The sequence below is a fragment of the Elaeis guineensis genome, chromosome 13 (genome assembly GCF_000442705.2).
Source record: "Elaeis guineensis isolate ETL-2024a chromosome 13, EG11, whole genome shotgun sequence".
Taxonomy (NCBI): Eukaryota; Viridiplantae; Streptophyta; class Magnoliopsida; order Arecales; family Arecaceae; genus Elaeis; species Elaeis guineensis.
This window is the reverse complement of record NC_026005.2, coordinates 13,656,590-13,728,313: the sequence shown is the minus strand read 5'-3', so window position 1 is coordinate 13,728,313 and position 71,724 is coordinate 13,656,590. Positions and strand designations below refer to the sequence as shown.

Genomic DNA, 71,724 nt, shown 5'->3' with positions numbered 1-71,724 from the left:
TCAACTACAGGGCTGCAAACAGCCCCTAATATGTGGACCTAAAATAAATGGCTGCCTGGGAATTTAGTATTTTTATGGTTGGTTTTGGACCTCCCATAGAATTTGCTATATTTACCGATGTCACTCCCAAAAGAATGATTCACTATTCCGGCCTATATTAACTCAACTTATTTGGAATTATTTCACTTTGTCTGTGTCTCCACAATGACTAGGTTTAGGATGAATTCCAAATTGAGTCAAACCCCCTCCTTTGCATTCGCGATGCAATATTCAAGTGCTAAATTTTTGATTGGAGAAACTAGAACATAATCTGATACTATAAGTTCGAATGTGTTTGTACCTGCCTTTATGGAGCAAAATAGTCTAGTGATGAAACAATGAATACTTAGTTGTTAGTTTCTGCTATATGCTTCGGGTTGATATCTGTTTGTGTGCTGTGTGCACTTTAATGTCTCAACTACATGTGAACTTTTGCTAATACTTCAACAGTATATGATATCTTTAAACACCTATTACTGATTGCCATTGTAGCCTTGTTTGAGACAGAAATATCCTCTGTTTCAGTTGTCCATGGTGTAGTCCTGGATTAATGCAATTAATACCCGATGGAATGAAACTGCGAGGTTCAATAAGAAGTGCCAATGCAGAGAGATCATAATCTATTAAGTTAATGGACATCATGAATTCTTCATACTTAATGAGTCTTAAAGTCCTTAACTCCACCTAGCTGGCTTCAATACTGTTCACTAAAATCAAAATGCTGAAGGAAATGAAATTTGAGTCTCATGTTGCAAAATGTGGAGATGGGTTTCTCTTTGAGTGCTTGTGGCCATATTTTGCCTCAGTAAGGGAATTCTGTTTTAACATTTTTAAAAAACTTTGAATATGTCTCATCATCCTAGTGGAAATTTAAACGTTTTACCTTTTCCTTCCAAACAGTGCAGTTGGGTATTGTATGTAGACAGTTCATTACTATAGAAGTTAGTGGGCTGCTATGTGTTAATGAAATTACTACCAAGTGGAATTCTGAGCCTGATACGTGTTGAAACAAAGAACCTTCTCCGAGATGGATGAGCTGGGCATCTGCTAGGCTATAGTTGAACTTGTCGTTTCTTAGATTTATCTTATTAACCAGGTGAAAGAATTAGGAAAAAAAAAACCATCTTGACTCTTTTGGACAGATGGGTTTTTTTTCAATATGGTAGTAATCATGGTTTAAAATCTGTTCCAAAATATAAATTATTTCAGATCTTTGATTGCCAACTCAGAATGAGAGTTGAAGCAGATGTATATGCTATTTCTTGTTTCCTTCTGGGGAAAAACCATCTAATGAGTCAAAGCTGTTCAAATTCAGTTTCCCAAATACTAGTTGTTTCTACTGGTTGTTTTTAAACAAAAGATATCTGACCCTGAACTAACAATGAGTGCTGCCTAATATAAATTTTCAGTAGTGCTGTGTTATTTATTTTCTTAAAGAACAGCTTGACTAATGTCAAAAGAAAATGACAAATACATCTATTGGGATGTGGACTGTGAGCAACTGTTATTCCCTTTTGTCTTTATGCAGTTTGACAGAGAATATTTGAATTTTGAAACTCTTTGAAAATGCAAGTGATTGGGTTGGTTTGGATTTCCATATCTGAAAGGAGTTGCTTTGGACGAGTCTTGCCTTATGTAAATTTATACATGGAAAACACAGGAGGAATCAAATACTAGGCCATGGATTTTCTGTCTTATTGTGTTATTTGTTGCTCCCTTCTCTTTTTTGGAGTATTCTCCTGGTTTTTTATGTTTTCTTGTGATTGTAACCCAAGTTTGTGTAAAGTAAGCACTTTTTTATCATTATTTTTGTGTGTGTGCTTCCAGATATGCATGATTCCACACAACTAGAACCAGGAAACATGTTTGTCGTTCTGCTTTCATCTGCATGATTCCATGCTCCTAAGGACCTGTTAAAGGCATTTTAGTTGATGCAATGGAATGCATTGGACTATGGACGTGCTAGCATTGGAATTTCTTTATTCTCTTTGTTCTCATAGACACTTATTGCTTCATGTTCCTTGTTGCCATATCACCTGAGCCTAGAAGAGCATAAAGTTATAAGATTTTTTGCACACTATATATCTACTGCTTCAGAAGGGATCTTAATCACTATTACATTCCAGAAATCTTTAGCTAGAGGAGTGATTTATCTTTAATTTGCTATCTATTTTTAAGATACGTGCATTATTACACTGCAAAATATTGTTTGATACCTTTCTTTAGAAATTTACAGTTTTAATCCTTTTTATTTTTCATGAACTTATTCATGTAAAATGCCAGATATGTAGGCCTGGCTTCAATATATTGCCCAATAATTTCAACAAGAAATAGGCATTATGTTCTTTTTTTTTTTTTTGCTGTTACATAACAGCATTCAAGAATTAAGCCAATTTCTTTGATTTTAATGAAGGCATATGGTTTCAGTTTTTTGGATTACATCTAGGAGAAGGAAAAATGTATGTCGAGCAATGTCAGTTTCCATAAGGTGTGAGCAGGGTACAAAGCAGAACAATGGATTGGATGTATGGCTCGGTCGCCTTGCGATGGTTGGGTTTGCAACAGCAATAACTGTTGAAATAGCGACAGGGAAAGGACTTCTAGAGGTATGGTTTCTATTAAAGACTAGAAATATGATGCATGTCAACTGAAATTATGAAGCATAGTGAGACTTATGGTAATGCTGAAGCATGTAAATGATTTAATTATTCAAGCATTAGTAAGACAAGTATGTATTTAGCTTTTAATATACGATCATAGATATCTATATTCAACCATTTATTGCTTTGTTATCTTATAGCTTTGCAATAGTCATTAGATTTCTTTTCTTCTGGCCTTCGGGGAACTGTAAGACGATGGTTTCTGTAAATTAAACGTCTTGATTCTCCAGCTATTTGTAGTCCTTCAAAGTATGTTCTTATCTGACATCTTGATATGCTAATTGTTTTTTTATTATTCTCTTATTTTGTAATACATTTCTCATGCAACATACAACAGGACAAATCTCCCTAGATGATATTGCGTGATTGTTATTTGAGTATCTCTTAGCATCAAATTTGAACAAGACCTTATTTTCATATCCATTCCCACTATTTTGTTTTGCATAAACTGCCCTGTATCTACTCTTATCCTCCAAATGTCCTCCATATTCAAACATATTATTCGTTCATATTCTTATCTCATCATATAAAGAAGCATCACCTGCCAACAAGATACACCATTTTGCTGTGTGCCATTTAAACTCTCTAATATTGGCACGGATCTTCAATACACCAAACTTCCTTACTGCGCACCAGTTATGTACGAAGTATGCTTTCTTGAATAGTTGAAGTTGATAGGCAAAAAAAAAAAAAAAATGAAAAAGAAAAGAATGGAAAGGAAAAAATTTTGAGATCCATGATTTTTCACTTCTTGGTGTCTTATTGTTATGCATAAAGGTGCATCGGGTTTCTTTTTGTTAGGCCAGAAGGAGACAGAATGAAGTAGTAGGAAAAGAAGCAGGGGTTAATGAAAGGACTCCATCCTAATAAAAGCATATGATGTCAGCAGCCTCAATGATAGTTCATCATCCCTTATGGATATGCTGGTTCTATATTCTATTAAAGCCTGCTCTGAAATGTGAATCTTGTTAGAGTACGTTTTTCAGTAATTCGTCTCATTTATCCCTTTTTTTTGGAGGGGAGAGGGAGACCCACCCCCACTTTAATTACTTAGGTTTAAATAGTTGGGAATGCACCATCCAAGACTTGAACCTAGAGCACCTGGTTGCTAAGCAGAGGGGTATAACCACTAGGAGAAGTTCTAGTTTACATTTATCTCATTGTATCTTACTGTTCATCACCATGAAATAAAGATTGTTCACAATCTTTGTGCATATAGTATGCTTTTCCTTCCAACTTTGCCAGATTTTAGATTTCTTGATTATTGTTTCTTGCAACATATCAGTTGTCAGAATAGTCTCTCACTTCATGTTTTTGGCATTGCCTACTCTCCTTTGCCTTGTTGTTTTCGCTGAAGTAATGACCAGTCTCTGTTTCATTAAGACATGGTTGGCAGTCTGAGCACCACTTGGTCATGTAGGTGACCTGTTCGTTCATGTGATTGGATACATTCAGAATTCTAGCAGTTCTTTGGACAATTAAATTTCTTGTTTGTATTACTAACATCATTTCAAATCACTAATGACCTAGTTGTTTTGCAGAATTTTGGATTCACTACGCCACTACCAACATTAGCATTGGTTGTTACAGCATTAGTGGGTGTTCTGACAGTGTTCTTTATCTTTCAGTCTGCCTCACAAGATTGATTGCTCTTGAAGATGTATATATGTTTTCCAGTTTAAGGTTCCTAGATTTCATCATTTTTTTCATGCCTATGTATTAGCTGCTAAACGACAGTTCTATTATGCAAGGAAGATGGTTTATGTAATGCGTGGATCCATTTTGCATGCTTTTCATTGGAAAAGTAATGCATGGAGATGGTTTATGTAACATTTCTTTTGTTTAGAAACCTGGCATTGTATCCTATTACTTGCAGTATACATCCCAAATCACTCTATTGCCTGCTATGCAAAATTCGTCTCTGCTGCATGATAAGTTGAATCCATTGCAAAAGTTTAATAAGTCTATGAGTTTTAATCTTCTAAAGGTGTTTTCTTCGAACATTGCATGTCAAGATACCAACCTCTCATCTATTAATGAAATCAAGATCCCTTTGAACAGTGGCAATGTGATGGTAAACTGTAAGGCTTCCTGAAACAAAAGCAAGAGCTATGGCCAACGGACATCAAAATTTATGGTCAACTTTCGATCATGTGATCTACAGGCTATAGCATAGTTCAAGACAAGGAACAAGAGGATCGTCAGAAAAGTCTAAAAAAGAAAAAATTTTAGAGTTTTAAGGCCTATCTAGTATTTCTCCTATTTCTATATTTGTCTTTAGAAAAAGAATAATAAACCAGACAGAACATGTATAACTAAACTTTTTTGTTTTTTTCAAATTGTTGTAAAATCCTCATTTTTAGAAGCAGAAGTTTATTGCTTTCGGAACGAGTGAAAAAGAAAAAAAAGTAAAATATAGAGGAGATTTTCTGTAAATACTATCTTTGATTCTTAGACATCGATCTCGTTATAATTTTTCACTAGTTCGGATAAAAACGAAAACACAAAACTAACAATGATACGAAAATGGCCTTAATGTTAATCTTGAAGAAAGCCAGCACAATGATACTTGCAGAGTGGTAGCTAGGCAACCAGAGAGAAACAGGAAGCAGTAGCAACTATTCAAAGAGAACTTAGATAGAATGCAGAGATTTGTGCATGTCATTACTATTGCTATTAATTGTAGAATAGCATATTATCTAGAGTAGATTGATTATGCCGGCCCAAAATTCAGAATAAATATCAAATATAAAAAAAAAAAAATATTTGTAATAAATTGCAAAAAAAATTAGTAATAAAAGAAACAAATTAGAAGAAAAATATAAATATATTCAAAAAAAATATTTTATCTCTTTTTCATAAAAGACATCTTACAAAAGGGACTCCATACATAAAAAAATTTTCTCCTCAACTCTTCATGTAACTCTTTCCCTTGATTTATAAAACTACACTTTCTTTCCCACTAAAAGATAACAAATATTAGTATCCCACTCCAACTAAAAAAATAAACTCAAATATATTAAACCTAAAACTCAATCTAACAATTAATACAGACTTCAAGCCTAAAACCATTAAAACTAATGGCCAAACAAACAGAAATCCTCTTTTAAAACTAATGACCAAACAAAAATCCTAGTAGGAGTCGGACTTGGCAATGGATCTCAACAGCCGTTCTCATCGACAACCCTTTGGACAGGGAGGGTGGGTCTTTGAACTCATTGGCAGCCATTGATCGATACATGCCTGGTGGTAGACATGCCTGCATTGTAGGAGTACGCGCTCCCCTTCTCCTTCTGCCAGCTCCTCCAAGCATATCGGGCAGCTACCCCAACTCAGAAGGCCTGACTCTAGCATCAGACAACGACGAAGAAGAGCCGTCATCTATGTAGATGATGACTTGGTTTGACTCGAGGAGCTGTTGACGAGCATCAGTTGATGGAAGTAGTTGTAGAGAGAGCGAGAAAACTTGGTGATGATGTGGTGAGAGAGGGAGAGAGAGAGAGATAGCTACCATATATAATAGAAGATGGCAAGAAGACAGCAACTAATTGGTGGTGGCTCTCCAACTTCTCATAGTAGTTGGAGTAGCGCTATTAGTAATTTAATGTTAGTAGATATCAAGTGTTGCGGCCAATCGTCTCGTCGCTCGATCGCCGGGAAGCGTGCACCTGCAAAAGGAAGTCCGCACTGACCGGAGGTGGCTCCGGCGGGGACCCTCCGACGGTCAAGTCAGAGAGGTGACTGGGCAACAGTGAAATGCAGACAGAGAGCTCAATCGAGAGAGAGAGAGGGAGAGAGAGGGGCGAGCCTGCGTTTTTGAGAGAGACGGAGCGGATCCCTCTTTTGCACTGTTGCCTTCCCCGGTATATATAGTGGAGTTAGGTATGGCGCCGTCATTAATGGCGCGGACAAGTGAGGAACTGTCAACTCACTGTGGGCTGTCAGAGCCGCCGTGAAAACGTCATGTCGCCGTGCGGCCGTCCAATCACCAGGGTTGACCCGGCTCCCGGCGGGATAATGCCCCTAGGTAACTGCGCCGCATGTCCGTGTCAGAGCTGACAACGTCTGGCGGCTGTACGGTGGTTGGAGGAGCCGACCGACCTAAAGTCGGTAGCCAGCCGAGTGGTGTCGGTCCCCTCCATCGGTCGGCGAGCTTTATGTAAGTCGGCCATATAACCTCGGGGTTCAGTCGGTCGGGATGGATACGCCCGACATACCCCCAGTCGGCGATGGGCCGTTGGACGGCCGGCGGTCAGCCGCTGACGGCATCCGTCAGTCGGTCGCCCCGACCGACGATCGGTCGGACGGTCGGGCCCTCCGGCAGTCGGTCGGGCGGTCGGGCCCTCCGGCAGTCGGTCGGCGGGTATCCCCCAATAGTTGCCCCCCTCCACTCCTAAGTCGGGTGGAGAGCTGGCCGAGACTTTCATTCGGGCAGCAATCCCGGACGACTGGGAGTGGATTTGTCGCATGTGTAGATCCGACCGTACTGCTGGATGATCCGATGTCAGACGTCTCATAAATGCCTAGCGATCCGGATGTCCAGTCGATTTAGAAGTCACGTCGGCGTCAGGTGTCAGACGCCACGTCTTGTCGCCGTCAGTCGTTATGTCGGTGTCAGAAGATCGGACGCCGGACGATACGGCGTCAGTCGATCGGATATTCGGCGCCGATCGCGGGAGAGAGGGCCGCTGTCAGGCATCCCATCGGGAATGCAAACCGGTGGGGGCGCGTGAACGCAGGGTCGCGCCCCGCGTGCCGCGTGTCAAGGTGGTTGGCCGGCGCCCCCTCCGGCAGTTAATGCGGGCGGTGCGGCCGTCCCGGGGTGGGGCACGCCAAATCCCCCGCCAACCGGTGGGCGCCACGCGTCGCGCATCTGCAGGTCTTCGGTCGGCGCGGAAGGATCTCGGCCGTCGGTCGGCCCTATATATATAGGACCTTCCGGACCCCTGACCCACATTTGCAACATTTCGCTGGGGAAACTCTGTCCGGGCGATTTTCCAGTCGTCGCGGGCAGAGCTCTTCTTCGCTTGCGGAGGGTCCATCTGGTTCGTGGTCCCTCCTTCTCCTTCTTCCTTCCTTTCTTCTCTTTCTTTTCTTTCGGCCCCTGCATAATGACCAGGAAACCGACTCAGGGAGCTCGGTCGGGGAACCCGACTGACGACTCCCGATCGGCTCCGAAAGATGAGGCCTCCTCGCTTTCGGGGCCGAATGTCGATCAGCTTCGGGAGCACTATCGCATCCCGGAGCAGTTTCGGCTCTCCGCTCCAGGGGTCGGTGGTCGGGTCAACAACTCTCCGCCTGGCGATCTGGCGCTGTACATTGAAGACCTTCGCGCGGATCTTCGACTTCCGATTCCGGAGTTCGTCCGGAATCTACTTGATTACTACGGACTCTGTCCGGCGCAACTGGCGCCGAACTCTGTTCGGTTAATCATTTCTTTCGCGCTGTTGTGTCAGCTCTTGCCGACCAACCCCCGTGTTTCACTCTTCCGGCCTTCTTTGTGCTCCGACCCCACCCTAAAGCCCGAGGGTGGTGGCTCTTCAACCTCCGGAAGGGTCTTGCTTTCATAACTGGTCTTCCATCGTCCATTCATGGATGGAAGAACCAGTTTTTCTTTGTTTCCTCCTCTTCTTCCTGGGGCTTTCCTTCTCGTTGGGGTATACCCCGAACAGAGGCCAACGACAACAGTCGGGTGGATGCGGACGACCGGGAGGACTTCCACCGACTGAAGGACATGTCGGTACCGAAGTAGAGGGAGCTTGTTACCGAACAAGCTCTCTATGACGCCGGCTTAAGTCTGGTCCCCCGAATAGGTATCGCCCGATCCTCCGGCTTTCCTTTTTGTTCATCTTTTGGTCGGCTTTTGGTCCAGCCTTTAACTCTCTTGTCGGTATTGCAGGGACACCACCGAGGATGAGGCCGACGGATGCCGAGATTCGGCAGTTCGCCAAGAGGAAGAGGCCAGCATCGGGGGCCGGCCCTTCGCATCCTGCAAAGAAGCCAACTCCAGCCCCGCCGATCGTCGAGTCGCCGGCAACCGTCCAGTCGGAGCCGGTCATAGCTCTTGCGGCTCTGACGGTCCAAGTCGAGGAGAGGCCGACTGAGGAGGCGGCCGAAGGAGTATCGGTGTCTTCGCCTATGCGGGTGGAGCCGGATGACGTTCGGGAAACCGAACATCGTCCGGCGGCGTCCGTTGGCGCAACGGGAGGCACCGGGTCAAACTCCAGCGTCCCGTCGCTGCCAGTCCCGTCGGTCGGGGCAACTGATCGGGGGAAAGCCCCGATGGAGCCCGCGGAGGAAGATAGGTCGGGGAGCCGCTCAATGCCTCCCGACGCATACTACCCCGAGGGTGCGTCGGCGTTGGCCGACCACAACCTCGCGAGGAGGTTGTGCCAAGGGATCCTCCTCCCAGCTGACGTAGAGTCGCTGCGGTCCCGGCAGGTGGCCGAGATGCTGTCGCGGTTCTACCCGACGATGGTTGAGGTAAGCTTCGCATCACTTTTTCCTTTAACTTAGAAATTTTTCGGGTGATGCGATTCTGACGAGGCTTTTTGGTCGGCAGCTGATCTTCACAATGTCCGAACTGGAGGCCGGGTACCGAAGGTTCGACAACGTTCGGGCGGCCTTCAAGGAGAAGTCGGCGGCGGCCGAAGCCGAGAGGGCAATGTTGGCCGACCAACTCCAGCAGTCGGCCGACCGGGAGGCCAAGTTAGTCGACGAGGTCTCCCGGCTTGGGTCCGAACTCCGGTCGGCCAAGAAAGAGGCCAAGCACAAAGGTCGGGCCGTGCGTCGTCTTCGACGCGAACGGGATGGCGCAACTGCCGAACTCCAAGGGGAACGCGAGCAACTTCAGGTCAGCTTGGGGAAACTCGCGGAAGCCGAAGAGGAGCTGTCCATCGCCCAGATCGACGCCGAAATGGCGAGGGTCGAGGCAGAGTCGGCGAGGCAGGAGCTCGCCCGTGCTGAGGACGAGGCAAGGTCGGCGAGGGAGTCGGCCGATCGGACGGTGGAGGACTTCCGGTCCTCCGACCAATACCGGGAGGAGATGCTCGAATCGGGCTTCGCCTCATACCGGGTCGGGTTCGAGGACGGTCGGGACGCCGTCCATGCCTTGTACCCGGAGTTGGACGTCAGCCGCGTCATCCCGCCGCTAGCCGAGGAGGAAGGAGTCGAAGGAGAAGGAACGGAGGAGATGGCCGACCAGCCGTCGGGAGGCGTCATTATGGAGGAGGCCGTCCCGGAGCAGGTGCCGACCGAAGTCCTTCTGCCGACCGAAGCCCATCCTTCGGCGACCGACCCAGCGCCGCTTATGGCCGAGACGCCGATCATCCCCGATCCTCCGTCGGTCGAAGAGATCGACTAGGACGGATGATCGGCCCTGCCGACTATCTTTGCTTTATGTTTTCTGAAAATATATGTAATCGGGCCTCGACCCGACTTTGTAATTTCTTTTCACCAATGAATGAAACTTCTTTCTTTCTCTTCTTGTTTGTAATGCCGACCATTGCTGCGATGTGGAACCTTAGTCACTAACTTAAGCAAGTCGCCAACTTACGTAAGTCGATAGGACTTCGACAATTTGTGCAGCCCCGAAGGTAGAATGCGTCCCGACTTTAGGCCGGCTTCGGGTAGTCGAAGGTTGTCAGTCGGGTCCATTTGTTGAGTCGGGAGCCTACCGAACCTGGTAAAGGTTAGGGAGTCGGACTTTCGTAGATGCGTTTAGTCGGTCATTTGCGTCGCAATGTCGGGGAACGATAGTAAGTCGGGTCCCCACTCTCCTGCGTCGGGTCCTGTATCCTCCGACAGACGGTAGCAAGCCGAATGTCGTTCAGCCAGCCGAAAGTCGGTCGGTAAGTCGTGGATACGACTAAGGTCGCGTCGTGTGATAGACGGTGGTAGCCGAATATCCCTCGACCAGCCGTAGCCCGATCGGAAGTCGCGACAGCAGTCGCGTGGGCCTTTAGCCTTTCTTCGGTCGGGGCCCGATCGGCCTGTCGGCCGATGGCTCTGCCCGAAAATTCGACCGTAGAAGGAGTATGAACTCCCGTTGCAACAGATGCATCGGCCTTTGTCAGGGGCGGATGTGTTGCCGAAAGTCGAAGGAGTGTTGTCTCCCGCAATTGTTGGTGCATCGGTCCTTGTAAAGGTCCGATTCATCACCGATTGTTCGAAGGAGTAGCAACTCCCGTTCATAAGAGTCCGTCGGCCCTTGCGAGGGTCCGACGCAACGTCGAAGGAGCGTCGACTCCCGTTTGTAGATGCGTCGATGCTCGAAAGAGTCCGATGTGTCGTCGGTGCTAGGCCCACGTTGATGCGTCAGGGCTGAGCGCCGATCACTAGTTGAAGAGTTAGAACTCCGATTTTTCAAACTGAACTTGTATTCCGACAATGAAATTACAAAATTCACTGGTAATACAGCTTCAAATTGTCGACGTTCCAAGTTCGGGGAATGGGTTTCCCCTCAAGGGTCTCCAGCCGATAGGCTCTCGGCCCGAAGGTGTCTGCAACCTTGTAGGGTCCTTCCCAGTTGGGAGCCAGCTTCCCTTGGTCCAAGGGCTTCGACACTTCTGCCTTCCTCAAGACTAGGTCGCCAGGCCTGAAGAGCTTTGGTCTGACCTTGGCGTTGTAGTACCGGGCGACCCTCTGTCGGTACGAGGCCATTCGGATTTGAGCCTCGTCTCGCAGTTCGGGGAGGAGGTCTAGGTCGGCCCTCCGACTCTCGGAGTTGTCTGGTTCTTGGTACTGCTCGATCCTTGAAGAGGGTAGGCCGATCTCGAGCGGGATCATCGCCTCCGTCCCGTAGGCCAAGCTGAACGGCGACTCCCCGGTCGGGACGCGGGGGGTCGTTCAGTAAGCCCACAGAACGGAGCCCAGCTCGTCGACCCAGAGACCTTTGGCTTCGTTTAGTCGGGTCTTGAGTCCATGGAGCAAGGTTCGGTTGGTCACCTCAACCTCACCGTTGGACTGTGGGTGCCCGACCGAAGTTAGTCGATGGCGGATGTGGAACCTGACGCAGAAGTCTCTGAAGTCTTGGTTGTCGAATTGCCGTCCGTTATCGGTGATGATGGTGTGCGGCAATCCGAACCTGAAGATGACGGACTTTTGGATGAAGTCCTCCATCTTCCGCTCGGTGATCTGCGCCAAGGGTTCGGCTTCGACCCACTTCGTGAAGTAGTCGATGGCGACAACGATGAACTTCCTCTGGCCCGACGCCGGTGGGAATGGGCCGAGAATATCGACTCCCCACTGAGCGAAGGGCCACGGAGCGACAATGGGAGCGATTTGGCTGGCCGATTGGTGCTGAATATTGGCATACTTTTGGCATGGCTCGCACCTTCGGACCAACTCTGTCGCATCCTTCTTCATGGTCGGCCAGTAGTAGCCTTGTCGCAAGACCTTGAAGGCTAAGGACTTGCCCCCCAAGTGATTCCCATAAATTCCTTCGTGAACCTCTCGGAGAGCGTAGTCGGCGTCGGTCGGCCCCAAGCACCTGAGCAGAGGGAGGGAGAACGACCTTTTGTAGAGTCGGCCGTCCATAATCACATATTGCGACGCCGACCATCGGAGTCGCTTGGCCTCCGCGGGGTCTTCGGGATCGGTCCCGTCGGTCAGGTACTGGACGATCGGGTCCATCCAACTTGGTTCGGACGTTAGCTGCTGCACCTCTTCGACCCGATCGATGCTCGGCTGCTGGAGATTTTCGACGAACGTCCGACCCAAAGAGTCATAGGCCGACGTTGCCAATCTGGAGAGAGCATCGGTGCGGGCATTCTCCATCCTGGGGATGTGGGAGATCTCGAAATGCTCGAGGCGTGCCACGAGGTCCTTGACCTTCTGAAGATACTTGATCATGGTCGGATCTCGCGCCTCGAAGTCGCCCTTGACCTGCCCCACAATCAGCTGAGAGTCGGAGAATGCCCGGAGGCTGTCGATGCCCAGCTCATTCGCCATCCTCAAGCCCGCGAGGAGCGCCTCGTATTCGGCTTGATTGTTGGAGGCCTTGAAGTCGAACCGGAGGGCGTATTCGGTGACTACCCCATCCGAATTCGTGAGCAGGAGCCCGGCCCCGCTTCCCTGAGCGTTGGAGGCTCCGTCGATGTGGAGTACCCAGGTGGAGATCGGGTCTGGCTCAGAGGCCGAATCTCGTCCCGGGCCTCCAGCTCCCGACCCTCGGTCGGTCGTCGGGCATTCGGCGATGAAGTCGGCCAAGACCTGGGCCTTCAAGGCAGGCCTCGGCCGGTACTGAATGTCGAACTCGCTAAGCTTCATCGCCCACTTAGCGAGTCATCCGGATGTGTCGGGTCGGCGCAGTATGGCCCTCAGGGGCTGGTTGGTAAGTACCACGATGGCGTGGGCCTAGAAGTAGGGTCGAAGCCGTTGCGCGGAGACGGTCAGGGCGAAAATCATCTTTTCAGTCTCCGAGTATCTGGCTTCGGCACCGTGGAGCACTTTGCTGGTGTAGTAGACGGGCTGATGAGTCCGGCACTCGTTTTCCCGAACAAGCACCGAACTGATCGCCTCGGAAGATGTGGCCAAGTAGAGATACAAGGTCTCCCCGACTTGCGGCTTTACGAGCAGCGACGGGGAAGCCAAGTACCTTTTCAGGTCTTCGAAGGCCTGTTCGCACTCATACGACCAAGAGAAGCCGTTCGCCTGATGCAGAGTCTTGAAAAACGGGAGGCACCTTTCAGCCGATCGGGAAATGAATCGGCTAAGAGCGACGATTCTTCCGTTCAGCTGTTGGACCTCCTTCTTGGTGTTCGGATGACGCATGTCGAGGATTGCCTTTATCTTCTCAGGGTTGGCCTCGATCCCTCTCTGAGAAATGAGGAATCCGAGGAACTTTCCTGAGGTCACCCCGAAAGCACATTTGGTCGGGTTGAGCTTCACTCGGTGTCGTCGAAGGGTGCAGAAGGTCTCCTCGAGATCCTGAACATGGTCCGGGATCCGCGTGCTCTTTACCAGCATGTCGTCCATGTACACCTCCATGTTACGCCCGATCTGATCTTTGAAGACCTTATTGATGAGTCGCTGGTAGGTGGCGCCGGCGTTCTTCAATCCGAAGGGCATCACCCGATAACAGTAGAGGCCCTTGGGAGTTACGAACGCGGTGTGCTCCTCGTCTTCAGGCACCATCCGGATCTGGTTGTACCCGGCGAAGGCATCCATGAAGCTGAGCAGTCGAAATCCGGACGTCGCATCCACTAGTTGGTCGATCTTCGGAAGTGGAAAGCTATCTTTTGGGCAGGCTCTGTTGAGGTCGGTATAGTCGATGCAGATCCTCCACTTCTCGTTGGCTTTCTTGACCATGACAACGTTGGCGAGCCAATCGGGATACGTGGATTCTCGGATGAAGCCTGCTTCGAGTAGCTTGTCCACTTCTTCGTCGATGGCCTTCTGCCTCTCTGGGGCGAAGGACCTTTTCCTTTGTCTCACCGGCTTCATCGTCGGGTCGATGTTGAGTTGATGAGTTATTGTTTCTGGAGGGATGCCCGACATATCTGCTGCCGACCAAGCGAATATGTCGGCATTGGCCGTCAGCAGCTCCGCCAGTCGGTGACGTTCGGTGTCGGGCAATTGAGACCCGACCCAAACTTTTCTGTCGGAATTTTCTCCAATCGGGATTGCCTCGAGCCGCTCGACGGGCGAACCCCGTTCTTCCTCCTCCCTTTGGTCCAGTTTGTCGATTGTCAGAGGATCCTTCATCCCGTCGCTTTGGGCGGAGATTTGGAAGCATCGACGAGCGAGCTGCTGATCTCCGTGCATCTCCCCGACTCCGTTCTTGGTCGGGAATCGAATAAGGAGATGGTACGTCGAGACGATCGCCTTGAGGGCGTTCAACCCGGGTCGTCCGAGTATGGCGTTGTAGGCCGAAGGAACTTGGACGACCGCGAAAGTGAGGGAGACCGTGCTTTGCCGTGGTTCGGCGCCGACCGTCACGGGCAGAGTGATTTCTCCCTCTGTCGTGACGGCATCTCCGACAAAGCCGATCAATGACATGGAGACCCTCTTGAGTCGGTCAGTTGACAGTCGCATTCGGGAGAAGATCGAGTAAAACAAAATATTTGTCGAACTTCCATTATCAACAAAAATTCGTTTTACATCATAATTGGCTATTGTCGCCGATACAACAACAGCATCGTCGTGGGGAGTCTGGATGCCCCGAACGTCGTCTTCGGTGAAGGTGATTCCGTCGTCCGGGCGTGGCCTTTTCGTCGGCTCCCCTCCTGTAGGCATCACCGGGCTCAGCCGCTTGGAGATCATGCTGATGACCCCAGCCGTCGGCTGGTTAGTCGGCGCCTCTTCAGTCGGCTGGGGGCGTCGATCGGCAATCGGTTGGGTCGGCGGACCCTTCCGGAATTTGCCGAGGTACCCCCGGCGGATGAGATTTTCGATCTCGTCCTTCAACTGGATGCACCGCTCGGTGTCGTGGCCGTGGCTCTGATGGAACCGGCAGTACTTCCGACGGTCGAGGCCCTTTGCCTTCAAAGGCGGAGGCCGTCGCAGGTATTCCTCTTCCTCGATCTCCATCAGGATCTGCGCACGGGGAGCGGAGAGAGGAGTGTAGGAGTCATACCTGGGACGCACCGGCCTCGGAGTCTGCTGCCGAGGTGGCTTTTGGATCCGTCGGGGTGGAGAAAGCCGACTATCGGTCGGGGGCCGACTTGGTTCGGCGGGCTCCCGACCTTTTCTCCGCTTCTCCTTCGGGCCTCTGGGCTCGGCCAAGCGTCGGTCGGACGCCCCTTCGTCCGTGCGCATATACTTGTATGCGCGCTCCAGTAGCTCGGCATATGTTCGGGGGAGGGTCTTGTCCAGAGAATAAGTGAATCGGGACGCCCTCAGGCCCCGCTTTATGGCTGAGACAGCCATGTCTTCGTTGAGGTCCCGAACCTCGAGCGTGGCCGCATTGAATCGCGCCACGAAGTTTCGGAGCGTCTCGTTTTCCCCCTGCTTGAGGGAGAAAAAGCTGTCCAACGTTCGCGGTGGCTTTCGGCTGGTGCTGAAATGGGCCACGAACGAGTGCTCGAGCTGTCCGAAGGAATGGATACTTCCCGATCGGAGACCGGAGTACCAGGCCCTGGCAGCCTTGCGGAGTGTGGCGGAGAAGTCGATGCAAAAAAGAGCGTCGGTTGCCCCTTGAATCGTCATGAGAGCTTTATAGCTCTCGAGGTGGTCGACTGGGTCGGTGGAGCCGTCGTATGGCTCCACGTGCGGCATCTTGAACCGACTGGGAATCGGTTCGTCGAGGATCAGTCGGGAGAGTGGTTGGGCGGTCTGGAAGTCGACGTCGTTCGAAGACCTCTGACCGTCCGTCTGCAGTTGGGCGAGTCGGCGGTCGATTTCCTCGAACCGTCGCTCGTAGTCGTCCGCTCGTCGACGCTGGGAGACCCCAGGGGTGGAGCCTCCGGAAGATTCTGAAAAGGAGGCCGACGGTGTGCACGACCGCTTCTCCTTCCTTGCCCGTTCCAACGGGGAGGGAGAGGGCCGCTGGGACTGTTGGTCATCGCGCCGTGGTCGTCCCTCCTCCTCTCCGTGGGAGCGCTGTTGAGGGCGCTCACGTGGAGGCAACAGGGATCGGCGCGGTCGTCGGCGGCTGCTCCTGGAAGGCATGGGTCGGGCAGCCGGCTGCTGCTGGAGGCTCTTGACCGCGTCGGTCAGTACGGTCATCTGCCGTACAATGGCCGCGATCTGGGCCTCCGTGGTCACTGCGGGGCGCGGAGAACTGGGCTCCACCGCGGGTGATGGCGGGGAGGCCTCTTCCCGGTGGGAAGAGCGCCTCGCCGACCCAGTGACTCTCGATCGTTGAGCTCTTGTCTTTGTCATGCTGTCCCCCTACCTGGCGCGCCAATCTGTTGCGGCCAATCGTCTCGTCGCCCGATCGTCGGGAAGCGTGCACCTGCAAAAGGAAGTCCGCACTGACCGGAGGCGGCTCCGGCGGGGACCCTCCGACAGTCAAGTCAGAGAGGTGACTGGGCAACAGTGAAATGCAGACAGAGAGCTCAATCGAGAGAGAGAGAGGGAGAGAGAGGGGCGAGCCTACGTTTTTGGGAGAGACGGAGCGGATCCCTCTTTTGCACTGTTGCCTTTCCCGGTATATATAGTGAAGTTAGGTATGGCGCCGTCATTAATGGTGCGGACAAGTGAGGAACTGTCAACTCACTGTGGGCTGTCAGAGCCGCCGTGAAAACGTCATGTCGCCGTGCGGCCGTCCAATCACCAGGGTTGACCCGGCTCCCGGCGGGATAATGCCCCTAGGTAACTGCGCCGCATGTCCGTGTCAGAGCTGACAACGTCTGGCGGCTGTACGGTGGTTGGAGGAGCCGACCGACCTAAAGTCGGTAGCCAGCCGAGTGGTGTCGGTCCCCTCCATCGGTCGGCGAGCTTTATGTAAGTCGGCCATATAACCTCGGGGTTCAGTCGGTCGGGATGGATACGCCCGACATACCCCCAGTCGGCGATGGGCCGTTGGACGGCCGGCGGTCAGCCGCTGACGGCATCCGTCAGTCGGTCGCCCCGACCGACGATCGGTCGGGCGGTCGGGCCCTCCGGCAGTCGGTCGGCGGGTATCCCCCAACATCAAGAAAGAGCACTCCGAGTCCACCCACGCTAATTGCCTCGATTTTTGTGATTTCATCGGGCTATGTTCTCCGGCAATTGGCTGATCGTGGGATGCCACTAAGCGGTGGTGGTTCCGGCGGAGACCGATAGAACGATGGAAATTGCCGAGGCGAGCTGATCGAAAAGTCTTTGGTAAGGCCGTCAGGATATATAAGTCATCGAATAGTTATTAACCATTAGAAAATCTCTATAATAGACAAAAAAATTTCTGAAAAATTACATTTATTTTGGACTCTCAAAAATTTATAATACACCTAAAATCAAGAATAACTTTGTTTTATACTCGACTCACTACCAACTCCACTGCCCAGCTCCATCTAAACTCTTCTATGCATCGAAGCATCCACATTAGAACCCTAGCATAGAATCTTTTTGTCTTTGATGATTTTGCAATTTTTGATTTGGAGGTCCTGTCGCGATTTGAGCTAGCTCAACTCTATGGTGACAACAAATCTTGTCCTGCAACCATCTCTCTCGAATCCAATTCAACAACCTCAACTCTATGGCAATAATAGATTTTTGATTAAAAATGATTAAAAAGCATAATCTTACATCATCTTATAGACAAATTTTAATTTAAAACTTTTAGATAAATTACATAAATATTTTAATAAATAAATTGGGTCGTTTGTTCTCCCATTACATCAAAAAAAATATTTGGGCAAAAACTCTATTCGAGAAAAATTACGAAGTTGTATCTGTTTTAATAAAAATTATGCAGAGATGAAAATAACCATACTAGCTAACATAGATACTAAGATTATAATATATTATTATATTACTCGGAAACCTAGCACTAAACCCCGTATTGTAGGGGTTTAATCGATAATAGTAAATTTAAAAATCATATAGATTTATACTTTTATTTTTTATGTCAAAAAAAAAAAAAATAAAACTTGATACGTGGTATTGCGAGAGATTATCCTGTAATCTTACGTATCAACATGAAATACCACTTCTAATATCCGTGTAATGCGAGGATTTAATCGATAATAATAATAATATTTATTTTTTTTATTAATGTTAGTAAATTTAAAAATCATATAGATTTATATTTATATTTTTATTTAAAAAAATATAAAAATAAAAAAATAAAATTTCACACATGATGTTGTGAGAGATTATCCTATAATCTTACGTGTCAATACAGAATGCCACCCCTAATATCCATATATCTCTTTACTATATAAGTTTAATTGATAATAATGATAATATTTATTTTACTATTAATATTAGTAAATTTAAAAATTATATAGATTTATGATTTTATTTCTTATTTAAAAAATATATAAAAAGTAAGAAAAAGTAAAATTTGACACATGGTATTGCAATAGATTATTCTATAATCTTATGTGTCAACATAGAATACCACTCCTAATATCCGTATCATGCAAGGGTTTAATCGATAATAATGATAATATTTATTTTTCTATTAATGTTAGTAAATTTAAAAATCATATAGATTTATGCTTTTATTTTTATTTAAAAAATAAAAATAAAAAAATAAAACTTGATATATGGTGTTGTGAGAGATTATTTTATAATCTTATCTATCAATACCGAATGCCATTTCTAATACGCATATATCTCTTTACTTAATTGATAATAATGATAATATTTATTTTATTATTAATATTAATAAATTTAAAAATCATATAAATTTATGATTTTATTTTTTATTTAAAAATAATAAATTTTAATTTATATAATCTTACGTATCAATATGAAATATCATTTTAATATTTTAATATTTTATTATTATTATATAAATATAGATTCATGCTCAAATTCTGAAAAACTCCTGAGAAACAAATTAACAAGAAGGTGAACTGAGAACTCGTGCCAACTGTTGATCCGGTGCCTTTTCGCTGCCCCGGCAGATGGGCAGACCTCGGAACCAACGGTCAGCCACGGACTGATGCAATCACGATTGTGCACGTGCCCGCACTGCAGCAGACCTTCCCTTCCGCTACCAACTTCTCCAGGCATATGGCGCAGCTCTTTTGCTCCAGACCTGGCTTCACAACCATCAGTCGACGACGAATGATGGACAACGACCGTGATTTCCTGGAGGGCAGGGGGATCGCCGGCGGCAAGTGGCGGCCGCGGTGGTGGTGACGGTGAATGTGGGAATAGAATTGCCGGTCCGTCGTAAGCTTTTGCGGCCTATAGGACGATCTTACAGAAGCTTGGCACCAGTAATACCACGACCTAGGTGATTAAAATGATCAAAAAATAGTCTTCTTCTTTGTCGGTTAACATGGGAGAGCAAGGATTTAGTGCGGTGTTTAGAGAGAGGTCTACGTATAGAAGGGGCTCTATAGATTTTCTCGGGAGCTCGAGAGAAGAAGATTTGATCATACATAATTAAGAGAAGAGTCGAAGGCGAGATATATAATCCTCTGCAAGGTAGAGTTAGAGACAAGTTCTTACTCTACATCTAACTCGAAGAGGACTTCCCGGATGACTAGGATTTAGAAAATATCAGAACGACGAGATGTCAGTTTTTGAGAAAAACTCTCACTCACTTCATTAAGATGTTGGAGGATTACGAAACTGTAGGACAAAACTGCATCACAGTTAACAACTACAAATTAAAGCGAGGAATCAGAGGCTAAAAGAACAAATTGTTGCGAGAGAACACTGCCATTGGTATTTTGACGTGATGGACCTCTTCTTTCTTTAATATCGTCAGAAATCACAATCCCTTTATTATGAAAGAGTTTCTATACACGTTGTTGTACATGTGGACTTCTCTCTCTCAACAAATTATCAAACAAAACCAGTCCGAAGGAAGAAGATCAGCTGAGGATCATGCAGAAGCACGCCTCAAGTCGCACCACATCATCAAGCCACCAATTGACATGGCGTGTCTCTGCATTCATCTTGACGGATGGGGAAGAAGGATGAACGTGTGATGAACTATTGATCCATGTCCTTATGGGAATACGCTGTCAAGTTGTAGGTTTTCCATTAATTTGAATCCTGAATCTTATAATGTACTTCTACAGAATCTTATATATTCGATAATATCTTTATTATCTATAATCTTGTCTGATAGAGTTTTGAATTATATATATTGTTTTAAACTCCTTTCTTCATCACGTCAAGTTACTGATGAATTTGAAATTAATCTTTTTTTTTTGGATTAATCTTACACATCTTGCTAATATGCCTTTTATTAGATAAACTATGTTTAATATGCATCTGTTTTAAAGTAAGCTCATCATTTCACACTTGAGGAGAATGAGAAGCTTGTTCTTGCTGCTTTTGAGAAGAACTTGAATATTTGGAGACAACTTTGGAGAATGCTCGAACTAAGCGGCCTGGTAACACTCCTTTTAGCTGCATAAATATTAGTCAGGATTAACAAAGTATTTTGGTTGGGGCTCGGGTTCTATCTTTCACACCGAAGAATGATTGACCTTTTTTCACGACAATAATCATTGGGTTATGTCTCCCATAGCTCTCAAAATGCTTCAAACTCTTTCTTTCATTTGCTTGCACAGATTTTATAGCGGATATTGTATGGTCCAATGGTGCATATTGTGAAAAAAAAGGTAAATCATTTTTTCACGCAAAAGATACAACCTGAACCCATTTCGATTGATAAGGTTTTGTGATGGAAGTTATCTCATCTAGTTCGCTAATTTATTTGTTAAACATTTATCGTAATTTGATACCCCGCACTTGCTTGTGCAGCAACCAATCTGCAAGAGAAAATTTAAAAAATCTGTAATCATAACTGATTGTCTTATTTGTCAATCAACATATATGGAGATTAGTTTCATTGGAAAAGGGAGGTTAGCATGCTGATCTCTTATATTTTCTGGTTGACCACATTGACATGATCCTATATGCTCAAAATATAGATATATAACAACTCATATGTCTTAAAGACACTGTATTAATGCTACCGATCTCTACATGTGCTAAATACTCTAAATAGAGCCTGCTCAGCCTTGAATTCTTTTCAATCTTCTGAAATGCAATATTCTTCCAAGTATTTAAGACCGCCTCAAGGGAATATTGTTCCTTAACATCTGAAGGTTGTAAAATATCAAAAAAGGTGCAGCTCTGCATCTACTTTGTAAAATGTTCCTCTGCTCCATATCTTCTCATTTAGTTTCATGAAAGTGTTCGCTGTTCTTTTACATATTGATAATTTTATGAATCATTGTTGGTGTGCTAACCCCCAAACATTCCACTTCCCTGAAAGATAGAGGCATTAAAAAGAAGAAAAAAGCCAGAGCCAAAGCCAAATAAAGAAGACACACCCACTGACCCACACACCCACCTTCAATCCAAACATCGATTAATTGATTTTTTTTTTTAAACTAATGTCATCTTTTGAAATGCCATGTAATTGGACATCACATCATACATATCACTATTTTAGAGCCATGCAAAGTGACCTATTAAAACAAGTATAGAGAGAGAAATTCGGATTTGCCTTTGAATTAGCAGTTATACATGGGTATTTATCAAAAGAAAATGAGGAAAGATGAAGTAGTTTGGATGCAAATCAATTATGAGCTTCTTGTGAACTTTGAACATTTTACATTTTTTCTTTTTTTGTGGCAACAAGAACCACACAAGGGTCTCAAGAACGAAACTCCATGTACATCAACATCAAGAATTTGAGCTAGGCACGAGGAAAGACTTTACTATATGAATTTTTTTTAATATAAATATAATGATTATCAAAATTTAAAGTTAAGATATTATTATTTTTTGTTAAATAGGAGCGTCTTCATCCATATACTACTCTAAATTCCTTGAGGATAACTCCTACCTAAATAAATCTTCACTATCTCGCATAAGTTGCAAGATAAAGTACCATCCGAACTACGGTTTGATGGTAAAGTTCAATTAGACTTGTATAAATTTATATATCATTGTATTTATAATTTTCAAAAATTTAAAATATTTAATTTTTTGATCAATATTATACATACAAATTTTATTTTTAAGAGATAAATAAGCAACTAGGCATCATTTAAATAGTATTTGTGAACATCATAAAATAACTATCAATATTTTAGCCCATTGGCCGTAGATCTATCACAAAAAACCAATCAAATATTTTTGTTGAAGGTAAAAACATGCGGTAAGATGAGATAAAAAATCTAATCAATTTGAGATACCGCCATAGTCATAAAAATCAGAATTTTTATGCGCATGGCGACAAGCCTACAACATACTGTGCAATCTGTTTGTATATTATAGGGCAATAAATTCTTTATTATTTTTTTTTTTTTTTGATGCAAGGCACTAAATTCTTTATCCACGACACATGTGAAACGGATAATTCCATCGTCGTTGACAGAATCGAGTCAACGCGGTCAACCACCCGACCAAAATCCCCAATCTCTCTCTCCCCCCCCCCCCACACGTTTGGGACGCCGGAACGAGAGTTAGGGTTTCCAGCTTTTCTCCTTGTGAGCAGATGGCGATCGTCGCTGCCCCTCCGTCCGGTCTCCGACGAATCCCGGTCATCCGAGTCGGAAGTCGCCGCCGATCCCTGAAAAGATTTTCCTGTAGGGTGATGTGAGTCGCTCTTCTTGCAAAGACTTTTTCGGCTTTCTCGATTAAATCTATAAAATTAAGGAAGAAGTAATAATTTTTTCTAATTTGTAGTCTATTGATACTTATTTCTATGTTTTGGTCATTCTTGTGTTTCCTATCGTCAAAATTGTGTTTCCTTCGAGAATATATTTCCACAGAAAGAATTATCTTTTGGTATTTGGAATTGGTGAAGTGCATAGAAATCAGCCGAAGCTTAGATGTCCAGATTTTGATCAATATCATTCGGTCACAGTTGTCTTTCGAATGTTGAAAAGAGTAGAAATTTTTTTTTGATTTTTTACTTTTTATGGATGGATTTGCTTATCTTTTCTATTTAATTGAAAATTTATAGGAAGGATGGGGCAATGAGGCCTTACGATGATGAGAAGAAAGAAGATGATTGTGGTGGTCTTCATTTGACCACAAGAGTTACTCGGCTTGAAATCTCTGCTAACCCATCTAATATGGCGCCAAGAATTCCTAATCTTGAGATGTCATCGGGTCCATCCAACCTCCATTTTAACAAGTTGCAGCCGTCGGATGAGGAACCTGATTGTAGTCGTGCATCCGATCTTCGTTTCAATCGGTTGCAGCCCACGGATAAGGAATGCGATTGCAGGCATAAAAGGGTTTTCGGGCGTTTTGTTGCTCGAGAGGCTCTTCTTGATGAAGAATACTGGGTAAGCTTTGCACACATGTTTGTATGGACCGCTAATGTTGTCCTCCGAGCCTTCTTTAATTTTTGAAATTTTCCAAGATTTTGAGTTTAGGGAACTTGTATGCTTTTCTTGATGTCTTTCCACTTTGTGGCATTGTGATTCATGATAGACTGCAGCATGGTTGAGGGCAGAAAGTCATTGGGAGGACCGATCAGATGTCCGGTTAGTCTCTGCAACAAGATTAATATCCCATTTTGATCCTTTTTCCCTTTTCTTTTTTAGTGGTATTTGTTGCTTAAACACTGTAAAATGTAGAAAAATGTTGTTGATAATTTTGAAGTTGATATCTTATTGCAGCTATCTTGAAAATTTCAAGAGGAAATTTGCAGAGCAGGTATGCATGTATCTTTGTTTGTTTGAACGAGATGTATTTATCAATTTAACCGGTCATCATGCATTAATTTCTCTTCCTTGCAGATTCTACAATGCTTGAGTTTTATGTTACCTTGGTTTTGGACTGCCTTACCTTCATTCCAAGAAAGGGAAAAACATTAAAAAAAAAAAAAAGCATAGTTAAATAAGAGAAAATTAGGGGTGGCATATATACAAAAGTGAAGGGTTACAATAACAGACTAAATGGTTCACTGTTGACTGGCATAGTAGATTCATTTGTTTGCAATAAAAAATAGTCTGGAATTACATTCGATTGTCATAAATTGCATATGTATCAAAAGTCTGAAATGGAGTTGTGTGCAAATATAGCAATCCTTTGGAACAGAAATACTCAAGAATACTAGGCAATCAAAGCAAGAAAATGCAAGAATGGCCTATTGTGCCTTTTTTGGTGGAAGAGTGGTCTATTATGCATCTAAGTTGCTTGCATGATATTTACGTTTTACTCCAATTCCTTTTCAGCATATCCAAGATTGTCTCTATGTTACATACTGAGCTCTTAGCAAAACAAATAAGAGAAAAATGAACTTTTCTGATACCAATTGTAAGAGCAAGCACACCCAGCTGATCATGATATATCATTGATGGTATGCTTTGAAAGACCAGTTGGACCTTGACATTATCAAGTGTAACCTAGACTTAGTTTTGTCCGTCATGCAAGCAGTGCATAACTTATCAAGATGTATTGGAAGTGTCAATCCTTCTTTCCATCATTTTACAACACAAGCATCAGTTCAGACTCACCAATAGTAAGGTAGGCTAGCTTTTTTCGATGCTTCTAAGACCCTAATGCTTGCATTTTCGCTAGATGAGTTTGTATTGTATTTTATATCATCTCTGTTACATCATTAGTCAGGTTTTATTGTTCTGCAACTTCACTTTTGGTTTTATACAGGAGTTTAATGCAATAAAGAGGCGATGCAGTAGGCACCATGCTGAGAAGTGCATCTGCATCGTTGCGGTATGGCTTAAATAATAGGCATGTGGTTTATAGTTCTTATTGTTTCTCTCGCTGTTCAGTGTGAAAGATGTGATGCATCAGCTCCTTCTTTCCTTGGCCTTGCTTTTGGCTCATAAGCTTGTGTAATGAAACCAGTTCAAATCACAGATATTATAGATAATCCATATTTGATGCAACAAGACAGAACTAGCTTCTTTTTTGCAATGTTGTAAATCCATCCATTAAAGACATGACTCTTGACTAAAGATGGATAATTCCTAATTAATTTGGTGGCCTGATGATGCATATTTACTATCCTGATCTGTTATTTTAAATAGTCTTTGCTTTCACAAACTTTTATTTTCTTCACTTAGTATCGAGATTAATCCACAGATCTGCTTTATTAGTTTGTATGAAATGTAAAATACATGGTCCACAAGAATCCCTTTCAATGCCTTATTAGAAACTAGATTTTCACCCCAGCACTTTGTATTGTTTCTTTTTCACATAACTTTCATGTCTTTTTAATGCAAAATACAGATGAAGTTTAGATTCCAGAAACTAGATATTTCAAAGGTCCTGTCAAACCCCATGAAAATCAGAAGATCTTTGTCCATTGAACTTCTTCCTTTAATAGTAGAGCTTCATTAATAAAGTTGTTCTACATGTTTTGGTATCAATGCCTAGATTCAGTGTAGCATGAGCTTGTTAAGCTGCAAGAACTTCCATGATAGGTGACAGAGGGGTGATGTGATTATAATCTTTTGGCTAGTTGCATAAAATATTGCAGATTGTGCACATGGATTTTTAACCTGAATAATCAAATGAAGATCTGGAAGGGAAGAAGCTTGCCGAAGCCTATGGATCAAGCTTTACATGTTCAAAAGTCTGGTACTTTCTATAGCTGTATTAGATGTGAGGAAAAGGTATATTGCTCAAGTATTGATCAGGGGTTCATATGAATTTTGTAGCTCAAAAGATGATCAACAAGTTGAAGTGGCAAACTAAGACACCCACATGATGTTGCTTTAGAAAATAAGGTGATTATTTCCATCATGTATTGGGTGCTTTATTTCTTTCAGAGTTAGCATCTACAAGTTGGTCCTTACAAAATAAATCATGTTCTTTCGGGAAAATCCTAATGGTATGATTGAGAGTTTTCGAACGACAGCAATTCAAACATGTGGACTATTGCACTATAGACCATAAGGCCATTTTGATGCCACTGGATACTGGGATGTTGTGACGAAGAAAATTAAACTCCAAAAATATTTTGCATTTCTTCCATGCATTTGGTAGAGATCAATAACAGAAAATAGGATGACTTATATGATGCATTCACAAGAACACTATAAGAATATGTCGTAACGAAGGGATTGAGTAAAAACAAGAGTTGAAGTGTCAATGTGTCATAAAGAGAAAACATGTGAAAGAAAATGAACATGTGATGAAAAAACCATGATGCACGCAAGGAGAATGTTGGGAACCTAAGTTTCAAGAGCTTATTAGAAACAATGATTGAGTCTTGAACATCAAGATGTTGGAGCATTGGTAAACATAGAGATACAGCAGAATTGATTCATCATATGATTAGTTTGTTTGTAAAGAAGTTAATGTGGATGGTGAGGTTCTTCACGGTATGCGAAGGCACTAAAGAGTGTCAGTCAGTGAGGGAAGCATATAGAATTGCAAAGGCCATATATTGATACATATCACCAATTCCTAGAGGTAAAGTTATTGTCTCGTGTGAAGATCTTCATGTGTTTGAGCTCACAGTTGTCAAAAGCGGAAGACATTCAGTGAGGGGATTATTATCAAATTATGAAGGAAGATATGGAAAGACCTTTTACTCAAGGTGAGTGCATAAGAAGTTGATGACGTGAGAGAAGTGCTTTTTTGGTTGTTTGCTATTTTGAATCATATCAAGAGTCTAACAATACTGTAAATATTTCATTTTCATTTTACCTCTAAATTCGAGATTTGATTTCTATTCCGGAGAAGATTGCTCCTTTTTCTTCTTTTCCTTAGAGGAATTATTCAGGAGAGGGAATGCTATTCAAAGTAATATCCTTGGTTAGTCATGAGTTATTCAAAGAACTTCATTTGATTCTAGAGATTATAAGCTAGGAGACTTCTTACTCTGCACATCTTTTTTGTAATTGTGGAATTGATTTTATGGTTATAGAAGGATTATTGTTTAAGAATCCTATATTAGTTATAGGACAGGTTGGAGAAGTCTTAGGGCTTGTTTGGATAGGGTTCAGGTTGTATCTTTCACACTAGAAAATGATTGATCTTCTTTTGCAAGGTGAACTGTTGGATCATGCTTTGTACAGCTTTCAAAGCCCCACATCAGCTTCATGATCTGTGCTGGAGATGGAACGATTCAACAGTTCACCATGCAAAGAAAATCAATCATTCTTTTGTGCGACAGATACAACCTGAACCCATTTGGATAATCCTATTGGATCCTTAGGATTGGAAATGGGATTTGTAGGATTACAGAATATAAGGCCTAGCCCTGCCCATGTTAACTAGATCATTACTAGCCCATTCCTTCTGGGGAGGAAGGGACCTGCTGAGGTCTTTGTTTTCTTCCTATAGAATTCGGGCCAGCCTATTTCAAAGCTATTCCTAGGTATTTTATAAATATAAACATAGCCTAGCCTTTAGCCTATGATCCTGCTAGTTGTATTAGCCCAATCCTCGAATCCTACAAGATTTTCAGCCCAATGCTATAGAAAAATCCAAATAGCCCCTTAAATTTACTAAGTTTTGGAAAGGTTTAGGTGCTTTTGTATTTGTGGTCTTATAAAGGAATGAATTTTATGAGTTTCTTTTTTCTGTTATCATTTTTTTCTTATTCTTGGAAGCCTCCTTATGCAAGGGTTAGTCAACTGCATTTTGTGTCGTAATATGAATACTAGTTTTTCAAGGCAAAGAAGACTCTTTTTACTCTAACATGTAGGCATTTACGTGTCTAGACCTAATTCCTATAGATTCAAGGAACCACGAGGATAGTGTAAGGGATACCCTTCCATCTGAAGTCACAAGTAAGATTTATTCACTGGTTGCTTCTTTTTCCAAATTGTGGCAGCTCTCTGAGCCTCAGTGCATTGCCTTGGTATCTTGGTGGGGTTTTACTTGTAATTTTTCTTTCTTTATTATATTAATCATCAAAAGTTGAAAGACACTTTAAAATGTTATATACTTTAAGTCTTGTTGTTATTCATAGCTTTAACTCTCTCCTGTTTTCCTCCATCGGTAATTCAGTCAATCTCAAAATCAGGGTTGCTAAAAGAAGATCCTGAAAATTTGAGATTTGGCTATTTCTTCTGTAGGATTCGCTTAAAGATCTAGTAAAAAACTTAGGTTACTCCTTATGCATCTAGCCCTACTGATTTGCCATGCAACATGTAACAGCAGAAAAGCACAACTTCTTTTTTTTCCAAAATTGAGATGTGTTTTTAGATATGTGTAACCATAGCTTTATCCTTTTTCGATCTTCAACATGTTAAAACCTAAGGATCCTTGTACCTTGATGCATCAGTTTGGTATTCCATGCCCTAGGCTTTCCATCGTGATATAATAAGCTACCACAGCACCCCCCCCACACACCCCCCCAAACCCAAAGGAACTCTAAAAGTTTCATAATGTTTTGATTTCATTTCATTTATTTTACTTACCCTGTCCTGTTTCAAAACCATCAGGTAAAGAATGATGAAAGAAATAGTAAGCGTACTGTATTAAGCAGCATAGTCGGGACTCTGGATTTAAGTATAAGACATCTTTTATGTGGAGAAACATTTCCCGGGGTATAAAATCTCATGCTCATCTCTTCCACAGAATTCATTATATTTCTCATAAAACTTTGATTGTGTTAAATTTTTAATAGGAATGCACAAAGCCATCAGCTTTTTCCAGCATCTACCAAGCAGATCAACCAAAATATGGTTATGTGGCAAACTTATGCGTTGCAAGATATGCTCGTCGTCAAGGGATTGCAAGCAACATGCTGTTATTAGCTTTTGAAGCAGCCAAATCATATGGTAAAATTATGAACCTTTTTGTTCCTTTCTTGAGGTGTTTATCCTTCCACTGATAGTGTAAGGAGATCCATCTATCCTGCGATGATGCACAAAAGCTGCCTTTTATGAATTATTGCTCTGATCTTGCTAAGCTAGTTGTTATGTGTCAGGCGCTGATGAGACATTTGTACATGTGCATAAGGATAACGTTGCAGCTCAGAAATTATACGACCGCACAGGATTCCAGGTATGCCAACATAATATCCACATATATGATTTGCTTGTTTCATTTTCTGGTTCATATGGTCTGATATTGTGGTACTTTGCAGGTGGTTGACGAGGCCATTCCTCATTTATTAGCGGAGAACAAGTATTTGCTGTCTTTCAAGACTTAGTCTTCTTCCTTAAGAGATGACTGCTCCCATGTTGTTGTATAGAAAAAGTCGGTTTCCATAACAGTTCCATTGACGCATCATCCCATGCCCTATGGTCAATTAACGAAACATATAGGGTGTGGCAGAAAATACTCCAAAATGAGTTGTAACTTGATCCACACCAAGGCCAAAATTATGTGCAACTTCATTGATTCAAGTAAAAGCATCTCGTTATCATTGATTTTCTCCTGAATTATAGAGTTTAACATTTTTTGTGAATTTGTGTAATCGATGTGATGCCGTGATGCTAAGCAGTTGCATGTGGTGGCAGTGACAAAAGAAATTGTGTAGCAGGACCACAGATACAGCAGGGAAGACCGAAGGCAGAGAATTATAAACTTCATTTGTTTTTACAGATATATAGAGCAACTGTTTAATTGCAGAAAATTAGTCCAAGAAGACCTTGTTCATCTGGTATGTCTCTGTAAGAAGTTATTAGAGATTAGTACCCATTTGATAAGCATCTCACAAAAATCTATGAAATCTGTTATCTTGAGAAAGCCAATTGCTTTCCCACCATTACATCTGGCTTAATTCCTAGGTTTCCTGTCTTGTCATGTATCCGAGGGTCTGAGTTGGTTGGGCCTGTATCATTCAGAACCAGTATCTCAACGTGAGCCTTTGCTTGCATGGAAGGTTTTATCATATATGTCTATTAGAATCATCAAAAACACAAATTCGTTTGTTTAGCAAAGTATAGAGCTGAAACCGGATCGGATATGGATCGAATATCAGCGTATCCATATCCATATTTATTTTATCTAATGAATATGAATATAGATATTATTTAGATATAAAAATTTATATCTGTATTTGTTTTAAATAAATACGGATATAATTTGGATATTGAAAGTATGGATATAATTATATATATAAGTTGGATAATTAAATTTATGATCATAAAATCAAAGACATTACTAAATAAATGAACAATCAAGTTAACAGTATATTTATATGGTTGTATATTTTTTTAAAAAATTAATAAGTATTATATAAAATTATATAGGATTATAAATAGATTCGAATATTCGGATATGGATCGGATAGTTGTCTATCCATATTTCTATCCAATTTTTTTTTTATGGATCGAATCTTTAAATTTCTGTCCTTATTTGATAGATTCGAATACAAAAATAAATCTCGACAAATATTATTCGTATCACTTTCATCCCTACCAAACTAGCTGGTTGTTTGGCTCCCCTGCAAGTCTATTTATTCTAAATATTGTTCTTTGGCCTGCAGCGAGGGCAAATTTATATATAATACCAGCTTCAAAAAAAAAAAAAAAAAAACCAAGGCAGCGATCCAAAGTCAGGAATTTGTTAATGTAGGTTAGATCTGCAGCATTGCGCATAATCAAAGATTGACAATTCCAGTTGCTAGCAACCAAACCGGCCACGTATATACTGGACAATGCCTGGATGCAAACTTCCCTCAAGTTTCGTAACCCTCATGACTTGCAAGTGGCTTTCTATATGCGCCTCCACTTGAGGGCCTTTTGACGCCCTTTAACCATCCATGCTCAACCTGCCACGCTTGGGGTTGCTGGGTCAAGGGAAGGACGGAGGAATAGTGAAGTTGATCATCCAATCCTGTGCTTTTTAGAATACCTGAAGCATCCAGAGAATTTTGAAGATTGAAGAGTTCATGGGACTCCTCCAGTGACCAGGACTCCCTCATCCTTTCGCCTGATAATTTCATACTTGTTTGTTCACAGAAGATGTATCATAAGACATATCATGAACAGCACAAAATTTTTGAGTTGTACAAATGTTAAAGATCAATCTTCCCATTTATCATCAGATACAGAGGAAAATCAGTAGTTCCCTCGATTACCACCACCCTCCACACACACCCCACAATCATAAGTCTAAACTGCCTTTGATCAAAGCCCCTATATCAACATAATTAATCTCCTGAAAATTATGGTTGTGTAATTTCCTCAGAAATGACTGCCAATTAAATTAGAAAAACAAATGGAACATGTAAGCTTCTCTATCATGAAAGGCATATCATGGGACCACTTCTGTGTATTCACCAAACTGCATCCAGGAATCTTCTTCAACTCCAGCTCCCTCATCATGTTCCTCCACCTCGCTGCATCTTCCCACCTACCAGCTTCTGCATACATGTTTGACATTAGCACATAGAATGTTACATCGTGAGAGCCCAACCGGAACAGATCCTCGGCCACAAACTCAGCCAACTCAAGGTTCCCATGAATCCTGCAAGCACCAAGAAGAGCTCCCCACACACCTGCATCAGGTTCCACACCCATTCTTTTTATAAACTCATATGCATCAACCAATCTACCAGCACGACCCAGGAGATCCACCATGCATGCACAGTGCTCGACAGTGGGGGTAATTGCATAGTCTTTCTCCATGCTTTCAAAATGCTTCATCCCTTCATCTACAAGACCCGAGTGGCTGCAAGCCGCAAGCACTGAAGTGAAAGTGAAAGTGTTTGGTCTCACGCCTTCGGCTTGCATCTCAGAGAAAAGCTCGAGTGCCATCTCTGCATGCCCATGAGTTGCATAAGCCCCGATCATGGCACTCCAAGAGACCACACCCCTCCATGGCAGCTCCTCGAAGATTTCTCTAGCAGGATCTACACCACCGCACTTCGCATACATGTTCAATAATGCATTGCCAACTCTCACATCACTTTCTAGTCCTCTGCTTTTTGCGAGCTTATGTACCCACTTCCCAGTTTCGAGAGCTCCTGAACTAGAACAAGCTGATATAACACTGACCAATGTTACACTGTTGAATGGCACCTTCTCTGTCAGCATTCCACGGAAGAGTTTGATTGCCCTTATTCCATCACCACTTTGCTCATAAGCTGCAATCATGGCGTTCCATGAGACTAGACTCTGGACAGGCATTCTGTTAAACAGAAATCTTGCAACATCTATGCTCCCACACTTCCCATACATTGCAATTAGAGCATTCATCAATGAAACATGAGAATCCAATCCACGTTTAATTATGTGCCCATGAATCGATTCCCCTGAATGCAAACATTCCAACCCTTTCAAGGCAGGGAGGACGCTGACAAGAGTGACATCATTAGGCTGCATCCCAGAAGCAACCATCCACTGAAAAACACGCACTGCCTTCCCAAAAAGGCAATTTTGGGCATACCCTGCGATCATTGCAGTCCAAGAGACTATGTTCCTAAAGGTCATGTCACCGAAAACCAACTCCGAATCAGAAATCTCACCGTTCTGTGAGTACATAGTGACTAGTGCACTCTGTAGAAAGACATTCGAGTCAAACCCAGTTTTGATCACGTTGCAATGGACCTCCTTTCCTTCCCGAAGAGCAGAAAGGACAGCACACGAGCGAACAACAAATGGAAAAGTGAAGTTGTCCGGAGAGAGTCCCAGTCGATGCATGCGCCTGTAGAGGACGGGAACCTCTTCGCAGGGGCCCGAGTCGGCGTAGCCACGGAGGAGGGTGTTCCACATGAAGGAGTCTCGGTGAGGCGCAGCGTCGAACAGCTTGCGGGCATAGTCCATGGTCGGAGATAGAGCAGCCGCAAGGGAAATGAGCTTGGTGGCTAAGGCGAGGTGGTGAGAGAGGCCTTGGGTTAGGATGTGGGCGTGGAGACATTGCAGGGCGGAAAGAGAGGAACAGGAGTTTAAAAAGTCGTTGAATGGGAGGGAGCGGCAGTTCGTCCGCAGGAGAAGAGATGGCGGGAAGGACGCAGCGGCCAGGAGTTGGAGGCTTCGGGACATACGTCGACCGTTGGACTTCTGCGGTTAAAAATTTGGATCTTATCGAGGGGTCATTTCCTGACCGTTGCGCTTAAGCCCTGGAGAACCCGCCCTTTTCTTGAAGTCTTAATCCTGGAATACCTGGGACAAAGAAGGGAAACTTGTCTGACCTCAAATGCCACGTGTTCAAGGGTCATGATCCTTGGATATTTGAGTGAAATAAACTGGGTCGATCACACCGGACACCAAGACTCATGATAGGATCATGATACACGATCATAAATACGGGTGAATTTGTCAATTTTCTTCTACCTTTTCTTCAAGTTATTGGACAGAATTACTGGCTGGAACTATGCTCAATGTGTTAGGTGCACAATGGTCAGATTCAATGGATATCCCCAAAGGGGAAAGAAACAAGAGTACCAAGGAGGAGAAAACAATGATTCCAACTACAGATTTGTTATTTTGGTGGATCATGAAGACTGTGAATAACTATCCTAGTCAAGGGAATATCATCAGATCTTGCGAGTCAGGATAGTGTCCGAAGCTATCAAAAGTATTCTTAACCTAAAGATTCTATAGTTACGCAGAAAAATATAGTTACAAAAGCAGGAAAAGTTGTAGCAAGAGATGAGATCTGTGGCATTTGATGACAAGCAAATTCTATGCGCATAGAAACATTTTGAAGAGGAGTTCAAGGATTAAACTGAGGAAAGTATTAGAAAAATCTGGAAGTAGTCTATGTGCACCTGAAGATTGTCATCCGCATTATTGTGTCAGAACAAAGTAGATTGTAACACAGCAAACTCTCACTTAATTACATCACAATACCGCTTCCAAACCAGGCAAATGGTCCGAAGATATAATAACAAGGCAAAAAGGAAGTAAAGAATGATGTGTTATATGTAACACTCTAACTAAAAAAAATATTCAAGGAGTACCTATAAATACCATCACTTCCTGGAAGTTCAGCAGGAAGTGCAGCAGCAGTGCTTGTAAAGGCATTCAGAATCGAGAAGGCCAGTCTGGGTAACAGACAGATCCAATTTTTCCATGAGAAGCAGAATAATCACACGGAATAATGTTCTTGTAAGGATCACATGAAGTGCTGAAGCCAAATTTAGAAGCCAAGTACAAGGTCAGTGAAAGAGCAGCGAAACAGACTAGAGGGCTTTGGAACTGAAAGTGGGCAAATCTAAAATTTCAAAGAAATACTATCACTAAATCACCAATTTCCATAACACAGACTTTAATGGGTATATGCAAATTAGAAACCACCGCTGAACAAGTGAAAGTGTTTTAGCTTGTCTACTTCCAGGCAGCTGACTTTGAGTTAGACTTGCTGGAAATTACATTTCTTTTGTAAGCTTAAACTCAACATCTGATCAAAACATAAAAAATATAAAAATGATAGCTCACATATTTCAAATGCCCCCTAAGAGTGGCCATCATGGTGGCTGGTGGTAGCAGTCCAGTAGAGGTACTTGGTTCCAACATTAAGATTTCAAAACTCTTGCAAACCGAACATCAAAGCTGAAATTCAATTTGTCATCGAATATTTTCTCAAGTTTGAAAACTCTGTTCTCTAGGGATACTAAAGATGCAACAGCTACAGACCAAGAGTGACAACATGAATTCTTGGAGTATAGCTCTATACAGAATCCGCACCATGGATTGAGCAACAAAATCTAAAATACTTGACATGAAAACAAATAAGACTAGCACTTCCAAGAATGCTTGCTAGTAGTCTAATATGTTGTACTCATCCCAATATTAGAGATTTGATATGGCCCACATGCAGTCTTGTGATTAAAGATAATTCAAGATAATTAAGATGATAATAAAGAATTAAAATTTTTTTTGTAATAAAAATAGATTTTGGTCAAAATAAGAACTCCACTACAGTTATGATTCCTCGATGAAAAAGAATATATATTAATCCAAAAAAATTCTTGATCTAATATATATATATATATATAGCCTGTGACTCTCCATTAAGTACAAGATATCAAAATCTTCTAAGCATAGATTGGAAGAGCTCTTTTTTATTGTTTTTTTGCAGAAAAGAAGCAAGGCAGATTCGTATTGCAAAGTCATCTTCTAATGCTCTCGCAATGTTCCTCATCTCTGATCTGTCTTCGGACTTGAATAACAATGGCTAAAGGTATATTATTTTTGATTCAAGAGTAAATTATTATTGCTGTTTTGTCCAGCTCTATTGATTCGCAACTGTTTTGGGATCCTATAAAGATTTTATCATTTTTTTAAAAAAATCTTTTGATTTAGTTTTTAAGGATTGATTATTATTTCAATAAAGAAAAATAAATAAATAAAATTTATTAAAAGATGAAGAAAAAGGGCCGACGGGTGTCCTTCTCCTCTCTTCATCATGGTGGCAGGCCAGATCTCCGGCTCGTGTCCAGCGGCCGTTGGCGTCCCTCGCCAGGCCCTTCCGGGTACCCTTCCCCTCCGGCGACCACCCCAAAGGAACAAAAAAAAAAGGGAGGCCGCGGCTCTCCTCCCATCAAGGCAGCCGGTCCTCCGGCTTGCATCCCACAGATCGCTGACCCTATAAAGACGGCGGCGGTCTGTCGATTGGGTCTTCCAGCGGCCGCCGGCCCGAATCTAAGGAAGAAAAACCGCCGGCTGGCGCCCCTATTTCTCCCATTTAGATCGGCCAAGCGCCGGCTCGCCGGTGGTCGGGACGGCAGTCTCAGGCCAGCCGCCGGTGGTTGAGGACTTTCGGGACCTCGCCGGCGTTGGATTTGGGCGTTCAAGCGGCGGCCATGGAGTTTTCCGCCGCTGGCCATCGGGAAAGAAGTGAAGAGGAGGAAGAAGGTAAGGTTAACGGGTTCGGGTTTTTGGATCCCAACCCGAAATCCGGCTGGACCCATTGACTTAAAACGGGGTTTTGCACTCAAGCCCCTGAAAAGCAAATATTCGGTAAAAGCGCTTCTAATTAACTCAAACAGATCCGTTTTGGGATTTTTGCAATTAATCACTGATAAAGTAGTTAATTCAATAAAGATCTTTGTAAAATTACATTTTGATCTTAGTCATAGAGTTTATTATATAAAGACTCCTTATATTATTGTTTAGTTGCTGTAATAAACTTTATCGTGAAAATATCTTCTTTTAAAATTATATTTTATAATTTATATTGGTCACATAAAAATTTGGATTGTTATTTATTTATTAAAAATTTTATGATCATGAAAGATGAAAATCATAATAAAAATTTTATATAGTTATTTAAATTATTCAATGCCATATTGAAGTTAATGGGTTTGTTATATTCAGGAGTAGCCACAGCATCCTGAATATAGTAAAAATCACTTAAAATAATGGATTTATTATATTCAGGAGTAGTCGCAGCATCTTGGATAAGATAAAAACCACATAAAGACTATAAATTAAAATTCAATGGCGTGCGAATAAAGTTGTAATTAAATTAGGGAGAGAAAACTAACTTTACCCACAGGGAGTGATTATTTCTGTGATTTAATTAGAATGAGATGGTAATCTAGATATTAAGAATATATTTTTTCTAAGGCCCACAGGTATGAAAATTTACTATCTTTGATATCTATGTTACTGGTCTTATTAATAAAGTATTAGTAAATTCTATGCATGATGCATCTCTACCCACTGGAAGGTTAGAATTTGCTACTGAAATTAATATTAATTATTTTCAGATTAAGGTTTATGCTTCATAGCACTAAAGTTTTCTATGCTCGTTATTGCAGCTAATCCTACTGCTTATATTAATGATGCTGCTCTTATATATTCCAATGTTGAGTGGTGATAATTTTTCTGATTGGAAATATAGTGTTCTTTATACTCTTGAGTATAAGGATCTTGACTTGGTGCTTCTTGTGGATGAACCACCTATTCCCATGGATTCAAGTATACCACAATAGATCTTGACATATGAGAAATGAGAGCAATCTAATCGCTTAAGCTTAATGCTCATCGAGTCTCGGGTGCCTAACAGTATTAGAGGGTCAATCTCTTAATATGATAAGGTAAAGGATTTTATGAAGGCCATTGGAGAACAATTTAAAGTTCTGAAAAGACGTTGGCCAGTACCCTGATGAAGAGATTTTTAGGCATGAGGTTTGATAGTAATAAAGGTGTACATTATCATATCATGGAGATGAGAGATATAGCTGCTCAACTCAAGTCTTTGAAAGTTGAGATCTCTGATGCTTTTCTAATTCATTTTATTTTGAATTTTCTACCTGCAGAATATAGCCCTTTCAAGATTTTCTATAACACACATAAAGAAAAATGGTATAGAGAAAGAAAGATTGAAACAAGAGAAGTACGAAATAAAATATAAAAGTGCTAATCTTACTATTCAAAGAAAAGAAAAAAGATGCTCCTAAAAAGAAGGATGCTGCAGTGCCAATAAAGTGCTACAGGAATAAAGATGCATGCTTCTTTTGCAAGAAAAAGAGACACATAAAGAAGGACTGCACAAAGTATAAAAAATGGCTTGAAAAGAAAGGTACGTCTATATTTCTAATGTGTCATGAATCTTTTTCTATTGATATTCCTAACAATACTTGATGGATTGATTCTGATACTATAATTCACATTGCCAATACCATGCAAGACTTTCTCAATCTAAGAGACCCAAAGGAAAGTGAATGAAATATCTATTCAAGCAATCGGATATGTTCATATGTGGAAGCTGTGGGAACCTTTAGATTAGTTTTAAATTTTGATTTTATTTTGAATTTTGAAAATATTTTTTGTCCCTAGTTTCTTTAGAAATTTAGTTTCTATTTCCAAGTTAACAGATATTGATTTTGATTTTCATTTTGAAAATTTTGTAGTTGAACTTTTTTGGAATAAAAGTGTTATTGGCACTAGTTTTTTGATGGATGGTTTGTATAAATTAGGTTTAAATCTAAATTTTGAATATAATCATTCATCTATGTATGATGGTAATATTGGTATAAAGAGGAACATTATTAGAAAGAACTCTTCAAGTTTATGGCACAAAAGATTAGTTTATATCTCTTTAAAGAGAATAAAAAGATTGATAAATGATGGCATTTTAAAAGATATTGATTTTACTGACTTTGGTACTTGTTTGGATTGCATAAAGAAAAAGCAAACCAACAAGTCCTCTAAGGTGCCAGAAGGAGTTCTAATATTTTAAAAATCATACACACTGATATCTGTGGATCATTTTTTACTTCCTATTTTCATGATCAGAGATATTTTATCTCATTCATTGATGACCATACTAGATACATGTATCTCTATCTTCTCTTTGTAAAAGGTAAGGCACTAGATGCCTTTAAGATTTATAAAGCAGAAGTAGAGAACCAACTGGGTAAGAAAATAAATATCGTAAGATTTGATAGAGATGAAGAGTATTATGGAAGGTACATCGAAAGAGGTCAGTCTATACGGTCATTTGATAAGTTCTTTGAAGAAGAAGGTATTATTGTCCAATACACAATATCTGGAATACCATAACAAAATGGTGTGATGGAAAGAAGGAACCGTATACTAATAGACATGGTTAGGAGCATAATTAGTCATTCTAATTTTTTCTTATTTTTCTGGAGTGAAGCACTAAAGACTGTGGTATATGTCTTAAATAGGATTCCATCGAAGGCTATTCCTAAAACTCCTTTTGAGTTGTGGAAAAGATGAACATCAAGTTTAAGTCACTTACGCATATGGGGATGTCCAGTTGAAGTGCAGATTTATAATCCATATTTAAAGAAATTGGATTACAGAACAGTTAGTGGCTATTTTATTGGCTATACGGTAAATTCTAAGGGATATAGATTTTATTGTCCTAACCATACACCCAAAATAGTTGAATCTAGGAATGCTAAGTTTTTTGAGGATTATAAACTTAGTGAGAGTATTTTTTCTTGTAAGGATAAATTTTAAAAAATAAAGAATCAAATTGATCAACCCACAAAAGATATGGAATTGATTGTTATTCAAGAAGATCCATAAGATCATGAACAATCAATTCAAGAACAACCACTCCATGAAGTGCAAGTTCATATTGAGCCTACTACTGAAGATACTCAAAATATAGATATAGTAGGATTGAGAAGATCCATAAGAGAAAGAAGACCTGTAATTTTTAGTGATTACATTGTCTACCTACAAGAATCTGATTTTGATGTTGGATCGGATGATGATCCTAAGTCGTTTTCATAAGCCATGAGTGGAAACAAATCTACATACTAGTACGATGCCATGAATGATGAGATAGAATCTATGACTAAAATATTGAATTGCCTAAAGGAGCTTCAGCCATTAGCTGTAAATAGGTCTATAAGATCGAAAGGAACTCATCAGGTAAAATTGAATGATATAAGACTAAACTTATAGCTAAGGGTTTCACTCAAAAAGAAAACATTGATTATCATGAAACCTTCTTTCCAATTTCAAAGAAGAATTCATTAAGGATAATCATGACTTTAGTAACTCATTTTGACTTAGAGTTACATCAGATAGATGTGAAAATGGTACTTCTAAATGGAGATTTAGAAGAGACAGTGTATGTGATTCATCCTGAAGATTTCTATATAGATAAAGATAGTCACCTTATTTGCAAGTTAAAGAAGTTCATATACGGACTTAAACAGGCCTCCCACCAATGGTATATAAAATTTCATAATGTTATTATCTCTTTTGTCGTTACGAAAAATATTATGGATCAATATATATACCTTAAAGTTAGTGAGAGTAAATACATATATTTGGTTCTATATGTAGATGATATATTATTTATGAGCAATAATTTAAATTTATTAAAGAAGATAAAAATATTTTTTTCTTAAAATTTTGAGATGAAGGATATTGATGAAACCTCTTATGTCATTGGCATAGAGATTCACAGGGACAGATCACGAAGGATTTTAAGTTTATCTCAAAGGGCCTATAGTGAAAAGATTTAAAATGTTAGATCGTACTCCTACAGTTGCACCCATTATGAAGAGTGATAAATTCAGTCAGAATCAATATCCGCAAAATGAATTGAAAAATGAGCAAATAAAGAATATCTTATATGCATTTGTAGTGGGAAGCTTGATGTATGCGCAGGTCTGTATAAGACCTGATATTGCATATGCAGTAGGTATTTTCTAAGTAATTTCAAAATTAATAGATTCCTCAATCATGATCTTTTCTGATACAACATCTACTTGATTAAGATTTTCTTGCTCAAAAATTTCTTCTGGACTTGATTGATCCTCAAGCTGATCAATCTTATCACAATCTAAATCTTTAAAAGTTGACTCAGTCTCTAATTGATCAAGCTCCCCCTATTTCAAATCTTTATCTTTAAATCAATTTTATTCTTCTTTAGATTTTTAAAGAAGTCTGAAATTAAAATCTATTCTTCAGATAATTTTCATTTGTGATTTCTTACATTACCAAAATTTGAATGGATAGTTGTAATAATATCCTAAACTTTTTTCGGCTCTTTTACATTCTGAATATGAAAAAAAAAATTTGTCAACTAAAATTTGAAGAATTCATATAACATTTCTAAATTTTAAATTTTACTTTTTCTTGTAAACGTATATATTGGCATCAGCTTTGACTCACCCAAAATGTCCCATAAATCTTGGTCTGTCAAATAATATTTCATAAGACCTTTTCAATAAGTATAACATATATTATTCAACTTACGAAGAGAAATGGTAGTACTAAAAATAGTTTTATTGATATTGATAAGATCAGACATCTCACAACTACATCCATTGATAGAGATAATAATAGTATCGGCTATGATGATTCATATCTTGAATCACCAAACAAAAGTCTATACACTTGCATTACCGCAAAATAAATTATTAGATATTTTTTAACCATACCGAGTTACGAATGCATAAATCATCAATCTCGAAACTAATAATTTTGATATCATATAAAGCCGCCACAAACAGGTATGCCACCAATCTGAGGACCTTAGCTCAGATACTATGTAGAATGCCATCCTACATGAAGTGGATTGATTGTGCCGATCCAAGATCTAAAATAAACACTAAACCATAAATAATTGTAGAGAATCCCAAAAAATAATTAATTATAGAAGAAGAAAAAAATTGGAGGAGGAAAGCAATTTTTTTCAAAGAAAAATAAAGATTAAAACTTTACAAAAGCACTTTACAAAACCATCTTTATATATACAAATAATCTCTTCTATCTTTTTTTTACATATCTTTTTCCATCTTTCACACCATTCTCTACACACCAAAGAGACACCAAAAGTCCTTTTAAATTGAGCATCATTTTGATGGAAGTTTGGCTCCTATTTAAACTCACAAATCAAAAATCTATTAGAACACAAGCTCTACTAATCTTTAGAAAGAACTAATTAAATAAAATAATATTAGGAATAAGATCTTAAAGTCATTAAAATTAATAATCAATTAAAATGATGTCTTAATTGAATTGGGACTCGGCAAAGGGGTTCAGAGTATAGTTGGGAGCTGTGTGACCAAGGAGGAATGGCTTTGAGACGTGGCCAAAGGTGGAGGGAACTAGACGATTGGTCGGAGGAAGGAGGAGGTGCCATGGTGGGTCCATGGAGGTTTCGATGGGAAGAGAGGAAGAATAACGTTGGGAGAATGGCTTTGCTATTTGTTTAGATGGGTTTGGCTTTTTTGATGGTTAGTGATGGATCTAGCTTTTAGAATTGTGTTCCTTGCTCTCAAAATGGTGATGAATTGATGGCTATATGAAGTTCATGTGCAGAGAACCACATAAGCAAATAAGCGAAAATGGTATGCCTATAAATATATTTACAGACGTACACACCAAAAGTCCGCACTAACATTAACATGTGACGCCACCTGCAAACAAACGAACTGGTGTGAACCTAACATGTAGATAGAGCTGAGCACGAATCGAATTCGATCATATTGAGAGAAAAATTTTATCCGATTGAATTTAATCGGATTGAAAAAAATTCAATCTGCTATCGATCGTTTATTATGTATAAACTATTTGAAACCGAAGTGAACATTTTGTAGTGCGTTTGAGTGGTTTGTGTCAGTTTAGACTTCAATATTGATCTAATATTGATTTTAAATTCAATATTAGCCCACTTAAGCTTATTTATTTATTTTATCAATTTAATGTAAAAAGGTTTAAATCTTATAAGTTAGAAATTTTAAGATTATTTTTGAACCTATACAAAATAAAGAAAAGATATACTCATTTAAAAGCAACTGCATCTGAAAGCTTTTATTTTAGAATTATCTCAAATTGATATATTTTTATCAATAATTCAACATTAATATTCTCATAAATTTAAATAGCTGACACGAAATTTTTTTAGAATGAAGTATTGAAGTCTAAATGACGTCGTCCCAAAATGAAAGTAAGTTTATGAAATACTACATTCGTTGGGTTCGATTTCATACGGATTAAAAGTGTAAAAATTGAATACAACCGTAAATAATTAATTTTTTATAAATCTTAATATGATTTTATTTGATTTATGTCTTTCAACCGGTTGAAATCGATGTTTATTGGATTGAATTGGATAAATTTCTTCAGATTTTGGTTATTTGCTTAACCTTGTATGCAAACAAATGCATAAAATTTATATATAAAAGTAAATTCGCATAGATATATACCATCATATACGCTAGTAGACGTTTGCACTAAGGTCTATCACGTGGATGGCTCTTCCAAATTTTATCCATAGAAATCAAATATATATATATATATATATATATATATATATATATATTAAAATAGAACAACTGCATTGGTGGGTCTCTATTTGACACGTGGATAAGAGATTTTGTGCCACATGGTAATACGGGTCTTCAGAGTGTGTTTCTTTCTTTATCACTCTCACAAGAGGAGAAGGAAGCTGTCTCCACCATGGATGTCGAGGAATTAAGGAGGTGATGATGTAGTCGATAGGGTGGGTGCCGAGGACATGGAGGGTGTCGGTCTACTTGGAGACTTGCGTGGTACCTAGCTCGACGGTGAAGGTGGAGCCGATGCGATCAGTGACGACGACAGTGGTGATAATGGGCTGAGCTCGCATGAGAGAGTAAGAGCGAGGATGCCGCCTACGGAGCAGTGGAGGCCGAGGTGGGTGAACTAGTGGATAAAGATTGGAAGAAGAAAGGGGTTAGGGTTTAAGCGAGGGATGATGGAAGAAGGGGTGGGAAAGAGGCGGAGAAGCGAGGATACCTCCATGGTGGGGGAAGCGGGGACCGACACACTCAAGCTGCTGGATGGTGTTGCAGCAGTCAATGTGGCTAGCGAGGGTGTGACGGACCACTTGGCCGACGATCACCAAGATGAAGAGCCTGCGCCAAGGGTGCATGGCAGGTCCCGCGCAAGAAACATGTCTCTCTCCATTTTTTTTTTCTTTATAGTTCTACCTTCATCAAGGCGTACAGAGAGAATAGGAGAGAGGGTGGTGGGAATTGTTGGTTGTGGAGAGAGAGAATATGGTGCGCTATCTATTTTTCTCATTCTTCTCCATCTTGGCTTTGCGATCCAACAGAAACATTTTGAGGGAGCGAAGCTGGTGGAGATTCGATGGAGATCAAGTTTTTTCGAAATTTTTTTATTTGGATGTTGATTAGATCCGGCTACTCCTAGGGGTAGGTAGAGGGAAAAAGGTCGATTTGGGGTGGCAAAGACGGAAAAAATTCTTTCTTTATATGGATAAGAAAAGATACAAATTGTTAGAAGCTAACGTAAATGTTTATCTAGGATCAATATTTCTCTATTTTTTTAAAATTTTTTGAAGTTTTTAAGATTCTCGATATTCTTTTAGAAAAAAATATACCTCAAAATTTTTTCTTTTTTTCTTTTAATTTTTTGATATTATTTTGGTAGATTTTAGCTATAAGGTATTCGCTTTTTTTCCATTTTATAGAGGAACAAGAAGACTTGGCTGAAGAAGTTTGGGAAGAATGATCTTGATTGGTTCTTGGACTAAATCTGTTGCTTTTTAATGTGGATCTTGTTAAATCTTTCCAAAATCCAACAAAGATCCATTTTTCCTTGTGGCGAAGGAGAGCACAGAGATCGAAAGGGTTTTCGTTGAGAGAGTGGTGATCGTAGGCGTGGAGGAGGACAACGAAGGAAACCTCTGAAGGAAAAAAATTCTGCCTTCTAGTTTGAGTAAACTGGGATGTGATAGAAAGCATTGATAGAATGTGTGGTTTCAATTTTATAGGACTTCTCATAAATTTTTAAGACTATATCTAAGCGGAAGATTTCTTCTTTATGTGAACCCAATGCTTTTAAACTATGAAAATTTTAAAGAAATAAATCGAAAATTCAAGTTGATTTGTGGACAAATATAATATAATCAGGCTTTCAATTATTTATCTATATTTGTGAGTAAAATATAATGGGTTGCTTTTGTTTCAACAATCAGGAGATAAAAAAAATTTTTAATTTTTTTTTGTGAGCGATATATTTTAATTTTTTTATATATAAATGATTATATTTATATAGTTTATTCTAATAATTAATAAGTAAATTTTTTTTTATAGATTAAAATATATGGGGATAAAATTTTTATTGTTGATGTGTATGAAGAAAAAAAACGTACATGAAATGCAATTAGATGATCATATTCTGTTTAGTGATAAAAATTTAAAATAATTAATATTAAAAATATTAATTTAAAAAATAATTTCTCTATCAATAAATTGGGGGTGGCGGGGCGCGAATGCCCAGCATAAGCTCGTGCGTCTTAACCTCCATATCAAGGCCTACCTCGCAGCAGATAAAAAAAATATTTTATTTTCAGACGTGACAAAACTCGCCATCGGTGATCCATTCTCCGTTCTCTTCTCCACTCACAAAAGTCTGAATAATAACGATCACGTGTAGTTTACCAAAAAAAAAATAACGATGACGTGCGTGGACTCTTCTTGGCCACATAACGCATTTTTCTTGCAAGTTCCCCATCCTTCCCAACCACCCACTGTGTCCCGTCACCCATAGTAAGCCACCCTTGTGTCACCGCCTCCATAATCATACGATACGACGATGAATTATGGGGGTCCCAATACCAGCGGTCACAAAACTTCAGCTTCTAATTTTCAGACGGTAGAGCTCGAGGAAAATGTGGTCGAGGTCCAACGATCGTCATCCCCAATAAACCCACAATCCCACGAGTCTACTCACCTTCCCACGTGTCACTCAAAAAAACGGGATGCTTGGTCGGATGGTCTTAAAAATGGGTTTCACGACCTGGTGTTACTTCTCTCTACCGCCATCTTGTAGAAGCCCACCACGGAAGTCCAGAGGCCAGGAAGGGAGGAAGCTATCTCTCTTCTCTCTCCAATGGCGACCGCTCTCCTCCGAGTCGCCCTCCCCCTGAACCCTAACCCCAATGCTGACCCCAAGATCCACCTCGGTTCCGCCGGAGCAATTCGAAACCCCGTCCCCTTTCTTCACCCACCGCCCCTCCGCGGCCTCCACCGCTTGTCCAGGCCCGAATCCCTGCGCCTTCTCCGCGCGAACGCCGTTGATATCGGCGTCCCGGCCGGGAAGCCCCAGCAGGAGGCGGCGAAGAGCTCGTCGGTTCTCCTCGATGTCGGCGGGATGATTTGCGGCGCCTGCGCCGCCCGGGTCCGCTCGATCCTTTCCGCCGACGGCAGGGTCGAGTCGGCGGTGGTTAACATGCTGACGGAGACCGCGGCAGTCCGCCTCGGACCAGGTGGATTGGAGGACGGGGATGCGGGCAGGGTCGCGGAGGAGCTCGCCGGGCGGCTGACGGAGTGCGGGTTCCCGGCGAAGAGGCGGAGGTCGGGGATGGGGGTGGGGGAGAACGTAAGGAAGTGGAGGGAGATGGTGGAGAGGAAGGAGGAATTGCTTGTAAGGAACCGCAATCGCGTCGCTTTTGCCTGGACGCTGGTGGCTCTTTGCTGTGGATCCCATGCCTCTCATATCTTGCATTCTCTCGGAATTCATGTCGCTCATGGTAAGACTTCCTGGACCTTTATCGCAAGATACGAAATCTTTGATGTTTGTCAACAATTAAAAGTTACTCCTTATCCAATTTTTGGAGAATTTAATCGAATAGGGATCAGAAATGTTTGATCTATTGTTATGGGACATCTTTAAAAAATAATGATTGAATGGGCTCTGGATTAATAATATTTGATAAATAATTCATTCTTTATTTTATTGTTGGCTGATGCAGGGTCCTTGTGGGAGATATTGCACAATTCATATTTCAAATGTGGTACCGCCATGGTCTCTTTGCTGGGTCCTGGTAGAGGTAAATTTAGCAATTGTTATAATTATATTCGAGAACATCACACACACACACACACATACACAGAGATGTCGGAGCATTAGGCTCCAAATGGAAGGTGATAAAGGGCCTTTTAAAGTTGGTTTCATTGATCATGATCTACAATATATAATATGGCTAGAAATAAAAAATCATGAATTTTCAAGGACAAAATTAATAATTTCAATGGTATGATAATATGTTTGTTAAGATTTTACCCATGTAATTATATTAGAGATTGATAATGGTACTTGCTTTTTGGTGTTTGCACTCTTCTTATCTCTTCTCTATCTCAAAAAATGTTTAGAGAGAGATTAGGTTTTATTCAATGAGAAGAGTCCATTTATGGATTACCAGGTAATGCTAAATCAAAATTTTTATGCTGTGACAGTGTTCACTTTTTAGTTAACTGTATGACCTGGCACTTGATAACAGGCCCCACCACCCCATGTATTGCACCAATTCTTCCCTCCTTTCATGTTGGATGGTGAACTGAATGGTAAACAGAGTGGCTTGCATTGCATTGCTTGTTACATACTGGGCTAATCCGTCTCACAGAAAACCAATTTACATTATTAGCAGGTATAATATCAAATGAGGTAGACTGTGTGGTAAGCTTTATAAGCAACATCTAACTTCCACAGGATTGAGATTTTCCTGAGGAAGGCCGATGTATTTTTCTCACTAATCCATATTACCTTGCCATATGTTGAATCTTGATTGATGGCATGCAGGCTACTCAACAGACAAATTGGAAGTTGCAGCTTGCTGTATTATTTCATTGCAAAATTGGGTTACCATATCAAATTTTTATAGCTACTTGCATCGAAAAAACTATAGCTGATAACCAATTCCTTAATCAACCTTATTACTAATCCCGAACAATATCCTGAGTTAGACTCTGATTTTTACCTGTGTGGCCAACTGCAAATTTTTCTGCCCCTAAGTTTTATATACTCTGTATGATAGTGCTTAATGCTTATTGCAATGGCTGCAAAATATTGAAGCAGCATAACAGGCATGCAGATAAGTATGTAGAATACTAAAAAGTGATAACTTTGTAAACAAAGTGCCAGTTGTAAGAGCTTAAAGTGAGGGTTGCAGTTGAGAAATTCAGAAAATGGACTTGATCTTGAGTCCTTGTGGAAGCTGGGTGAGAATAATGGTAGATTGTTGTGTGGATGGTTATGTAGATGCTTGAACAGAAGCTACCATGATCACCTTAGTGGGTTTGTAAAACAAAATGAAGATTATGATAGAGAGCCATTTAAGATGGGCTTGGCCTCTTTTCTCAAGTTGTTGTGGGAGTTGGGTGATAACAATATGTTGGAAATGTTTATGTTTGCTGTCACATAAAATAAAATAATTATATAGTATGAATATGTCGAAATAAGAAAGTATAAATAAAAATAAGTTAGAAAACATAAGCTTTTTCGATGCATGTCATGGTAAGCACTTTCTTTAGAGTAGATTTGACCCTGTCCCAGTTTAAACAATTTCATCATGATCAAGTTTCAACTTCCAAGATACATCAAGTTGCTTCATGATCGTCTTAAAGTGCACACCAATAAGAGTTAAGGCAATTCAATGGGGGGATCTAACCTAGTCTAGGTCCAAATGCAAAGGGAATAAGATAAAATAGAGTTATTATAATGGGGAATTTAAATAGTAGGGTTTCTTACAATCTCCTGATATCTTTTCAAACAGATATATGCTGGTGCTACCTTGTGAATCTCTATTTATAAGCTTCCAAATGGTGCAAGCGAAGAGACATGATGTTCTAAAAGCATCTCTTTAGTGGAAGGACACACTTTGTCATGAAGAGTAGCCTTTAGAAGATCTGGGACATGTCTTAGTATTGCCCTATGAATGACCACCATAGAAATAGAGATATGTCTCTTTGAGACATCCCTGTAAGAAGTTAACAATTATAAATAACTTTTTTAAAGAAATATGATCATCCATCAAATTTCATTAAGCTAATGAAAAAGGAAACGTACACCCTATAATTGGGAAAAGAGAAAGCAAAGAGGAAATAGAATATGAAATATAAACAAGAAGAAAAAACATCAAGAGAGCTAGGGGATTGGAAATGGGGGCAGAGCGGGAATAGTTATCAGGTGATTTCAAGCTCTTTGGCAAGTCCTTAAGGCCTTCAACATCTCTTTCCTCCTTAAGAACTAAAACCCAACTCAAGACCAGCTACCAACCTCCATGCCTCACAAGCATAGCATATTCTTATTTCCTCAAAAAATTCCATTGTTTCTTTCAAGCCAAGCAATCAATAACTTCAAATTTTGAGATACTAAAGGAAAAATCATGAATTATTAAAATCCAACAACCCTCCACTTGATTTAAAATTCACATAATTATGTAAATTTTTAAACAATGCATTTGGGCTATGAATGCCATGCAAAAGATAGAGGTATGTGCAAGTTTGAACCTTTACTAAGTGATGCCATGCTTCATATGCCAAGTTTGTAGTGAATATAGTCTTGAAATAGGCTCTTTGATATACATTTCAAATGATTTACTCATGATATAGAATTCGTCGGGTTCATTCAGGTTAGCACATTATAGTCTTGCACTATTATCTTGGATTCATGAGTACTTGACGGGCCAATCTCATAGTTGGCAGCTTTGCAACCATTCTCATATCGGCAAGTTTTCAAGGTTATTATGCAACAGATGAATACCCTGCTTAATTTGGCAAAGAACTCATTCAGGATCAATGTCCTTCCTCTTCCTATTGCATCTATGGAACACTGTTATCAAAGTGGGACCAAGGAGTAATACACTTTGAATCCGTCGGTGCTGCTTTAGTCACCCATTAAACAACTTTTTATTACTCTTTGGATCATTGTTATGGAATCTACATTCTTGCCATTGTTGGGTGATCATTTAACGGACTTTACTCCCTACTTTATTATATTTGGCTTGTATACAAGTCCAAATATCAATTTTGCCATCTTGCAAGATTCTAAATTAGAACTACTGACTTGGTATACAACATTCTGTATGATCAAATAGGTATCTTTTCATAATAGTAAGTAACAGTTGATATTAGATAAATCACTTAAGAAAATTATGCAATCAAAGTGTTCAACAATGACTAGCATATGCACTAATAAATAAATAATTTTTTATAATTATACATGTGCATGTTCATGATGACATTACATTGAATTATGCATGTTCTCTTCCTAGTTCAAGATAATAAGACATGAAGATATTCAGAATGATACAATCAAGTTTCTATGACTTGCATAAACTTTTCTCCGTAACATAATTGTCTTGTTATTCTTATTTCATAATCATGATGATCAGTCCTAAATCATGACTTAATCGTCATATTAGATGAACTGAAATCTAAATAATTTTTGAATATAAAGTTAATAAAATCATTAATTTAGTATAGGTATTGAATATTTATACTATGGACCAAGGTTCAAATCTCACTAATGAAAAAATAAAAAAAATTATTTTGAATAATTTTAGAATTTGATTTCCACTTCTAAAATAATAGGTGGGAGGCATAAAATTAGAAAATGATTTCTAATCCTAAAATAAAATTAGTGACTATGTGATCTAAAAGAATTGCTAGTCATCCTCAAGTTCCCATTCCAAAAGGTGTAGGTAGGAAATGTTTGCTAGCCAACATTTCTCCTATATAGAGATAAATTCTCCTAAACACTCCAAACAGATCTGCTGATATCTTAAGACATCAAGACAATCAATTTTTGTTTTGAAAAGAAATATCCTTATGAAGAAAGTGAAAACCCGCAAATAATTGATGCGTTTAGGCTTTCTTTGCAAAGAGACCAATTGATAGAATGACTCTGCATGATAGCTTCAAAATATTCTGCACAAAGAGATTTATCAGAATAGTTGTGACTTCCTATGAAATCTGTGAAAGGACTTTTAAAATGTGTCCTGAATAGTGACCCTCACAAAAATAACATACAAGAGAGATTAACCATTAATAATAGTTACAAATCTCATCTCCTCTTAAACTATAGACCATACAAAAGTTATATGACTTAAATGTGAATATGTAAACGTGGTTACATAAATCTACTCTAAAATAGGTATAAAAATTCTTGTTTGCTATTATAAAAAATAGAATAATTATATAGCATAAAACAAGTTTTAGATCTCATCAGACAAGGCCATCTCAGTTTTTTTTTTGGTGGAATGCTAAGCTCCGGTAGTCCCGCCCTATCCTGACACATAGGAAGGGGGATGCCGTAGGATGCATCGATTGAGATGCTAGGGTGATAGAGGGAGTCCTATCTCACATGTGAGATGGTACCTCATCTAGGGTTGGCAATTCGTGTTCACGGGTCGTGTCGACCTGAAAGTATAACACAGATGAGCTCAACCCGAACACGACCCATTTAATTAAACCGATCGATCTGTGAAACACGAACACGACACGAATATACATGTGTTGACATGATATGACCCATCTAACATGATTAATAATCATGTTGACGAGTCAAATGGGTACACGACCCGTCTCAGAACCCACCTAACGATCTGTTTAAGAGGACCTGTTAACCTGTTTTAACCTATTTAACTTGTTTTAGCCTATTTTAATCTGTGTAACCTGTTTAGTTAAATGGGTCAAAACGGGTTATGTGGGTCAACCCGCTTAAGACACGAATTTGTAATGTCATAAATGGGTCAACCCGTTTATGACCTAAACCCATTTATTCCAAACTCGAACCTGCCTAAGTATGTGTCATGTCGTGTCCGTGTCAATGGGTTGTGTCGAAAATTGCCAGCCTTAACCTCATCCTAGCATTCCAGGGGATGTTCCACAGGGATTTGAAACCATGGTATAAAATATACTGAAAGAAAGTATAAATGAAAATAAGTAAGAAAATCTAACTTTATTTGAGGTACATTATAGTGACAACTCTCATTAGTGTTGATTTTATCTTGCTCTAGTCCAAACAATTTTGCAATGATCTACTCCCAAGATGCGTCAAACTGCTTCATGGTTGCCCTAAGGTGCGCTCCAACATGATGATTTAGGGGTGAAACCAAACTAGTCTAAGCCCAAAAGCTGAAGGAAATAACATAAGGTAGAACTTTGAAGATGGGGAATATTAATAAGAGGGATTCATCACTATTTTCTCATCTCTTTTCGATCCACCGATGTACACTACAAGTTCCTCTATATGTTTCCAAACGATGCAAGCCAGGAGACATGATGCTTTAGAAGCATTTCTTTAATAAAGAGACACACCCTTTTATAAAGAAAAGTCTTAAGAAAATTAGAGGCATCTCTTAGGATAATACCCTTTGAATAGCCACCATACACGAAGAGATGTGTCTTTGAGACATCCCTTTAAGAAATCAGAAAATGTGAAATAATTTGAAATTATGAATCCCTGAAGAAATAACGAATTATAAGTTATAAAGTTCTAACATGATAGTGTTATCGGAGAAACTTATTCATATTAATATTATAAAGGTGTTGGAAATAGAGGACTATGGTAAGGGCAACCAATGGCAGAAGCTGACCTTTTTCATTGGTCAACTCAAATACTTGATCGGCAGGACAGCACAAACTGTATTTAGTTATGCTTCTGGGTGCTTTATTGATGTTCACTTTAAGGCTAATAATGAGTACATGAATGACATGAGTAGACTTCAATAATGCGCATGTATAGATTAGGAGCAACAACCATGGATTGCCTGGGTTTCATAGCATTGGGTTGTATTGTAAGTGGCCTTAAAACAGATCTTGTAAACAATTGTAAAAAAAAATTCTGTGTTTTTGCAGAGGTTTTGAAAGTGTTACATGTTAGGGTCTCTTGCTAATGTGCTTTTTTATTATTTGGTCCAGCAAGTATACAGAATCATATTGCAGCTAATTTTTATGGAGATAATACCCTTATTAGCTGCTTCTTTCATAAGATCATCTCTTTAATGTCTTGTTATATAAAAAGGATATTTGATGTTTCCATGATGATGTTCAGGAAATAAATGGCCCAGTTATGAGCCAGTGATACCCGAGTTCTAGTTAGGATGATGCAAAGATTGTTAAAAACTGATCTGAATCCATAGTTTAATCCTCCTAGGTGCCAGCATTGCAGAATGTTGTTCACTTCTTCATTTAGACCTTGGCATGCATATAAAAAAACAATCTTAATTTTACATGAATATGGAAATTGGACTGGTGGCTTGCTTGAGATGCTTCAGTTCATCTAGGTCTAGGATCAGGACTGTCAAAACCAAAGGAAATCCTATATTATATAATTTAATGGTCACTGTAAAGAGTTAAGAAAGGGAATCAAAATCGAAACTATATCACAATCATAAAGGTTCTAATTTTTGTGCTCTATTATGGCATAGATAACTTATTGCCACTTTGTTATTTCTACATGCTCTAGTGTACTGTAAGAGAATTGTAGACCATACATTTGTATGACAAACATGACTATCAATTTGATTGCCTAAGACATTTCAAATTTGCTATGCAGATTTACTTTTCGATGGTTTTAGAGCATTTGCAAAGGGGTCACCAAATATGAATTCTCTTGTGGGATTTGGCTCTATTGCTGCTTTCCTTCTTAGTGCAGTAAGTGCACTTTTCATAGCTGACTAGATTTTATGAGTTTGTTGCAGGATGGGTGTTTTCTTATTAGTAAAACCCCCTTTCTCCATTTTTAAGCATGCTCAATCTACTGGTTCCTCTATATTTTTACTTATGCAGGTTTCACTATTGAATCCTGGACTTGAATGGGAAGCTTCTTTTTTTGAGGAACCGGTGAGTTGTTTTATTTTGATTTATTATAACCTTATCTGATGATAGGTTTGTTGTTTTGTTTTGATTTGTTATAACCTTATCTGATAATGGGTTTGACTTTCATATGAATGATCTGGTGCAAATTGACTGCATCAGAAGTTCCATTCTTGATATTTATGTGACTACACTTAAAGAGGCCTTTTTTTTTTTTTGTGGAGAAAAAAAAAAAATGAAGTGTAGTCCATTAATGGGGACAATTAGACTCATTACATGAACTTAAATGCATCCAAAACAATACCGTTGATATACACATCAGTCACAGCTTTAGCATCATTTCCCTTCTCCTGCCTGTCCCAATGAGACGGGAAACTTGAAATCCACGTGCTACCCACTGATGGTAGGTAAGGAAGTGAGGGACCTATCAGACTGATGCCAAATGAAATCGAAAAATTTAATGTCTTTGGTTAAGTGAGCTACGTACTTATATGAAGTAGAAGGCAACAAATCTAGAGTATCATTTAAAGGTAGGCGTACAATTGTATAGTATTTAGTCATGATGCTTCCTTTCCAATTTTTGATGTTTCTTGCTTCCTACTGGTATTACCTAAGCTAAGCTAGATTGTAACTTTGGTGCCAGATAGCATGAGGATGCGCTTAATTGGGCACCCACATAAGGAAGTGGAAAGTGACTGAAGCAATGCAATATTTTGATTGCAATATGGTGTCTATGTATGGCAAATGGTGGATGATATAAACTGTTGAATGATATTATGCTTGTTTAAGGTTGTTCTGCATATGCATAAACTGATTATACATTGAAAATATTGAAGGCTGGATTGGACTGAATGTAATTGAGATGATACAAGTGATAAGATGTCCATGATTTTTTAGCTGAAAAGGGGCATGACGCTCATATACTGTTATTTATAAGGCGACCAAGGTTCCGTGGTGATCACAATATAATTGTGGCTCCATGGGGTGTTGGCTGTGATTTATTTTGTGGGATTGGGTTCAGCATTTCATGGCTTTTATGCATTTCATTTTATAGCAGTTACAGGCAATTATTATGTACATATAATAAGATATTACAGTTCAGACTTATTGCTTACAGAAGCAGAAGCTTGCTTTTTTATTTTTTTAAAAAAAAGATATTTTCTCATCCAAGAAAGTTGTTTTGTAGCATGCAGATCATGCTTCTTGGTTTTGTACTTCTGGGACGTTCTCTTGAAGAACGAGCTAGGCTCAAGGCATCTAGTGACATGAACGAACTTTTAGTAAGTTTTGTGTTTCATAATATATTCCTTTGAGCAATTTGTTTCATAATATATTTATTCCATCTTATATCTCATGGCTGGATCCGATCCCCTTTTCAAGTTTACTTGAGATCATTGTGCAATTTGAGAATAAGTGAAGGTCAGTTACTGAACATGTATCCTGTTGCACCAGTTGCACATATCATCATCATCTTCTGTTAAAGGGCTATAAAAAACTTAAAGTTAATAATGCTGACGAATCAAACCTGAGAGACAGTATAAGCATTCAATTAAAAATTTAGAGCTTGGGGACAAGAAGGTCATGATAAAATTTCCTGCACCTAAGTTCATAACTGAAGTTTCATTATTTGCAAGGATTGATGAACAGGAACTCACAAGCTGATCATATAATTGGAGCAAAGATTTATAGTTATGACCAGGGGGGAAGAATAAAGAAAACAAAATCTTTCTGAATCAGCTCATCAAATTCAACATCTAACTTTAATTCCCAAAAAGCTTCTTTTCTTTTAATGCAGACTAATGGTAATATTGATAACAATGGTTCGGTATTATCTAAATGGTGACACTTGCAAAACTTCCTATCGACACATGTCCTTGGAATCACCGTTATTCTCTACTCATAATTAGTAATTAAGTCTTCTAATGATGATCTTTTATCTGCTAGCATTTTGAGTACTGATGCAATATCTTAATTTCAACATTGAAATATGTTTCAAAATTTTGTAAGCGCAACCTAATAACAATAATGGTAATAATAGTTCAACAATATCTCAATACACTTACTTGTGACTTCCTCTAATATAATGCATTTTTCTGCAGTCATTGGTATCTTCTGAATCACGACTGGTAATTACATCTTCTGAAGAGGATCCTTCATCAGATAATGCATTAAATGGAGATGCAATTAGCATTGAAGTCCCTGTTGATGATGTTCGTGTTGGAGATTCAATATTGGTTTTGCCTGGGGAAACTATTCCAGTGGATGTATGTTGCTTAAGCATTTAACTTCTCCATGTTTTTTTTTTGCGGATATGGTATATCATATATGAATTCACTTTTCTCACATTCTTTTGTTTCTCATAAGGTTTCACTCCTCAACTTCTGCCTTTTCACATCTTCTCACCATTTTCACATATATTTCTTTTTCATTCACCCTCTCTTGAATTTGGTCATGATTGTTGCTGCTACTTTATATGCCATTTGGTATAATATCATCATAAGCAGAGTATGGGCTTGTCTATTGTTTATCATATGCTATATTCTTGAACATTTACAGAATTGATGATGTGATATGTCATGCAACCACAGTGCTTTTTTGGCTTCTTGGTTGTTCAATAATTGGAAGGTTTTACTTATTTGTTCTTAGAAGAATGACTAATGGCAGGGGTTTCATGTTCTGCAGCAGAGAAATATGATATTAACATCCTGATATAAAATGCTCATTGGAGTTTGCTGGACCTAGTACTTCCATTGCACACCAAGTGCAATATATTGTGTGATAGTGTTACTACTTGTCAATGGTCACATGGAAATGGATCCTTCAAAAATATTCCCAAGCCCTTTGTCTAGTGTATCTATTTAAAACTTCAATTTTTGTGGTCTCATCTCCTAGAATGAGTAGATCAAGTACATAAACAACAGATGCCCTTGGCAATCCAGATTTTATGGAAACCTATCTGGTCTTATTTAGATGCCAGTCATTTTGCTTTTATTGATCAATTTAGTTGTATTATGTTAATGACAAAAATGTGTATTGTGACCATTTGGATTGTTTGCCATGCAGGGAAAGGTTCTTGGAGGGAGAAGTGTTGTTGATGAATCAATGCTCACAGGGGAATCTCTTCCTGTTTTCAAGGAAAGAGGTCTGCATGTTTCTGCAGGAACAGTAAACTGGGTATGCTCATTCTTAACATGATGTACTACCTTCTGGGAGTTATTGTATGGATTAGCAATGAAGCGTATAGTGATATGACAGCAAACTTGCGGTTCTGTTCTCTTACAAAATTTAAAAAAAAAAGTAAAATATTTGGATGTCATTTTAATATCAAACTTTATTGTTCAAATGACATGATTGCCAGTTCTAGGAACACTTATGAGATACCGTTACAACTTACAAGCTTGTATTTTGCAGATATATGAGGAAAAGGTTTGCTCTTACCTAGATTAGTTAGAGATTTCAGCACAATTGCTTTAAACAGCTACTTCTTGTTCACAATCCTAGGCCCTCCATGGCACAACAATATCTCATCGAATATTGTTATATGAAGATTGTTCCACTTGACAAAATGACTCCCTACGAATGTCGAGGTAGGTTGAGCTTGTCATGACTAGGGAGACATTAAGGATTTACCCCACACACACCCCCTCCCTCTCTTCCTTTCTGTCTCTGTGTGTGTGTGTGTGTGTGTTTTTTTGTTTTTTTTGGGGTGGGGGGGGGGTGGTTTGGGATGACTATTGTGGGATAAGGGTGCTGAGATAACTGTGTTAAAAATTTGGGAGGATAAGGTTGCAAAAGGATTTAAAGGAAGCTGAAGAGTTGGAGATTCAGAGGATATAGATTTAGACTACATGCTGATAATTGATCATGCATGCTGAAAAATAGAGGTACAAATAAGAAGAGGGATGCAAGCAAGACTAGGCAGGTCAAGGGGGAATTATAGGTATAAAATTTCATGGTTGTACGTCTTGCAGAAAGAATAATACAGGCTTGATTAAATGTCAAAGATTGCTGTTCATTAGAAGCAAATGGCAGAGAAGGATTAAGGTTTGATCGTAAGTAGTTGGTTAGAAAAAACAGGATACAAAATGCTAGTAGTGATCTTTACCTTTAGCTAGTGAGACACTCCGCTTCTTGTTGCCACATAGAAACATTTCAGTATCTAATACTGTAATATTTCTTCTTTGAAAAGCTGTTTGATGGTTTTAACTGTTTAAGTAAATTATTTAATTTACTCTTGTATGTTACATAAGTAGGAAATAAATGGTTGATCTGGTCTGACTTAATTCCTTAATTAATCATGATGAGCATTAGAAATCTATTTGAAAATGTAGTAGGTCCTCACCATGACCTGCATCATTATTTTCGTCTGCCATGACTGCCTGGCTAGATTGATTTTATAATTCATGCATCTAAGATTGTTCCAAGTGATTTGTTTTCTAGGATGGCCCTCTAAGGATTGAAGCGGCGACAACTGGTGCTATGTCAACAATTTCAAAAATAATTCAAATGGTTGGTATATAATCCTTTTCCCAGAGCTATAATGGATTCCTTTTTGATATGTAAAAGGATCTTGTTGTGTTGCCTTTGCACAGGTTGAAGATGCACAAGCTCAAGAAGCACCTATCCAGAGGCTTGCAGATTCAATTGCTGGGCCTTTTGTGTACAGTGTGATGACATTGTCAGCTGCAACATTTGCTTTCTGGTGTGTTTTGCTTTTCAGCCAGGTTTTAACCTATAAAAACATACAAGAAACTTTTCATGCCTTTTGCATGTTTTCAATTAGCAATTTGGTAGGTGTACAAGCCGTCAGGCATAATTTATTGCACAAAAATTTTTTAAGGATCTGACCACTAGTCTGATACCTAATAATTTTCGCAACTACAGATTTGGTTCTATACTTTTGGCATCATTTATAGTTGTTCTGCCATCTGAACCAAGTTGAACATACTACACAATTGTGAATGTGCATATTTGACCATAAGAGAATTCCCCACAATTATGTTCATCAATACTGCTATGTGCATGGTAAAAACTAGATCCAAACAATCAATGGTTAATTATCTTGCATGTGTGTGTGTGTGTATGTGTGTGGGTGCAAGTATATTCCACATAGAATAATTCATAGTGCAATGCATATTTATGTAGAGTTATCTAGATATATGTGGAATATACTTGTAGCCCATTCCTTAATAGGATAGTGCTAAATTGAACATCCAGTGCACATTATTTTTTAGGCTTATTTGTTTGGTCCTTTTGGTTATATTTATGACATGAATTTCTAGCCTGCTTAGCATGAAGGAGACGAAAGTAGATCCTCATTTTTAGCAGGTAGCGAACAATTTTACTTTAATTTGGATCAATGGAGGAAAAAACTTTTTCATCTTTTAGTGGTTTTGCATTTGGTGAGAGTAATAGTTGCATATTGTTCTAAACTAAACTACTGTTTTCTGTTTCCTACCCACTTGTACAGGTATTATATTGGGTCACACATCTTTCCAGAAGTGTTGTTCAATGACATAGCAGGTCCTCATGGGAACTCACTGCTTTTAAGCTTGAAACTTTCCACGGATGTACTAGTAAGTTTGACGATAAACTTTTTTAGATCACAAAAATCTCCTGGTCTTGTTGGGCTGCTAACGTTATGTTTGATAAGTGTGCAAATTGTTCATTAGTTATAAACATTTTGTCCATATCATTTGATAAGGTGTTTCTACTTGTGAAACTCACACTTGAGCCCAAAATACTTGATCCAAATTGTTCTGATAAATTATGTATTTTCTTACTTCAATATTCTTTTCAAATGATTCTGCACTTTCATATAATATACAAGAAAACTTACATGCATATTCATCACTTTTTTGTTTCTTAGCATTTGCTATATTAATGGCTATCACTTTTTCAGGTTGTTTCCTGTCCTTGTGCACTGGGTTTAGCTACTCCCACAGCTATCCTAGTAGGCACCTCTCTAGGTACTGTGTCTAATCTGTTTTATTTCATTTACATATGCAATAATTTTTCTGCCAATTGTAAGAACCTGGTGTTTCACTCTACCAAAGATGGTGGACTCATTTTATTCTAATATGTTGTTATTGAGATATCGATTCCTCATGATTCTCTAGCATATAATATTAGTTCAGGTCACACTGCACAGACTGTTAAGTTCGTGTATGTATGCATGCAGCATGCATCTATGCACATTTCCTTATGCATCTAATTTGTTGGTCAATTAATGGATTCCCCTACATCAACTGAGGTCATAAGTGTTACCTTTGATGTATCATTTCTTATAGCCAACTCCCAATGTGCTATGCCCTGAAGATTACTTTTGTTGCATCAACTCATGACTAGGGGCTAAAAGAGGACTTCTTATAAGAGGAGGTGATGTATTGGAGCGTCTGGCTGGGATAGATGTTGTTGCACTAGACAAAGTATTGCCTTTATCTCAATGCCACTATTCTTTTTTATCACTTCTATATTTCACTGGAAAAGATATGTTGTCAAAGAATTGCAAGATTTGCTCCAATATTACTTTGTATCTCTCCTTTTTTTTTTGATAAGAACTATTACTCTCCTTTGCCAACCTATTTCTTTTGACTTTCAGACAGGAACCCTTACGGAAGGAAGACCTGTTGTTATGGCTGTTGCTTCTTTGGCTTATGAAGAATCTGAAATCCTCTGTCTGGCTGCTGCAGTAGAGAAAACAACATCACATCCAATTGCAAAGGCTATTATAACCAAAGCAGAGTTACTAAATTTGGAACTCCCTAGCACGAAAGGACAGTTGACAGTGCCTGGTTTTGGCACCTTAGCAGAAATTGATGGTTGTTTGGTTGCTGTTGGTACAATGAATTGGGTCCATGAGCGTTTTCAAAATAAAGCATCACATGCTGAATTGATGGATCTAGAAAATCGGATAGCATGCCTGTCATCTACAGTGACATCATCAGACCACTCAACCTCAATCATTTTTGTTGGGCGTGAAGGAGAAGGCATAATAGGTGCTATAGCAATATCTGATATTCTGCGTCACGATGCAAAATCTACAGTGGATAGGTATATGTTCTAAATAATAGACCCATATAGTCAAATATCAATTGATGCTTTGTTTGATAGTGAATTGTTATCAATGTTTAGCAGCTTCAGCCTTCTCAACCATGCTCTATTTTTTTTACCCTTGCTCTTTTCATTTTAGTAATTTTATTGCTTTGTACCTCTTAATTTTCCTGATTCTAGATAAATTTGTAGGTTATACAAGATCCTTGGCTTCAAAATCTTAGCAAAGTGCATAATTTTCTACTTAGAAATGTCTGACCTAATGCTTACTCCTATTCCTTTGGATTGAAAGGCTGCAAGAAAGGGGAATCAAGACAGTCCTTTTATCAGGCGACAGGGAAGAGGCAGTGGCAAGTGTTGGCAAGATGGTTGGCATTGGACATCAAAATATAAAAGCATGCCTAACTCCAGAGCAGAAATCAAGCATCATATCGAGTTTGCAAACTGAGGGTCATCGTGTTGCTATGGTGATGAGCATTTAAGTTTGAGATACCCTTAATCATGTCATTAATGAGGGATAAATACAGCGCATCTAATGCATTTCTAAATAATTTTGTATAGAATGCAATATTAGCATAATCTAAAATTAGCTAAATCATATTCTCCTTTTGTATTTAAGGTTGGCGATGGGATAAATGATGCACCATCCTTGGCACTTGCTGATGTGGGAGTTGCTTTACAAATTGAAGCAAAAGACAATGCTGCATCTGATGCTGCATCTGTCATTCTTTTGGGCAACAGGCTTGGACAGGTGTTGTGTCTGCTATTATTTCTAACTTTCGTGACTTGACAACCAATTATGTTGTTGTTACAGGAAGGCCAAATTATCACTTTATGCACTGTCTTCCAAACATCTCTGTAGCAACCAAACCAAATTCCTGTGTCCCCTTCCCTTTTCCCCACGCCCGTAGAAAGAAAGGAAAAGAAAAGAGTAATTTTTCCATCTTGCCTTACTGCAACAGCCACAACAAAATGTGTGCAATATATCAATCTTAAGAAGAAACAATTGGTGCTACTTTAGTGAAAGGATTGATAATGTATCTTGTCCGCTAGTGTTGGTGGTTCCTATTTTTACTATGTGAGATTGGGTGCTTAGACATCCTCTTTTGTCAATTTGGTTCCATATGTTCTGTTCATTCTATGTAGTGTTCTATCGTGGATAATATCTGGTTTGAATAGGTATTATCTGTTCCTTTGTTCCATAATGTAATGGCTTTGATGAAGAGTGATATTCCTATTTTAGTTAGTTATTAGTGAGATAACTGAATCTCCTCTTGATTTCATCTTCTTTTCCTCATCTGGATACAAGTAAAAACCTACTTATGTAAGAAATATTACTTATATTTTCTTTTGAAAGAATATCTTCTACAAAGCATTTTTATAACATAGATGTAAAAGTAAATGCATTTTTTAATTAATGCATGCGTCATTCTCTCTTTATCATGCAATTCCATGTTGGAAAAAACAACTTCACTCCACTATACTGTTCTTAATTCAAATTCTGAACCGTCTTCATGTACAGATAGTAGATGCTCTATCCCTTGCTCAAGCAACAATGGCAAAGGTTCACCAGAATTTAGCATGGGCGGTAGCATATAACATAGTTGCCATCCCTATTGCGGCAGGCGTATTGCTTCCGCAATTTGATTTTGCCATGACTCCATCACTTTCAGGCAAGTACACAGGGCCCCTTATTAAAATAGTTTGCATCAAAGAAGTTATTAAATAAGGGATGAGTCAGTTTTAGTCTCGGCATTAAATCAATGATTGATACGTTGCTGGGATGGATTTAGTACAGTATGGTATGCTTTTATACTAACACATGGTATGTTGTTGGAGTCATTTCATCATTTATACACTTGCAGACTTGTATGGAACTCCCATACCATACTGATTTGGTATTGGGTTGGTGTGGTAGATCTTGCACTAGCCAGAATGGGTCAATATTTAAAACCTTTTTTTAATCATCTCCTGCAATTTGTATTTGAATTGATTGAGAAGGAAGAATGACACTTGACAATTGTTCCACAGGAGGCTTGATGGCCTTGAGCTCCATCTTTGTTGTCAGCAATTCATTGTTTCTGAGGCTTCACGGGTCATTTACAAAGAGTGAGAACAACCTTTAGCCACAAAATTTGGATAGATGAGATGTATATATTTCTTCACTGGTGTTCTTTAAATACATTCTTCTCCAAACTGCTGCTTTATTGAATAACATGCCTCAGTGAACATGGTGTTGAGAACGATGTTAGTGGGAATTTTTCAAAGGTTTCTGGTTTTTGGGGTTAAAGTGCTCCAAACTGCAACGTATTGTGGAATGCGGAAAGGGGATATTCAAACCATGCTGGCAGAATGTCATTTTGTCAATATGCATCAAGATATTTTCAGCCATGCATCGTATGTGTATATTGAGGATAATGGCTCAAACAATGCATCATTTGGGTGAGTCAAGTATGTTGGCTCACAATTTTTTTTATTTATTTTTGTGATTCCTGCTGCTCACCATTTTTTTTTTCTAGACTTCTAGCCTACTTACCCCTGTTTTCTCATGCTCATGTAAGCAGACGAATCTCCTTTAGACAACCCAGAAATATTCCTCATTTCCATGTGCGGAAATGGGCTAACGTTTAGGGAGGAAATTGATTTTCGTGACAGAATATTAGAACCCTGCAAAAACTTTCTGTTCTTTTCAGTTGAAAATAATAGAAAGCTGATTGGAGGACCTTCAAATATATATAATATATTAAAGTTGAGGTCATATCTCTTTGATGCGATAAGTGTCGGCTATCCATAGAGGGATAGATGGTGTGCATCTAGCATATAGTGAAAAAAATGATGTTTCGTTCGAAAAAGAATGTAGCGATTTGGATTGGATGGGTATACTCTCGATTTTGCTCTAGCTCTCCTCTTTCATGTCATTTTTTTTTCTTTCATGTCATTCTCTGTCACAAGAGAGGCATAGAGAAGAATGAGATGGAGCTCTATGTGCAGTGGCTCTCCTCTCTCATGTCATTTTCTGTCACAAGAGAGGTGCATGTAAAAAAAATAAAAAAAAAGAGTAAAGGGGTGGATGAAAAGAAATTTCAGGGAGGATTTTTGAAAAAAAAAAATAGAAAGTATTGATGTCAAAGTATAGATTGTGTTATCAGTTTTTTTTCGTGTTTTAAACTATATATATCTAGGAAGGTTCAAAGCATTTTTCAAACATCGAGAATGGCTGAATAGAAAAAGTGAGGTGGAGAGTTTTTTTTTTTTTTTGTGGGTCTATTTTTGATTGCTACTTTTTTTATTTTTTATCAGGCTTATTAAAAATTATTAAAGATTAAAAAGATCGAAGAAGGTGGCAACAAACAAGAAAAATCAAATAAAGAGAGCTAGAGAAGGTGTGTTTAGAGATTTTTGTTTATTTTTTAAGTTTATTTTTATCAAATATTTGTAATTTTTATTTTCTCATCAGTTAAATTTTTCTTTCATCGGGACATCAGAAACAATATTCCATTTCTTATTAGGAATGCAGGGGGGTTGTTGTCTATATTTTAGCAGTCTTTCACTCCTTTATTTACAAACATCATGTGAGGAAAGAGAGGGACAAAGAGTTGTTACCATACTATGGTAGCCTTCCTCGATATCCACATAAAAAAAAATGCCATGGTTGCTGTTAAGATTCGGCAGCTTCCGATCAACAGAAAAAGAAAGGAACAAAGGTTTGTTGTGAAGCCTTTCGGTGAATAGAAAGAAAAAATATGTATGAATTTTGATGAATTGGGTTAGGGTTCGATGAATAGAAAGAAGTGGATTGATTAAGAGAGAAAAAAAAGACACGAGTTAATGGGTTTAGGGATGGATCGCAATCGGATTCATGCAAATTGGTTAAAAGGCGTGCCAAATGGATCGTAGGTCATTCAGCTAATAGGTTAGCAGATCCGATTAGGGTTAGGGTTATGATAGAGGATCCGGTTAGGATTAGCTATCCGGCTAGGGTTGGGATTAGGCTAGGGGGCTGGTTAGCGTTAGGGTTAGGGTTAGGTTCTGCTGAGGGTTAGAGGTTTGGGTTAGGGTTGGGGCTCGAGTTAGGGTTAGGGGTTCGGGTTAGGGTTGGGGCTCGGGTTAGGATTAGAGTAGGGATGCAGAAAAGGTTGGATTGGACAAGAGAATCCAAAAAAAATAAAAATAAATGATTGAAAAGAGGAAGAGAGGAATATGGTTTGAATCGAAACAAACAAGAAAAAATAATAAAAAAAATAATAAGTGTAGGATTAGAGTTAGGGTAGAGTTGTAGAGAAAGTTGGATTAGAGAAGAGAATAGAAAAAAATAGATATAGATGGTGGAGAAGACGAAGAGAGGAATAAGGTTTGGATGTGGAATGAAGAGAAAAAATAGAAAAAAAAATGATAAGCAATAGAATCCAAAGATTGTTAGAAATAATAGATCTTGAAAATGATATTTATTTTGGTTCGTTCAGAGATGAGAATACCGACATGGGTCAGAAAAAGGTGCAGAGCACCTTCACTACTCATCGTAGGGTCGACTACGGGGATATCATCCCCACCGCATTGTCTCCAAAGATGAAAAAGAGAAAAGAAAAAGAAATCTAAAACCAACGTTGGGACCAAAAAAATATAAGAATGCTTGTGCTGCTCTCTCCTTCATCCTCTCCGGCCATGGAATGGCCATTGGTAGAGAAAATCCGGTGAAGAAAGGCCAACCATGGTGGTCGAAGGAAAGCGAAGAAGTAGAAGAGGATTTGGAAGCAGCGACGACGATGGGTAAGTGAGAAAAGGTTAGGGTTAAAAGAAAAAGAAATAGACGCATAACAGTTCTATAGGTTCCTAGAGCATAGGAAGAAAAAAATTTTAATATATGAGGGCATCCTCGTAAAAATTGTATAGAAAAGTTGTTTTTAAATTAATAGGATGCATAGAAATTTTATGGGGCCAGTAGCACAAAAAGTTTTTTAGGTATCTCTATACAGATGGTCCTATAATTTTTCTATAAATAAATTAACTATATTTTTTATTTTTTTAGATATTTTTTTATTCAAATTTTAAAAAATACATATGATTTGATTTCTTGCATTCCTATAACTAAATCGTCATTATTCTTTTCTTCTATTTAAATAAATTTTCATCCTTCTTTTAATTTTTGTTATTTAATGTCTCGCATAAGGCATAAAAATTCTATTGCTTTCATTTAAGATTTTTTTTCTAATGAACATAAATTTGTAATAAAAATTGTGGATCAATCATTTCTTAACCCTCTCTTTTATGAAGATTTTTTTTATAAAAAAATATTTCTTAAATTAACTAATCATGATGCTTGCTGGGTATAAAATCCCCCCCAGTCGAAGTTCATGGCATGAGTGACCCTCTGGGGATTTTACCGGCTTCCGACATATGGCGACATCGCTCCGAACCTCTCTGGCGGCCGAGCCTCCACAACACTCCCAAGTTTCATCGACGGATAAGCCCCCACCAGCGTCGATCGATTTTTTCGCGACGGACGGACTCCACCCGAGTTTTCCCGATGATCGACCACCTTCAAGACTTCGTCTGGATTCCTACGGGAGCCGGACTTCGTCCCCGACTTCAACTGCAGGTAGACTCCGTCCGGACTCCTACGGGAGCCGGACCTCGCCCCCGACTTCAATTGTAGGTAGACTCCGTCCGGACTCCTACGAGAGCCGGACTTCGTCTCCGACTTTCACTGCAGGTAGACTCCGTCCGGACTCCTACGGGAGCCGGACTTCGCCCCCAACTTCCACTGCAGGTAGACTCCGTCCGGACTCCTACGGGAGTCGGACTTCGTCCCCGACTTCAACTGCAGGTAGACTCCGTCCGGACTCCTACGGGAGTCGGACTTCGTCCCCGACTTCAACTGCAGGTAGACTTCGTCCGGACTCCTACGGGAGCCGGACTTCGTCCTCGACTTCAATTGCAAGTAGACTCCGTCCAGACTCCTACGGGAGCCGGACTTCGTCCCTGACTTCAACTGCAGGTAGACTTCGTCCGGACTCCTACAGGAGCCGGACTTCGTCCCTGACTTCAATTGCAGGTAGACTCCGTCCGGACTCCTACGGGAGCCGGACTTCGTCCCCGACTTCGACTGCGGGAAGATTCCATCCAGGCTCCCACAGGAGCCGAACTCCGAGCTCCTACGGCAAGCGGTCCCCGCCTGCTGCCTTAACACCCAAGGCACTCAACAAGATTTGCAGCATCCGAGCTCCTCTCAGATGGGTAGCTTGCCACCTCTCTCCGCCAGACACCCCGACCGAACTTCGGCCGACAGGCCTGGACCCCCTCGCAGGCCGCAATAACGGCCACGACTCTGCTCCACTTCCTGCGACGGATTCCGCGCGGCTCCATCACTCCCTAGCAGGCCGCAGTAACGGCCACGACTCTGCTCCACTTCCTGCGACAGATTTCGCGTGGCTCCATCACTCCCTGGCAGGCCGCAGTAACGACCACGACTCTGCTCCACTTCCTGCGACGGATACCGCGCAGTTTCTCCACCCTCTGACAAGTCGCGACAACGGACGCCGCTCCACTCCCCACGACAGGCTCCACGTGGCAGGCCACAGTAATGGCCACCATTCCGCTCCACTACTCTTCGTAGCAGACCCCTCCTGGCTCCGAACGGCCCACTGACAGACGGTTACAAAATGTCACCATCAGCCTATTGCACCCTCCGCCTATAAAAAGGGGGACCCCAGATACGTTATTCTCTAAGCTCTAATTCTTATCCCAAAAATTCTGCTAAAATTTTCGTTCGAGCACTCCATTCTTGTTGAGGCAGAGAACTGACTTGAGCGTCGGAGGGTCTTGCCGGAGCAACCCCAACTCCGGTTTAGACTTCTTTTGCAGGTCCTGGCGACGACCGCGACTCCCTCGACTCCAGCTTCTCCGGCGCAGGCGGATTTTTGCACCAATAGGATTGGTGCTAGAGGAAGGGGGGCCTGTGTCTTCGCAGTACCTTTGTTCTTAAAGAAGCGCTTAACGGGACCACCTCCAGTCGTCTTCCCCGGCATCCTCTTCTCCTTCCTCCGCTAGATTTTCGCCCGATGCCGCCCTGCAGAGCATCCACGCGGCGATCTACGGCCTCCGGGGCTAGATCTCAGGCTCCGGCCTCACCTCCAGTTTTTCAGCCTCCTCTTCCTCCCCCGGCGATGACAGTTGGAGCGGAGCAATTCGACCTGCTGGCTCAGCAAGTTAGATGCCTCACTGAAGCTGTGCAGGCCATGCAGCAGCAGCAGCAACCGCAGGCATCAGTGCGGCTGGAGAGAGCGTCGCCAGAACTCCAAAATTCGGTGGTGGGGCGAGCTACTTGGGCCAGCCGCCCCGTCTTTCCCGGAAAGACGAATCCGAGGGTGGAGAGTCCTTAGTCGGATCACGATTCTACCCCCGGAAGATCCCTACCTCCACTCTACCAGAAGAACCTCGAGACCCGCAGTCGAGAGGATTTCCTGGATCAGCGGCTCCGGGAGATGAACCGACGGATCGAGGAGCTCCGCCATGCACCCCCCACCTATGGTGAGGACATTTGTACTGACCCTCCCTTTTCTCAAATGATCATGCAGGAACCGATCCCGCCAAACTTCAAGCTCCCTCAATTTGAAAGCTACGACGGGACTTCAGATCTGGTTGACCACCTGGAGGCCTTCCGGACAATGATGCTGCTTCACGGTACCTCCGACGCCATCCTGTGCCGAGCCTTCCCATCCACCTTGAAGAGAGCGGCGAGAAACTGGTACTCGACGCTGAAGTCGGGTACCATCTTTTCCTTTGATCAGATGAGCCACCAGTTTGTGGCTCATTTTGTTAGCAGTCGATGTTTCCGGAAGGGGTCGGAGTCCCTCATCAACATCAAGCAGAGGGAGGGAAAGTCCATTCGGGCCTACATCAACCGTTTTAATGTCGCCGCGTTGGAGGTCCGAAATTTGGACCAATCGGTAGCTATGGCCACCCTGAAAGACGGCCTTCAGAAGAACGACCTTTTATTCTCCTTGAAAAAGAAGTACCCCAAGGATTTTGCTGATCTGTTGGCTCGGGCCGAAGGGTACGCCCGAGCAGAGGAAGCCTTCAAAATGAAGGATGAGGAGACCGTGAGAGAGCGGCAAGCGGGAGACTCGAGCAAGCCCGCAATTGAAAAATGGCTGAGGGAAGCTCGGCCACGATCCCGAACTCCTCCCGGGCACAAGCGCGCCCAGACTCCTCCCCGGGCACGTAGGCAGGGAAGCCCGGAGCGTCGGATTCGACGGAGCTCTCCCCCAGGAAGATTTCGCAGCTACGCCCCCCTCAACGCATCGAAGGCCCAGGTGCTGATGGAAGTCAGGGAGCAGCTCCTGAGGCCCGAAAAGATACGCACACACCCCGGGAAGCGCAATCCTAATAAATTCTGCCTCTACCATCGTGACCACGGCCACGACACGGAGGAATGTATTCAGCTCCGAGACGAGATCGAGGAGCTCATCCGTCGAGGCCGGTTCGACAGGTTCATTCGACGCCGGCCTGAGGGTAGAGAGGATCGACCAAGGGCCCTGCCACAGCCTGAGCCACCGAGAAGAGAAGAGCAGCCTGGAGACCGGCCTCCAATTGGGATCATCAACTCCGTCTCTGAAGGACCTTGACGAAAAACAGACCCCCCACAGTCCTAGGGTTTGAAAACTTGTAAATGTATTGCGAACGATCCCGCTTTAAATCAAGATTTCTTTCAGACTCACACATCTTTCCCTTTTTGGCATAGATTTATAACGACAGGGGGCGACCCCATCGGACAACAAAAACAAACCCCAAGGTGGGCAAGGTCGAAGGCCCGATTATTTGTAGACCGGATGGGGGGAGAGGCCATACAGCGCCCATATGTGCCCCCACAGTCATGTTAGGGACAGGAGGACAACCTCGCCTTAATATGAGCAAGGTCGAAGGCCCAGTTATTTGTAGACCGGATGGGGGGAGAGGCCATACAGCGCCCATATGTGCCCCCACAGCCATGTTAGGGACGGGAGGAGAACCTCGCCCTAACATGAGCAAGATCGAAGGTCCGGTTATTTGTAGACCAGATGGGGGGAGAGGTCATACAGCGCCCATATGTGCCCCCACAGCCATGTTAGGGACAGAAGGAGAACCTCACCCTAACATGAGCAAGGTCGAAGGCCCGATTATTTGTAGACCGGATGGGGGGAGAGACCGTACAGTGCCCATGTGTGCCCCCACAGCCATGTTAGGGACAGGAGAAGAACCTCGCCCTAACATGAGTAAGATCGAAGGCCCGGTTATTTGTAGACCGGATGGAGGGAGAGGCCGTACAGCACCCATATGTGCCCCCACAGTCATGTTAGAGACAGGAGGAGAACCTCGCCCTAACATAAGCAAGGTCGAAGGCCCGGTTGTTTGTAGATCGGATGGAAGGAGAGGCCATACAGCGCCCATATGTGCCCTCACAGCCCCGTTAGGAACAGAAGGAGAACCTCGTCCTAACCCGAGTTGAAACTGATCACATCAGAGATAGAGGAAGAACCTCGTCTCGACACCAATTAGGGTCCGACCATTTGAGACCCGGCAAGAAAGAAGGAAACCTTCTTGGCGACCCTTCTACGCGACTCCGTAAATGCCAGGGAGAACCCTTGCCTAAGAAAAAAAAGGGGAGGGAAATATGAAGGAACAGCGGCGGGCTACCCCGACGAAAAATGGAGGCCGAACTACACTAAAAGCGTAAAGAACCTCGTCTCTATGAAGAGGGAGGAAGAGAAAGTAAGATCTACAGTCGCGAACAAAAGGCAAGTCGACACGGCGGTGACTAAGAACCTCCAAGCGGCGTCGACGCTGAACCAATCAAAAGCACAAGAAACTCGACAATGACGACCTAATGCAAGGATGAACAAGGAACCTTCGAACAACATCTACATCGCACGGGACAAAAATGAAAGAAGTCCGACGCACGACAATTCAACACGACGTACGGGTAAGGTAACAGAGACCTTTTCATTTCATTAGCAAAATGTGCATTACAGAGCCTGGAAGACCGAAAAGAAAAAAAAAGAGAAGAAGAAGACAAAAATAATAAACAACAACAACGACAACAACAACGGTGACAACGAACATGCAAGCGGCAAAAGAAGACACTTAGAGGGACAAAGGCCAAAAAGAGCCCTAAGGGGGCCCAGCTTCCTCCGACTTCGAATTTTCGGCTTCGGCCCTCATCAGGGAGTGCTTTAAGCTCTTGACTTCTCCTTCCAATTCCTTCTCTCTCATTAATATCTCCATGTACCTCCGATGAAGTCGCTGGCTTTCGTTCTCCGCCTCTCGATGCTTTTTTCTCAGGACCTCGGATTCTGCCTCCGCGTTCTTGACTGCCCGCTGCTCGTATACCAGTGGGATCTTCAATTACTGCAGTTCGGCCTTCCCCTCCCCAAGGGCGACAGATAGCTCCTCTACAGTTCTTCTCAGGGATTGGAGTTCGTCGAAATCCCGAGCGGGAGCAAACTGAGCCCCTTCAGCTAGCTGCCTTTGAAGGCGGGCAACCTCGTCGGTCGCCATCCTGAGCTTTCCCCTGTATTCGTCCACCTTCCTGCACCAGCCGGTCCGGTACACGTCATAGCTCGCCTCGGCATCCTGAAGTTGTCGTTGAAGGTCGGAGAACTTTTTCGACCATTCCCGATCGCAGTCGGCCCAAGTCGGAAGCCGGGATGAGCTTCCTTCTAGCTGGCTAATCCTCTCCTGTGCAGCCGACAGTTCCACTCTGAGAGAACTGATCTTGGCAGCTTGAGCCCAAGATCGGTCGCTGGCGCGCTTCTTGTGTTCCTCGAGCTCCTTCTCGAAGTTTGCTTTCCTCCGACTGTAATCCATAATTCCCTTCATGTGGAGGTTCCGAAGGCGGATGGCCTCCGTGATGGCTTCAGAGTGGCTCTTCCTCAGCCTGCGAAGCTCGCCATCCATCTCCTTCGACCTTTTTGTTAAAAGATGGACTTCCTTCTTCAGATGCTGGATCGTGGACTTCAACGAAATCCCCTGTGGTAGGGAGAGCGCTTCGGCAGGACGCTGCCATCGGGAGATAAAGGCGTCAAGGCACATCTCATTGCATAAAGCAAAAACAAAAAAAAAGGGGGGAGCAGAGTGGAGAAGCCCTCCAAAAAGAGAAACTCAATTTTATTGGTTAAATGTTTCTTAAAGACAGGAGGAAAAGAAAAAATTGCAATGAAAGAAAAATACAAGGTCAGAGGTCTCAGACCTCCGGAATAGGAGTTGGGGAGCTCGGTGTTCCCGGAAGAGGAGCTGCAGTAGTAGTGGGAGAGGGCCCAGCTTCGTCTTCAGATGCCTCGTCCAAGAAGCTGAAATTGAGCTCGAAAAATTTTCTGACCAACTTCTCCTGGCAGAGCTCGAATTCCTTGATGAATGCTTCCTGGCCGAACTTGACGTTCAGGTCCCTCATCTCCGCAGAGGCCTTGAACTCCTCCACCGCTTGAACCCTGGCCTCCGAGACCAGGACCGAGATATGCTCCACCAAATTTACGACCTCGACCT

At 41.0% G+C, this 71,724-nt stretch overlaps 4 protein-coding genes across 5 annotated transcripts in view; 3 read left to right on the top strand and 1 right to left on the bottom strand.

Moving 5' to 3' along the window:
- The window catches only part of LOC105056434 (stress enhanced protein 1, chloroplastic), a 5,331-nt gene extending 718 nt beyond the window's left edge, over positions 1-4,613 (top strand). Inside the window, exons 3-4 of the mRNA XM_010938630.4 lie at positions 2,467-2,645; positions 4,241-4,613. Coding sequence (XP_010936932.1) covers positions 2,467-2,645; positions 4,241-4,345 — 284 coding nt within the window. The 3' untranslated portion in view covers positions 4,346-4,613. The remainder of the gene's footprint in view (positions 1-2,466; positions 2,646-4,240) is intronic.
- An 18,076-nt stretch (positions 4,614-22,689) lies between these two features.
- Positions 22,690-29,593, top strand: LOC105056433 (GCN5-related N-acetyltransferase 6, chloroplastic). 2 transcript variants are annotated; one of them, XM_010938626.4, is made up of 9 exons: positions 22,694-22,868; positions 23,239-23,566; positions 23,715-23,767; positions 23,903-23,939; positions 24,894-24,959; positions 28,649-28,753; positions 28,834-28,987; positions 29,137-29,213; positions 29,296-29,593. In XM_010938626.4, exons 1-9 carry the CDS (start codon positions 22,768-22,770, stop codon positions 29,359-29,361), a joined length of 987 nt encoding a protein of 328 aa, XP_010936928.1. In that variant the 5' UTR covers positions 22,694-22,767; the 3' UTR covers positions 29,362-29,593. The 2 variants fall into 2 exon arrangements, with proteins under 2 accessions (XP_010936930.1, XP_010936928.1); XM_010938628.4 differs by lacking the exon at positions 28,649-28,753 and having other exon boundaries at positions 22,690-22,868.
- A 1,063-nt stretch (positions 29,594-30,656) lies between these two features.
- On the bottom strand, positions 30,657-33,511 carry LOC105056432 (putative pentatricopeptide repeat-containing protein At3g11460, mitochondrial). Its single transcript, XM_010938625.4, has one exon. The coding sequence runs from the start codon at positions 33,140-33,142 to the stop codon at positions 31,343-31,345; it is 1,800 nt and encodes a 599-aa protein (XP_010936927.1). The 5' UTR covers positions 33,143-33,511; the 3' UTR covers positions 30,657-31,342.
- An 11,848-nt stretch (positions 33,512-45,359) lies between these two features.
- LOC105056430 (copper-transporting ATPase PAA2, chloroplastic) lies at positions 45,360-62,683 on the top strand. The gene is made up of 17 exons (XM_010938624.4): positions 45,360-46,085; positions 46,308-46,385; positions 52,895-52,992; positions 53,128-53,181; positions 54,348-54,434; positions 55,254-55,418; positions 56,218-56,328; positions 57,595-57,663; positions 57,747-57,856; positions 58,625-58,730; positions 59,057-59,123; positions 59,503-59,582; positions 59,756-60,207; positions 60,500-60,674; positions 60,827-60,958; positions 61,730-61,880; positions 62,239-62,683. The coding sequence occupies exons 1-17, from the start codon at positions 45,446-45,448 to the stop codon at positions 62,331-62,333; spliced, it is 2,670 nt and encodes an 889-aa protein (XP_010936926.1). The 5' UTR covers positions 45,360-45,445; the 3' UTR covers positions 62,334-62,683.
- Positions 62,684-71,724: the final 9,041 nt, after the last annotated feature.

Excerpts from the sequence above, each read along its gene's own strand:
- LOC105056430 (XM_010938624.4), top strand. The coding sequence starts at position 45,446 with ATGGCGACCGCTCTCCTCCGAGTCGCCCTCCCCCTGAACCCTAACCCC. Across the intron at positions 54,435-55,253 it reads GTGACATGAACGAACTTTTA|TCATTGGTATCTTCTGAATC; the intron begins GTAAGTTTTGTG and ends ATTTTTCTGCAG. Across the intron at positions 59,124-59,502 it reads CCTAGTAGGCACCTCTCTAG|GGGCTAAAAGAGGACTTCTT; the intron begins GTACTGTGTCTA and ends ACTCATGACTAG.
- LOC105056432 (XM_010938625.4), bottom strand. The coding sequence starts at position 33,142 with ATGTCCCGAAGCCTCCAACTCCTGGCCGCTGCGTCCTTCCCGCCATCT.
- LOC105056433 (XM_010938626.4), top strand. The coding sequence starts at position 22,768 with ATGGCGATCGTCGCTGCCCCTCCGTCCGGTCTCCGACGAATCCCGGTC. Across the intron at positions 28,754-28,833 it reads GTGGAGAAACATTTCCCGGG|GAATGCACAAAGCCATCAGC; the intron begins GTATAAAATCTC and ends AATTTTTAATAG. Across the intron at positions 29,214-29,295 it reads ACGACCGCACAGGATTCCAG|GTGGTTGACGAGGCCATTCC; the intron begins GTATGCCAACAT and ends GGTACTTTGCAG.